This window comes from Glycine max, chromosome 16 (genome assembly GCF_000004515.6).
Source record: "Glycine max cultivar Williams 82 chromosome 16, Glycine_max_v4.0, whole genome shotgun sequence".
NCBI lineage: Eukaryota > Viridiplantae > Streptophyta > Magnoliopsida > Fabales > Fabaceae > Glycine > Glycine max.
The window spans coordinates 634,594-702,424 of record NC_038252.2 but is presented as its reverse complement, the minus strand read 5'-3'; the positions used below and the strand labels follow the sequence as shown (position 1 = coordinate 702,424).

The window sequence follows — 67,831 nt, the reverse complement described above, 5'->3', positions numbered from 1 at the left end:
TTAATAGAACACTCTACAAATTGATTTAATAAACATATTATGTTATAAATAAATAGTGTCGCAATATATAGCACTAAAATTTCTAATTTATATTTAACGTACATGTTAATTTACATAATAAATTTTGTGATGATTATTTTTTATCTAATAATTAATTTGTTTATGTATATAAATTATAAATAAAAATCATAGGTTTAATAAGTATTTACATATGTAAAAAATTGGAAATAAAAATCATCTATTTGTGATGATTATTTTTTATCTAATAATTTATATAAATTATATATAACGACACTATTTATTTATAACATAATGTGTCTATTAGTTCAGTTGATTTGTGTGTTCTATTAATAATGCGGAAGACACAAATTTGATTCTATAGGCCCATCCGTAGGCCCAATATGGATTGACAATCTGTAGGCCCATACGGATTGGCAATCCATATCAGGCTTACAAAAGGGTAAAATTGGAATTGCACATCTTCTGCTGGTGGTGTACCAGCAAAACGCTAGGTGTCCCTAGCAATTCCTTCCAAGTTTTTGGACCTCCAATAACCTGAGAAGTCCAGGTCCCAATAAAAGAAATGTCCAATGGACAGACATTTGGGTCTGTTTCCCATTTTGACTTCATTAAGGTAGGTTTTGTTTGAGTAAAATATCTAATAAAAATTTATAGGATAAGAACACAAAAAGGTAAAATAAATTAAGTTTTTTTATAAGTTAAGATTAATTTATAGAAACTCACTTCTCTAAAAGATGATTTTAACTTAACAAGAGCCAAAAACCAAAACAAACTACAAAAGAGTATATTGTTTTTTGGATTTTTGGGATTAATTTTGTGGTTTAACTTTTTGGTTCAGATCTAAATGGCTAAAATAAACTGAGCCTTTTATGTTTTAAAGTTGAATTTAGTTTTTTATGTTTTTAAGGAAATTCAAAATGGTCATTCTAAAACAATAATTTTTATTTATTTTGGAAGGTAATTTTAAACTCTTTTTTAACTAATTTGAGACGTAAAATTTGTTGCACTATATTTACTTACATGGTAATTATGGAAGCCGAAAATATTCATATAAAAAGGGACCAACACATGGTGAAAAATGAGTGTTAGGATAAAAAAAAAAAAGAATGTTACATTAGATTTTTTCAATTTTTTGATTGGTTGTTGAATTCACTTTTCACATAATTTTTAAGATATTTATCATTTTTTTTCATTCAAATGTCAATTGAATTCAATAGATTTCATATTCATGGTAACATGGAAATGAGACAAGCTTTACGTCTTGAATCAATCACAATAGGATCTAAAATTATTTTTCAAAATTAAAAATGATCATTGTTTCAAAAATACTATTTTGATTCACTTCAAAAACATAAAAGATTAAATTAAATTATTTAAAACTTAAAAGGACCAAATTGAATATAGTCTAAAATATAAAGTAATAAGAGTATATTTTAGGCGTATTAGACAGTAAAGTATTTGGGTTTTTTCAAATCTTGTTATTTACTTTGTCCGTAGCTTTAGACTTCGGCTGTTGTTTGAATTGCTGTCTCTTTTTGTACTGTTGGGCCACTTCTTAGGTGTCTATTGTTATTTTTGGGCTTTTGTAGCCCGTTCCTTAATTATATGAAGTCCAAAAACAAAAAAGAGACATAGCATACACTGGGCACGCTAACTTATTAAGAACCCATTGATTCTAGTTTTTTTTATATAAAAATAATAGTTTGTTTTAAAACTTGTATGAAAAGTAGAAATTATATTTTGTTGGTTATAATTAGAAAAAAATTATTTTATTTTATTTTATTTTAAAACATATATTTTAGAAACTATGAAATTTTTTAAAAAATTGTATTTTGTTTGGTTATAATATTATCTTTTTTAGAAAATACTTCAAAAAAGGCTCTCAAGATAATTATAAATCTGTTTTCTTTTCTTTTTCAAATTTATATTTTTTAAAAAAACTTTAAAAAATTATACTTTTTTGTAAAAAAAAAACTTAAACAAATATATGAAAATTTTTAAAAGTGACTTTCTTCAAAAAGAAATTATAAAATGAAACTAGCAGCCTCTGAAATTAGTTATATGGTGTTGCTTGGTTTATTAAGGTTTTTCCCCCTCTCAAAAAATAAATTAAAGGTTTTTCCCTATTTAAAATCGCCTTTGAACTTCGGCTTTGAGCCATTAATGCACACCCCCATTTGTCAAAAAGAAGAAGAAAAAGAAAGTAAGAAAAAAAATAAAAACAAAACAAAACTGATTTGTGCAATGAACTTGTAAAGTTTAATTTCTCAACAGATGCATAACCTATTATGGAGAACCAACATATAATGCAAAACTGCAAATCGATTTTAATACTTCAAACTTCAAAGATTGACATGACAACCCATTAACTAGATTTCGTGCCGCCCGGATTTATAAAACATGTAACATTTTTGTGTTATTAATAATTCACAGTTTATTTATATTAATATTCTATTAAATAGATTGATGTTATCCACATTAGCGTATATTTTAATAAATAGAATATTTAAACTTACTTAAAAAATGTCATTCAAACACAAAACTATTCTAATAAACAGGCGTATACAGGATAATACCTAGTTACATAGTGAAAGAAGATTGGCACTATGAAATTCTGTACCATGACCCTCCAATGTTGCACAAGCCATAAAAAAAAATGTTAGTTAGCACTTCTTTAGAAGACAAAAATATTGAAAAAATAACAAAAAGGCAATGGAATCAGACACAAGTGCTACAGATGGATGAAAAATAATATTACCACTAAATAAAGATTTGGTTTCCTTTGAAAAAAATCTCCACACGTCCTAAATCAGGTCTTATGTCACAAATTTATAGAACAGAAAATTTCAAATGCAAGGCCATATCAAATATTTGCAACAATAAGCTGCAAACGTCCTGTGTTTCTAGAGAGACCTTTAGTTTGTTGGTTACACAGAACTCTAGAGTAATGACAATAGCATGATCCTGCACCCAAAAGAAAATAAGGCTCAGACAGACATCCAATTATTTGCTTCTTGGATTCAGGCATCCCATAACAAATCATTTTTGGCATAAACCAAGCCTTAAACACACCCGTAAATCAAACCATTGACAGAATTTCAAATGTTTCTAAATTTGGGCTTATTACAAACTAATTTGGAAGGTGCAAATAATATCAACTGGGAGGTGGCTATTTTGAAAAGAAAGACTAAACTATTGAAACTTCCAGCATCAAAGGAAAGGCACTTGGTTTTGGTAGGGATGTTGAACCTGTCCAGAGTTAACCAGAGATGCATTTATCACTCAAAGTTCTGAAGAAAAAGATTAAGGTTGAGAAAATTTGATGGCAAGTTAGTAGTTTTTACCTGAAGAAATGAAGTTATGTAGTTAGAACTGTTTTCTTTTGTTTGCCTGTTGTCTTTCGATTAACAAATATTTTGATGATGATTTAGACTCATGTACCTGATCATGTTAAGTTAGATTTTAATTTATGTTGTTTAAGCTGTGATTGCAGACTTAACAGCCTCAACCATAGGCAAATGCTAAACATGGAAACACTAAACGTGCCGTTGCAAATTGATTAGAATACAAAATGATTTGTGCAAATCACACATGTAAAGTTATTTGGAAAAAATAATATAATAGTTATAACCAGATTTGAATGTGTATATCTCTTTGAATGTTTTTGTAAGAGACAATGTAATTATAAATTCTAAATTTATAATAAAATGTAAAATTAGTTTTTCTTAAATTGTATCATATAATAATTTCAGTTTGTGATAGTCTATAATAAATCAGTATGCTTGTGTTTTGAAGAGGCTCTAATACTAGTATTTATATTTATTAAAAAATTAACATTGTCAAATAAGTTCTGAAAATAATGTCAATGTAACAATCAACTTTTTTTGAAGGTATTATATAACAATCATACTAAAAGAACTTTAGAACTATACATTGAAATAGATAGATTTTTTTTTTTTTTTTGCATTACATCAAAATAATCATACAATGACAATTAATATAACTATTTATATTATTCAAAGACTTATTTAATGTTATTTTAAGGATCAATTTAATATAAAAAAGTAAAGTTAAATGACTAATTTGATATAACATGTATGTTTACAAAAACAATATAGTGTGTTTATAAGTAGATGAAAAATACAGTAGTCACTTATATAATTTAATGATGAAATGAATATAACTGAAGTATCATTTAGAATGAGAAAAGATATCATAATTTAAAATTCTGGTATCATCCTTTGAAAAGTTAAAGAAACAACAAAATTACAAATATTAGTAAAAGACAATACTACTTAACTATCCTAAATAATTAAAACAATACTTTAATCCTAGTATATGTTTAGTTATTAGCATATGTTATATTTTCGATCGCGAACTCATGCAATAATCTATTGACGTACTGTTTTTATGATAAGACTCATCTATAACGTGGATTAATAAAAATAAAAAAAATACTCATCGATCTGTAACGAGATTATTTGTATAAATTATGAATGTAAAAGTGCATCTACAATTTATCAGATCTACTTTAAACTTGAAACTATACAAATGATCTTAATTTACTAAAGTTTAATCATAAATAATCTCCAAAAAAAATAATCACAAATACATGATTACTTCTGCATTTTACAATAAACTTGCATTGTACAATTTTTCTTTCGGCCGCTAGATAAAATACCGGGACCAGTTCTGCAGACCACGCACGTTTAATTAATGCAAGTTCTTAATTACAAGGTTCTAGCAACGACATAAAAATGAACCTGCGTAACCCGTTACGACTTAAGAAGAAGTAACCTTTAGAAATCAAATAGGAACATGATTTGTCAAAGTTTTTTTTTTCTTGAGAGGGATTTGTCAAAGTTTTAAGCGCAGCTGTCCATTACTTTGTCTTTAACTGGTGCTAGTTTACACTTGCACAAATTATAAAGAGTGGTGGAACACTCAACACAACAGTCACCATCTTCTTCGATCAACTAATAGTAATAATAATAAGTGCATGCGTAGCGTGAGTGCAAAGTGTAACGTCCACCGTGTCACACACCCTTGTGTATGGCTTGCACGTTTTTGTTAAGGCTCCCTTCCTCCTGAAGCAAAACACATAATAATTACCTATAATAATAATAAAAAGAATACTAAAACAATTTAAATCATTACATCTTAACTTTTCAATTGTGAGGAATATTCAGTTTTTTACCTATTTAAACATTTTCTTTCCATAAAATTCTTAAACTACACACCACTTTGAAGTTATATCTTAAAATGCATGAGTTTTAAGTTTTATTGAGAAGTCGGGATTTGTCATCCCGACTTTTGAAGGGTGATTTTTTTTAATTTAAATTTTATTTTATTTTTAAATTTATGTTTTAATTTAAATATTATAACATATAAAAAATATTTTTAATTGATTTTAAAAATAATTTTTATTTGTTTAAGAAAATGATGTTATTAATTTATACAAGACTTAGTTAATAATATACTTTGTTTGATAATTTATACAAAACTTCTTTTTAGTTAACATTTTAATTTTTTTTTAAATCTAAATTTTTTTAATATTATTTTTGTATTAATAAAAAAATTAAAACTTGTATTATTATTTTACTGAATATAATTTGTTTGTTTATGTCATTAAATTTTTTTTGAAAAATGATAATACTTTTTGTTTAATAATTTATTTATAAAAAAACATTACGTTATATTATAAATAAAATATTTAAACAATAATATTTGTCTAAGAATAGATAAATGACATACTCAACCTACTTCGATCCACGATCACTCTTACTCAGGATGATAAGTGGAAGATACCATGACAAGAAGATTTTTTGGATTACTCATTCACTGAAACAAATCCCCTAATAAGATTTCAAATTCCTTTTACATGTAGTATGGAAAAACTCAAGGATGTCATTAAGCAAGTTGCACATATAGGGTTTCCTTCTTATGGAATTCATGAATCAAAGTTGGTCAAACAATTATTTTTTCGACGACCAGATTATACAAAATATTCAGAAAAATTAATTGAGTATCAAATAATAGAGTTGATAACCAATAAAGAAGTGTTAAAGATGTTAATAGAATTTAACTACTGACAACGTTTTTGTCCAATATAAATTTTAACTATTTTTAACAAATTAATAATTCAACTATTAAAAAAAGACATGTTCGTTGTATAACACCTTTTAAACTAAGATTACTTTTGTCATTTTCATGAAATTATTATTGTTATTACATTGCGTTATTGTTATTTTATTATGTTATGTTCGTTATGTTTCAAATTCATTTTATTATTTTCAATTGTTATTTGAGAGTTTTAGTTTCTTCAAAAGTCTTATATAAATTAAATATTATCAAAGTCTATTATTAACTAAGTCTTCTATAAATTAAATAATATAAGAACAATAATTATACTTAATAACATCATTTTCTTAAACAAATAAAAATTATTTTTAAAAACAATTAATTTTTTTATATAATATGATATTTAAGATATTTTTAATAATTTAAATTAAAGTATAAATATAAAAATAAAAACAAAATTTAAATTAAAAAGAAAACATCATTCAAAAGTCGGGTGGCAAATCTTGACTTTTCAATGAAGCTTAAAACTCATGCATTTTGAGATATAACCTGCAAAGTGATGTAGTATAAAAAATTTATGGGAAGAGAAAGTCGAGATCCTAAAAAAAAAACTCGGAATATTCTGGATCCAACCAAATTAAGGACCTAGTCTACAGTACGTATATATTTGGGAAAAAATTAAGTTAACACACCCTAAGAGAGAGTTATAAAATTGGCATAGAACTCTTGATGTTATTTTGTTCTCATAAAACGTCTAATTTTGTCATTTAGCGGTGCGTTTGACCATGAAAAAACGTACGGGAAATTTCTGATCTTGTAGTTAGAAGAGAAGAGGGTGAGTAGTGGGCATTGCAAAGAAGAACCATGTAGAAGATTCAATTAAGGCAATGCCGTCAGTGAAGACCACGTGTCCACCACCAAACTTAATCTAACATAAAAAAACACACACTTGCCCACTTGGGTGCCTAAGCTTGGTTTTAGTTAAACAAAACAAACCCATGTGGTCCTCTCAATCTCATCACTATTCACAACACATCTTCTCCACGCAACACTTTCCTTCTACACCAACCAATTTCCACTATTGCCCCTCCTCTGCATATAACTATCAAATGGGAATTCAATTCTAATACATAAGGTTAATATTCAAATTTTAATCTTTTATATAAAAACTAAATATTGAGACTATAATTCATCGCATCTGCGCTTATATAACCATATTTCTCTATTACTCATACTTTATTCCATAAATAAAATCATTTAAGTTTATGCAAACCACTTGGTGAAATTACTAACGACAAATCAGACGTTATTGTTGCATTATACTACGTTTCTAGAATGTATATTGTACAAGTAAGTAATAACGCGTCGGTGAATTATGTATTACACATTTTTTAATCAGATATTTTCTCAAATAAAATTATTAAAGTAGCTAGAGTATTGACTTTATAGTGATTGTTACGTGCAACCTTTTTCCAGGGTGAAGATTTAAAAATTTGAATCGCGTAATATTAAAAGTAAAATTTACTTAAAGTTGTACAGTTTATTATGGTCAAGAAGTGTTAATATAAACATATGCATAAATATTTATATATAAATATGTAATTATTAAAAGTTTTAATACGTTATTTAGTTTTCATGGTCATTGATAATATTTACCCCAAAATCAACAAATTTAAAATCGTCAATGGTATCTGGATAATAGTAAAATTTTAATTGTGAGCTTGTCCCTATTAGAGAGGCCTTTTAACATTAGCCTTCACTGTGAACATCTAGACAAATCTTACACTTGCACTAACTAACTTTCAACTTATAGCCACTAGCCCCTTTCATTGTTATCATGGTGGTACGTTATATTTCCCCATGTGTGATAAACAAGTCAACCACTACTCCATTCTCTTAAGCCCATGAAATTATTAACTAGTATGCATGAGATCAAATAATGTTTTTGAAAAAAATAAATCATTTGAATACTATCTTTTAAGTTTTAAGTTTTTAAATTGTTGTTTCTTTCAGAAAATCATTGGATGTGCCTAATTGAAACATTATTGTTGATTATAAGATTTTTAATTTTTCCCATCGCATACTTCCCCCGTCTTGATTTTTTCAAAAATTTATTTTTTTTATAAGACCCTTTCATAATTTTTCGATATACTAATTATTATTTTTTACCTATAATATATACTTTTACTTAATTATTTTCTCTCACAATATTAATAAAAATCAATAAAGAGAGATAAAAAACAATAATTTCAAAATTATAATATTATTAATTAACAAATTCAATATCATTAATTAAATTAATTGTATTTTTTAAGTAGCATAAATTAGTTCATCTAGAAGAAGATTCCTAAAGACTTTATGAGATAAATAAACTACAGTATATGAGATATCCAAGAAAGTTGAAAAATAGTTGTCCGGAGGAGACAAACAAATCGTTTAAACTATGATATTGCTACTATAATTTATTTTTCCGACATTTTCATTTTGACGTCTTATGTCTGAATCATTGTTATAGTAGCAACTAGGATGTGTAAGATGTTTTGTTGATTATTGCCTCTTAATACCTCACTCTTTATTTGCTGATAGTTTGACGGATTGACACACACCAAAAGTCAACAGATGGAGATCCAATCATGCAAGTTATATATATATATATATATATATATTACACATTGCACATTGTACATGAGGAATTTATTTTATTTTTTATATATTAAAAGAGAGGAAGGAAATCTAGTTTGAAGAAAAGTAAGCATTCAAATTATTTGTAAGTTTTAAATCAGCATCAATTAAGCTACAAATATGGTGGACACATATACTAGGAACTTGTTGAATCACATAAAAAAATATTAAGCATGAAAAAGTTGAAAACGTGAAAATGTACCAAATTTTCCTAAATAGTATCAAAATTTATGTACATATAAAAAAATATATTTCTGTAACTATTTTATTTTTATAGATTAGGATTGGCACTGTTATATGTAATTAAACAATTAAAGACTAGGAGAAAGAGGATAAGTACGAACATATAAAAAATATTATATAAGGAACTTGGGTTGCAATTGATTGGATGTATGTATTATCAATTGCGTAATCCATTCTATTGACTTGAAATTGTCCCCACTTGCACCTTCTTGCGATCATTTTATTTTCCAATGCCAACAATAATATTTTTTTTCATTTTATCACACCCAACAATAACATTTTATATTTATTCCTTTCTTGGATCGCAATATGTTTTCACATTTGCACGTGATTGAATACAACCAGAACCATTATTTAATTGGCGATTTAAAGTTAGAATCCATCTATTGCACAGATAAGCAGATTAATTGCCGCTTGTTGTATTTGAATATAGATAAAAATATGTGTTACATTATTTAGCACATATTAATTATTTTTTAATTATTTGTATTACAAATAAAATAGTAATAGAAAAAAAATACTCCAAATAGGGTAATGCTTCATTTCTAAGAGGACATTTGTTTCAATGTTAATATTGTATTTTCAGGAATAATTTTTTTTAAAGAATATTGTATAAAAGCTAGTATCTTATGAACATGTTGTTCGATATTTAATAATTTTAAAAAATTAAAATAATTAAAAAATAAAAAATAAGTGTACGAGAATGAACTAAAGATAAAAGTAATGGTAATTCTATTTCCATGAAAATATAAGTATCCATATTTTTTCATTTTTTAAATCATAGAAATAAGACAAACATAAATATTTTTCATTCTTAAAAATCAACAGTACCTATTTTTTTCCCTCAAAACTTGAACAAAAATAAAAATGTGATATTATTCTCAAATTTGACTTTTGCATGAACAATTTTTTATAGTGGTATTTTAGAACAAACACAATCTAAGCACAAATTCAAAGATACATTTTTCTCAAGGTTAAGAATTTTCGTAGCGAGGGAATTTAGGTTTAGAAAAAAGATATACATACACATTAACTTTTTGAGAGACGGATCTGCTAATAATTTTTTTGAAAAATCGAAGTGATGATGCGGATTTAATGAGTAAATACATAATTTTCTCTCTTAACAAAAATATTCCTCCGTCTAAAAACTAAAAATTAATTTTTAAGTGATTAAGATTTATTTAAGGGATTAACGGTTTTCAATATGTTCCTCCGTCCTTAATTATAAAATTATTTTAACCAATTTACGCTTCTTAATAAAAGTAGTTAGTTTAGTTGGGTTACATTTGATAAAATTATCTAAAAAACTAGTTAAAAATTAAAAAAAATTGATAGTTTGAAACTGAAAAACTAACTTATTAATTATAAGTTTTTTGTAAATATATTTTTTAAAACCATGATTTTTTAAAAAAATTAATAAAACCATAATTTATTTTTTTAAAAAAAGTAATATAGAAATTTGATAAATATATTAAGGATAAAAAGTGAAGAAAATATAAAAAAAATTAAAAGCTTGCATTTTAAAAAATACTACTTCAAATGATGTTTCAAAAAATGTTAGAAACTAATAAGATTATGTTGCACCATATATTTTAGCTAGTTTTTAACTTTTTTTACTAATTGAAAAACTCATTTGGTTATTTGGTAAATAATTTTTTTAGTAACCATCTTCTAACTTCTAATTTTTTATATTTTTTTCACTTTTATATTCGATATATTTATTCATTTTTTTTTATCTTTTTTAAATAAATCATCATTTAATTATTTTTTTTTATCATTTTACACTTTTAAGCTACTTCATTAACTAATTTATTGAACACTTATAATTTAAGAAACTATTTTTTTAACTTTTAACTAACTTTTTCAACATTCAACCTAAGACTATCTCTGGCAAAACTAGCTGAAAAACTAATTCATTATATTATAAGTGTTTGATAAAACTAGTTATTAAAGTAGTTGAAAAATATAAAATGACAGAAAAATAATAAAATATTATTTATTTAAAAAGGATAATAAGGAAAATGAAAAAAATATATTGAGGATAAAAAGTGAGAGAAAATATAAAGAACTAGAAGTTAGAAGCAATCATTTTAAAAAATGCTACTTTAAGATTATGCTTGACAAGACATTTAAGCTAGTTTTTAACATTTTTTACTAGTTGAAAAGTTTATTTGATTGTTCAGTAAGCAAATTTTTTTTAGTAACTTTTAGCATTTTTGAAACACTACTTAAAGTAATATTTTCTAAAAAGGTAGTTTCTAACTTTTTATATTTCCTTTGATTTTTATATTCAATATATTTATTCATCTTTCTTGTTATATTTTCCAAATAAATCACGATTTTTTATTTATTTTTTATTATTTTACACTTTTCAACTATTTCAACAACTAGTTTTATCAAATAATTATAATTTAATAAGTTAGTTTTTCAGTTTTTAACTCGCTTTGCTGAACATGGCCCAAGTAGCATTTAAAAAAAAAATGATAGCAACTACTAAAAAAGATTCTTTACCAAATAATTAAACAAGGTTTTTAGTTAGGAAAAATAGCTAGAAGCGAGCCGAAAAGTCTTGCCGGATATAACTTAACTTAGGCTATGCTTAATATAGCCGGAAGTGAAAAAACTAAAAAATTAGCTTATTTAAATTAGAAGTGTTCCATAAAACTGACAGTTGAAGTACCTAAAAGGTGTACAATGAAAGAAAAATAATTAAATCATATTTTATTTAAAAAAATAACAAGAAAAATGAATAAATATATTGAAAATAAAGGTGAAAGAAAATATAAAAAAACTAAAAACTAGAAGTTAGAAATTAGAAACTAGTGTTTTAAAAAAATGCTACTTATAAAGCATTAAAAGTTATCAAAAAAACTTGTTTAGTAAACAATCAAATAAGTTGTTTCAACTTGTAAAAAAAGTCTGTAACTAACTAAAATATGTTGTCGAACATAGTCTAAAAAACTACTAAAATAAAATTATTTATCAAACACTCAAATAAGATTTTAAGCTAATAAAAAAGTTAAAAATTAGTTTAAATGCTTTATTGAATATAATATTTTTGTATTATATTTGTCAAATATTTATATTGTCATTTTAAATTACTTTTTTTTTTATCTCTTTATCAACTTAGTTGCTTCTCATTAATATTTGAATAAAGAATATTTAAGTAGTGATAAGATATCTAAGAAAAAATAATTAATGTATTTATGAATTAGAAAAAAAAAATTATAAAAAGAAATAAATAAATTTCTAAAATAATCTTATAATTAGAAAAAAAGAATTTTTTTCATATACATATAAAATTGATCGAATTTATTATCATATATTTAATGTATATCACATATTGGTAATAACACATAATTTTGAAGAACTAAATATTAGATTATTAAAAATTTTCTCAAGATATTTTATTCCGATATAAATAAAGACTTTTCACGCTATTTATGGCGTGAGTTTCTCTCAACACAATAGCCGTCTAGATTCAACGTTGGCCGCAACGCAACCAATGCCAATTTGGGCATAAAAAGAAAAACAAAATATCTTTTGCAACAAACAGTCTCTCTCTACTTTACGTTATTTACGTTAATGAACGAACTAAAACCAAATCCCTGACAACATTAAACAAAAACTTATCTTAAACACCCCCTTGCCATTCCCATAATCTTCCGAGGACAAAACCGTCATTTCACCCTCCTCCCTTCCCTGGTCGCTGAACCATTTCCCCTCACATAAACAACACAGAAAGACGAACTCTACGAAAATCTCCGAAGAACGAACGTCTCTCTCTCCTTCCTATTTTCTCTTTCTCTCTCCTGCCTCCATTTTCAAAGCGTATTTGACTCTCTCACCTTCAAATTCAATTCCAGGGTCCCCTTTTGTAAATTCTTACTGTTTAGGCTTCTTTTCTTCAACCCCCTTCATAAAAAAAATTTCTGTATATAATATACAGCACCCTTTCCAACACAAAGAAAAAAAAAAAGAAATTAAATCCCCCAATTCTTCAATTCTTCAATCAATCAATTTTCATTTCCAATTCTTTTTTATTCTCTCTGTACAGACATAGGGAAATATACTTTTCCTCTGTTTGAGTTGAGTTTTCCCTTTTCCTCAATTTGGGTGCCCCCCTAAAAAAAATTCTAATTCTGTTTCTCTTAGATTTCCAAAAGGGTATTAGAAAAACCGTGACTTCACCATTTATTATTCCGTTTCGTTCGAGTCTGGGATTGAAAAATCCGAAAATCGAAAACCCTAATTTGTGATTTCGTGACCTCTTTTTCTTTCTCATGGCGGTTTCTACGATAGCCTTGTACGCGAGTCCACCAAGCAGCGTGTGTTCCACGCCGCACCAGATCAACGCCCACGCTAGCTACGACTTCGAATTGGGGTCGCGATCTTCTTCGCCGGCGGGGTCGACGGCGCCGCCGTCGACGTCGCAGAAGCCGGTGATGGGTGGTCTCTCATGCCTGTTCTCTTCGCCTGCGCCGGCGGTGAAGCACGCGCCTCCGCTGTCGTCGAACTTCTCCGGCGAGGAGGACGAGATGAAGGAACTGAGCAGTTCCTTCTCGTATTCTCCGAGCAAATTCGCAGGTTCTTCGTGGAAGAGGGATCAGAGTCCCGTGTCGGTGTTTCATGGTCCTGTTTCGTGTAGTAGTAGTGGTAGAAGTTCCACGGGTTCTTCGAGCCGTATTAGAAGCTTCAGGGGTGGGACCAGTGGTTTGTTTGATGGGTTTGTGAGGAATGCGTTGGGGTCTTCATGTTTGGACTATGACTTAGATGCTGGTGATTCTTCTGCTATGATTGATGAGTTGACCTTCAATTTGGAGGATAATTTCGTGGAGGGTGGGTTTCACTTTGAGCCCTATGCTAAAAAATTGCTTCTTGGGGCGCAAATGAGGCACAAGATCTTCTGTGAGGAGTTTGTCATTAAGGCCTTTTGTGAAGCCGAGAAAGCACACAGAGGGCAGGTAGATAGAATTATGAAACTAACCTTATTTCGTGTGTGTTTCTTTGGATTTGCAAGGTCAAAGGTGTGATCTTGATGTGGGTTTTTTCTTTTTTTATTTTCAGATGCGGGCTAGTGGGGATCCTTACTTGCAGCATTGTTTGGAGACTGCCGTGTTGCTGGCTTTGATTGGTGCCAATTCCACTGTTGTGGCGGCGGGGCTCTTGCATGACTCTCTGGATGATGCTTTTCTGACTTATGATTATATAGTTGGGATGTTTGGCGCTGGTGTTGCTGATTTGGTTGAAGGGGTGAGGAACTTTTTCTGTTGTTGGTTGATGAATGTGTGTGGTTAAAGATATTGGAAATTGATGCTTGCGATTTTCACTTTAATGATTAACGTTTGAATGAGTCTTCAAATATTGAAGTTATTAACTGAAATTTACACTTCAGATCTAGTGTTAGATGCTATGGCCAAGTGTAATTTGGCTGCTGGAACTTTTTCAAAATTTAATGAGCATTGACCTTGGAGAAAATATAGTTGTGTGTGTGTGTGTGCGCGCTCATGTGTGCGTTGTTGAATGTTTTGGATGGGTTTAGATGTACAAAGTAGTTTTGGTTGACTTGCTTGGGTTCAACTCACCATAATGGTCTCAGGTCATAATGTACAAAGCAGTTTTGTTGATGTAGTTAGGATGTTGTCTTATAAGTGACAGCATAATAATAACTTAATAAGTAATAACGCTCATCCTTTGCATAGATATAATTTGGAGGGAGAGTTCTTTTCTTTTCTTGCTAAAGCATAACCACAGTAGCCTGTGGTTGCTAAGTTAAAGTGTAAGATGCAAGAAAAGGATCTTGTAAAAATCTGCTTTTTGGAGCTGTAGGCTATTCATCTTATGTTTGCTCTTTCTTCATCTTCCTTTCCCTCATTAAGTGGTTTTTGGAAGTTGTTGTCTTGTCTCTAAATTGAGAACAGTTTTTCTGTATTGAGGTTCTACAAACTTGATGTTTATTGTTATTAACATATGGAAGCAATGACAATACTAATTCAATAGATTTGTGCTGTAATTTATATTTACTTAGCTTTCTATAACAGCTTTAATGCTTTATTATCTCTTGTGCTTTGGTTGCTGAAATTTGATTTGCATTTTTATAGGAATCCTTAACTATAATAACCATTGATGTCTTCACGTATGCATTTCTGATTTTTTGAATAGTTTTTCCCTTTGGTCCTTCCAATATTCTAACTAATTGTTATATGGCATTTTAGGTTTCTAAATTGAGTCACTTAAGCAAGCTGGCTCGAGAAAATAATACAGCTAGCAAGTCAGTTGAAGCAGACCGGTTGCATACTATGTTCCTTGGCATGGCAGATGCAAGAGCTGTCCTCATTAAATTGGCAGATCGGTTGCATAATATGATGACACTAGATGCATTGCCAGTGGCCAAGCGGCAGAGGTTTGCTAAGGAGACTTTGGAGATTTTTGCACCTTTGGCCAATCGCTTGGGAATTTCTACTTGGAAGGAACAATTGGAAAATTTATGTTTTAAGCATCTCAACCCAAGCCACCATGAGGAGCTTTCATCCAAGCTTGTGGAATCGTATGATGATGCAATGATTACTTCTGCAATAGAGAGATTAGAGGAAGCACTTAAAGATGAAGGCATTTCTTATAATGTCATTTCTGGGCGGCATAAGAGCTTATATAGCGTTTATTGCAAAATGTTAAAGTATGCTATACCATTCCTTCTAGTTGCTATTTTTTTTTTTTTTAACTTCTGTTTCTTATCTTCCATTTGGGTTTTTTTACCTGACATGCCGAACTGTACTATTTGTACACTTCAATTTCTCAATTATTCATGTGTCTATGCAGGAAGAAACTAACCATAGATGATATCCATGACATTTATGGGCTGCGCTTGATTGTTGACAAGGAAGAAGACTGTTACAAAGCTTTGACAGTTGTTCATCGATTATGGTCTGAGGTGCCTGGAAAGCTGAAAGATTACATATGTCGTCCCAAGTTCAATGGGTATGTTGTGGCTCAGTTGTAGTGGTGTACACTCTCAAGTGGCCATATCTATATCATCTGATTTTGTTTTCATAATTCACAGATATCAATCTCTGCATACTGTTGTGATGGGTGAAGGCAAGGTTCCCCTTGAAGTACAAATTCGGACCAAAGATATGCATTTACAAGCAGAATTTGGATTTGCTGCTCATTGGAGATACAAGGAAGATGATTGTCAGCATTCTTCATTTGTGCTTCAGATGGTTGAGTGGGCTCGATGGGTTGTCACCTGGCAGTGCGAAGCAATGAGTAGAGATTGTTCATCTGTTGGATATGCTGATTCAGTCAATCCCCCATGCAAGTTCCCTTCCCATGCTGATGATTGCCCATATTCTTACAAGCCTGATTGTGGTCAGAATGGGCCTGTGTTTGTTATCATGATTGAGAATGATAAGGTTTGTGCTAGTAATTTATGCAATATTGAGTTTCACGTTTTCAAGTCTTCAACCCATACTGAATCTTAAAACTCGTGAAGGAATTTAATTTAACTAACTGGACAGAGTGGCTGTTTCTTAAATGCTCTGGGGGGGGGAATGGATTCTCTCCAAGTGGGAAAAAACTTGACCATGTCTAGTGTCACTATCTCACTCTCACCATACTTTGGAATTGATTTTTTATTTTTTAATTGTGGTGTGCAACGGTATAGTGTGTTAAAATTGTGGAAAATAGAGCATGCATGCACCGTCATTTTGTGCAACCAAAGTTGCTTAATGTCATTAGCATCTTATCGCATTTGAACGTTTGTATTAATTCTGCTTGTGTTTGAATGCATGTGCAGATGTCTGTCCAAGAATTTAGCGCAAACTCAACAGTATTGGATTTGTTGAAAAGATCTGGGAGAGCAAGCTCTAGGTTGACAACATATAGGTTCCCATTGAAGGAAGAGTTGAGGCCAAGGCTGAATCACAAACCTGTTAGTGACCCCAATAGCAAGTTGAAGATGGGAGATGTGATTGAACTTACGCCAGCCATACCTGACAAGTCTCTTACAGAATACAGGGAAGAAATCCAGCGTATGTACGATCGTGGGCTAACTGTGTCGAGCATGGGAACCGCTGCAAGCACCATGGTTGGCTCAAGGAGTTGACCCGTGCTTTTGGATTTCACTTGCATTCCAACATGAAATTATTTAGTGACAAGTTATGTATATAGAAAATATTTGTACAGAACAACTGTGTTACTACTTTGAACTTGGCTAACTTGATTCAATTATGTGCTGAATGATTGATTTTATGTAGTTGATCCAATGGTCCTGATAAATTAATTACATCCCACCCACTATGATTCTAGAGTTCTGGTTTTATTTAGTCTTGCCTTCGTCAAATAGTTTTATCTATAAATATAATGTGAGATGATCCCAGAGGGACGAATTATCAACATAAGGTGTTTATTCTATTTGTGGTTTATGGTAGAGTTGTGTTTCCAAGGAACTTGTTAGCAAAGAGCAATAAAATCTGTTGAGATTTTTGAAACGAGTGAGTTTTACTGTATTTCTGAAGTTTGTTAAGCATATTCTAGTCATGTAAATGGAGAATGACTTTATTATAATGTGGAAGTGCAGTGTTAAAATTGCTAATTGAGGAGTTAAATTTAGCATAAATATTTTATTGGGTTATACTAATCACTGCTATTTCGGTTCGAGGAAAGTAGTGGGAATAAGAGAATGAAAGATTATAAAATTGGATTGTATGAATTAGATTGTCTTGAAATTTTATTTTGTTTTTTTACCATTATTTATTAGAGTATAAATACGTCTTTACCATGATTCCAATGCATTCCAACTTGATTTTTAAACTTCTGTAATATTCATTCCTTCTTACAGATTTAGGTATTGATTAGGATTTTTTTTTATTTTCCATTTAGAAGAGCTAAAATTTATAGTTCAAAACCCAATTTCCCAAAAGTGTTACAACTTAGGAGAATGTTTAGTTTGCAGTTGTAAAATTATGTTTGATGCAAAAATAATTTTATCAACGGATCAAGATTTTTACTTTTATGTTCATTTTGTTTTATCAATTGAATTTACATTAAGACGTTTGTCACAACATTTTCAACTTTAAATCAAATATGCATTATAAAATCCTTGAATCCTCTTGATAATAGCTAACGGGACAAACGAAGGCATCAATCACCTAATATTAGGTTATTAGTAGTAAGCAGTAGTACATCCTTTCTCTCTTTCATAATGAAAGAAGTCAAATTATAAAAGAAAACACGTTGTTGATAGCGTATAGAGAGCGGCAGCTACACTAACGGTTAATTTTGCTTAATGTAATGTTAAGACAAGTTCCAAACGCACATGTACAACAGTTCAATTAGTTTTGGAAATTTCTTTCGTATTGAATTCAAATTGGACCAGCTTTAATCGCAATAGTACACAATTCAGGTTTAATTTCTTTAGACGAATTGAGTTGAATCTTTCATAAGTTATGCTTTTAAAATTGAGCTATATTTTGTCAGATTTTATTTTAGTGATTCCATTTTAAAAGGCAAATTTATTAATAGCCTAATGAACTCTACAAAGTACACTAAAGATCACGAACTAAACAACATAAGCAAGTTTATAGATTTTTGTCACTAGTATGTCAATCATAAAGGTTTACTGATTAAGGTAGAAGTAAATTGTAACTATCAGATAGACTTCACTTGCAATATCAGGGATTTAAAGCCTCAAGTTGCTACTCTGGAGAGTGGAGAGTATCCTGTGAATTCCCTGCTCTACCGGTGCACCATGTCATTTTTCCTACAATAGAACTATAGAAGGTCAAGGTAACTAGTTACTGTATATTATTTTTTATATTTAAACTATTAAATTAATCTTTTTAATTAAGACTGATTATTTTCTTTTTTTATTTTTGTAACCTAATTCCTCCATATTACTATTGAGTAAGTGAAATAGGAAAATAATTTGATTTCTCTGTTGTCTCTTTTTCAGTTGGGTCACGCTATACTCTTGAACAACAATAGAGTTGTGCATGGTTTGTTTGTTTATTTATTTATTTATTTTTTTAAATCAACCAAAACCAAATTGAATCATTTTTATTGATCGGTTTAGCAAATTGAAGTGTGTTGCTTACTTGCTGGGATGTACTTGCACACAAGTTATAGTTTAAATAAACAAGTCAACCTCTCATAAAAGCTTAGCACTTGCATACTTTAGCAACTTGTTTCAACATTTAACTTAATCAACAGTACACGCGGTTCTTTATAGAGAGGGGGTGCCAACTGACGTAAGTGTTTTGACATTTTATTTGAAAAAAATACTTCCAACAACAAATCTACACTTTAAATCAACATACAAATGTCAAACAGGAAAAATTATGATAAAACTTTGTCAGTTACAATAAATTAACTATAAAAGATATATAAATGACTAAAATTTCAAATTCATATTAAATGATCAAGGAATAAATGCCATATTTTTTTTTGGACAGAAAATACATGTCGTATCAGAACATTCTTATTCTGGCATGAAATGAAATTAAATATTTCAAACCAGAACATTATTATTAATAAATGATGCTAAATAGGAGTACAATTCTTTGGGGAGTGATTGGAAGAAGCTTCACTTAACTGTGCATTGAAAGTAACCTTAATTAATATAATCAGTTAACTGTAGAGTTGCCATCCTAATGCTCTTAAGTCTTAATGCACTTGTGAATATTTATTTTTAGCACATCAATGACGTAGCTATACCAAAGCTCTAGAAAACGGAATAATCTAACTCGAGGTTCATTATCATCCACGCCTTTATATTTCAAATGTGACTTCACAATCTTTGCGTCCTTGGGATGTTTTTTGGTCCACTCCTCCTTGGCAATTAACATTGCCAACATCACTTTTTTTTTTAAATCTAAGTTTAATTCCAATTAATGTAGGAAAAACGAGTAGTATTTGATGTATGGATGTAAATGAACTGAGTTATTCATAATTTTTTATGAGATTGACTCGTTAAATGTTTATCAAGTTTATTTGTTTAGTTAAATAGATAAATTCAAAATATTGGGCCTGATTATTTAAATTAATCAAACCTAAGCTTTATAAACACAATATTAATTGCTTTTGATTAAACCCTTTTATTTAAATTCATGATTTGGGTTTTACTAGTTATTTATGTATTCATCATGAAAACATGTAAAAATTTGTTGAGTACGTTAAAAATTAATTTTGAGATTTATCTTTTGTAATAGTCAAGAAGTTATGAATTTTTACTGTACTATGAAAAGTTAATAATATAGAATTTTTAAATTTCGCATACATCATGTTGAGCATATATTTCTATTTATAGATTATTTTCTAATATTAAAACGTTTATTGAATATTAAATTGATAAAATGTCATAAAAACAAGAATAATTAAGTTACATATGAGAAAAATAAGTTAAGTTTTTAAGCTTTATTTTTACGTAACATGTCAAATTCAAACTTTCAATTAGGCTTGTTTAAATAAATGAGTAAAGTTTTATTTTGTACAAGTTAAATCTAAACTCATTTATACCCGATTTTGATGCGTTAAACCATTTAATTTAAATGATTAAATTGTAGCAAAGCACTTCACAGACCCAACAATGAAAAATCCGTTTGGTAGAGTTGGCCCAGATTATTCCAATTCTACGATTAGGGCCTTGGTTGGGCCTGCTGATTTCATTGTTAAGAATAAATAATACTAAATAATTAATACTGGACACTGGCTGGTACTACATAGTACATACTGTATTACATAATACAATTCCTCAAGTTGTTCGAGATCGTGACTCGTGAGAGCCCCAAAACTGCAATCTGAAAGCTTCCAGATTCAATTGCATATGATTTTGTGATGAGTTCATTTAAGTTTTTAAAGAGTAATTTTTATTTAAACATTTCAGTTTTTTAAACTCTTTATTTTTCTCTACCACATTCTTCCTATTACTTTACATTATTTATCATATACTCCCTCACCCCCTCTTTTATCTCTCTCATTCTCAGTGTCAAATACATTTTTGGTGTCCAAAAATCTTTGCTAATAAAAAATGTCCAAATCAGAACTTAAAATAAAACTGATGCTACGGATATAACTCTCAGCTTCTTGTCATCATATTATTACGTTAATGAATATAATACCATATATAAATGCAACATTAACATAGAGACAAAAAAAAAGGACATATATAGTCATGATGATCCCTTTCTCTATCTCCAAAAGAATTTTTGAACCGAGGCCTGCGAATAAAGAACAAGCATAAGCATAACGAGAAGAGCTTCCAATTCTGAGCACCCTCGAAGGCTCAGGAAATGGTACAAATGAAGAAGTTCTTGGTGATGATGATGATGAAGAGGTTGTTCTTATAGGCAGAACAAACCCACCAGAGCTTCCAATTCTATCACTCTTTGAATTGGCATGCCCAGTGATCTTTGAGAAGAGGAGGAGGAACCATAAGCATAGGTGGTGGTGGTGCTGGTAATTTTTGTGGAGGTCAAGCTATTATTAATTAAGAGTTTGTTTTTGTGTTGTGTATGATCAAAATTTTAACTTAAGAGGCTAGAATTTATAACGGGCTAATGAATCTATTGAGATTGGATGATTAAAGAATATTGGTCGGAAAAGGATGGTAGAGAAAGGAGATTCAGGGGTATGGAAGCAAGGTATATTTCCTTGCTCTTTTTGTGTATTCCTACAATTTGTTTTGTTACCAACACGTCTTCAACTCTGGTATAAAATTTGGTTTTTTCATATAAAATTTTGAATTCAAGTCTTACATAATTAGATGAAAAGATTCTATAAAAGTGATTAATTAAGTTTTTTAGGAGATTAATTTGATAATAATTAATCATATTTCATACTAATATCATTAGTACCAAAAAATATATTGTTTGTTTTGTGTTGAGGAAGGAACTATAGATGTAGCAGTGATTTTTAGGTTGGAGAAAGCAGTGATTTCCAGCTTGGAGAATGGGGAGTAGCTGTAATCAAAGTGTCCTGCAACACATTAACAGCAATAATTTGCGTTACTTTTTTACAATGTTGTCAGAAAGAGGAACATTCGTTTATTATTTATCATTAGATCAAGCTTAATCAAAAAGAGATAAAGAAAGCATGCTAGTCACGGCTCAGAAAAACGGGAGCAAAATTTTCGGGAGACCTCCTTTTGTTTTTGGGTCTTTTTAATCATGGAAATTATTAGGAATATTTGTGGCTCGATTTGGTTGGATTATTCATTAAAATGTCACCCGAATCAAATTTTATAAAATATATTTTACAATTTTTACTAAAATATTATTTTATTAAAATTTATATAATTTTTTTTATTTTTTAAATTAAATTACTTTAAAAAATTATTAATAAGAATGTATGAAACTTGAAACTTATTAATATGTCAATCATTCTATAATTAAAATCTGTCAATTTTTTTATTTATTTTAAATCAAACATATCTTAAAAAAATTGTCTAAAAAAGAAAATGATATATATTGTATAACTTTCATACACATAATATCACTTGTGTTGCGTTTGATTCAATTTAGTTTAATTTTAGAAACAACAGAACCAAACCTATTGATTTGAAAAAAAAAATTCAAATAAATCCAAAAAGAATCGATTTGGTTTTTGGTTTTTTTTTATAATTAGAATTTATAACAAATAAATATTTAAATATATAAACTGCATTATAATCAAAGATTCTAATATATATTTCATTCTATAAATTAGGGGTTTGCAATAATACTTTCCCTCATTTTTATGAAGAAATACAATAGCAACATGCATCTTTTTAATTGGACAAAAAAAACATCTTTTTATTTTAAAATTAATTCAATTTAAGATACTCAAGTAAATTTGCTTAATTACCCACTCATTCTACATGTTTCTGTCTCTTAGGTCGGTACTAATCATTCCTAAAATCTTTAATTAAAACTTATTATAATTACATTTCCTAATATAAGAGTAAATGCTAAAATATGTCAATTTTTTTTTCATTTGTTATAGTACTTTTCAATTATCGAAAAACAAACATCGAAAATTAAAAGAAATGTCATGGATCGAAAACAAAAATATTATTATATTTAGGGAATCAATGTAAATTTGTTATTTATTAGAAAGTAAATATTATATTCAAATATTTATTAGACATAAAAACATATTTTTGCCCCAGAGTAAATAATTCAAATAATAATATAAATTATTTTCAAACTGAAGCCTTATGTAAACAAAAATATTTTTTTGATATAATTAAGAAAAATAATTTTTAGTTAATTATAAATATATATTTTAAAAATGTTTAATTAAGAGGAATTTTTTTTTATCATCAATTAAGAGGAGTTGCTGAAACATAGGTTGTTCTAGAAGACGTGGTGGATTTCGTCGATAATAATATTGTGGAAACGGAAACAGTGATCAGTGTTTGAATGAATCATTGATCAATCTAATGTCTCATCAGGAGCAAGCCGTGTTGTCCCTTCTCTCCAAGCTCGCCCTTTCCTTCGACGGTGCCGTTTTGGGCGTTGCCTTGGCCTTCGCCGCCGTCCGCACCCTCTTCAAATTCACCGCCACCTCCGCCTCCCTCCGCAAGCTCCGCCGCGCACCCTCCATCTCCGTCTCCGACCTCCGCTCCCTCCTCGCCGAGCCACCCTCCGATGCCGACGCCGGCGAAATCGTAATTATCCGTGGCACTGTCGACGCCAAGTCCGCCGTCGACGGCACCTGGAAAACTTTGAAACCCGGCGTATTGGTTTCTCGCGAGTCCGGCGATAAAGGTGTCATTCTTCAAAGAACTCAAACGGTAACATGTCTATTTTTTTTGTTAATTGTTGAATTTAACCATTATATGTCTAATTTTTTTGTTAACTTTAGAGAATAAATTCACGGTTGTTAGCAAAAAAACAAGGAGAGAATAAATTCATGGTTGAAATTGTGATACAATATATGCATACGTATTATGAAGCACCTAATATATAACAAAATATCTAAATTGATGGTATATTCATCTTTTTAAACCAACTTTCTATATTTTTTTCAAGTGTATTAATTGTGTAAAGGTTACGGCTTTAAGTGTTTAAACAAAAAATAATAATTTTAAATTAAACACCTAATTAGAAGTGTCCGACGACAAGTGTTCGGGTGTGTTGGTATCGGAAACGTGTCCGACACAACAATACTTTGAGCAAGAGGTGTTTGTGCTTCATAATAGTTATAATAAAAAAAAAACTTCAAATTTGTTAAAATTTAACCATGATAATAGTAAGTAGTTATGAGTGCACTTCATCTTCTAAAGTACATTTGCCTCACTTTAGTGGAGCAAACCATCAAAATATACCCCTTTCATTTTATGGACAGGCGTATATTTTGATGTTTTGGCCATAAGGTGTTATTACTTATTGATTATTGAGTATTGATATGCCTGCTCTTGTTCTTGAGTAATTATGATGGTCTTGAAGAAAATGGGCAGGTGACTAGCATTGTAGAAATTTAAGTAATTAATTTTTTTCCAGTGATATTTTAGCTACCCATTTGGCTTTAGAATTTATTGCTTTTATGTCTAAGAGGAGTAATATCTTTTTGATTGTTGTAGAAAACTTTTAGATCCAGCTTAAATATCATGCAACTTAGTTGTGAATTAGAAGACTAAATTATTTATTTATTGTGTATCGACTGTTATAAAGTGTATATACAATGACTGGAAAGGCTTATTGGGATGGACTTCTGACCTTCGAGCCATATGTGCAAGATCTTTGAGGCAGCAAGACTCTACATCTTTTAGGAAGGTAATGGATGCATAACTTTGTTACATATTGAGGTTCATAATGTATAAAAAAAATTCTGCCATGATCCTCTCAATTGATTTGTATTTCATGCGGTCAAATTTGAGACTGATATATATAATTGTGTAGGATAAAGGAATCTCCATATTTGACAACAAAGGTTCCTGCATAAGATTTCTTGCTGCATATTTAATAATATATAATGCAATCTCTTGCTGCATAAGATTGTGCACCATGGATATGCTTCAGCTGAGCATAAGCTAGGTTGGTAAAAAGTAAAAACAGCCCAGCGTTTTGAACAGGATCTATTTTCAGTTGCAATGGCTAGAACATGAGTTCATTAGTAGTATTAGACGGATTTGATATATTTCTTTTAGATAGTTGTCGATCCTGGATAGTGGCATAGAATAGAAACTAAAAAAATGCTACTGTAGATTGTGGAGTGGCTGCTATACTGAACATAATTAATCCAATACAAACAATTTCTAATGTACACAGTAGATACTCAAATGTTATATCTCAAAGACGTGTCATCATAGCTTGAAATCACATAATTATAGTTATTTTTATAGGAGATGTGTCATAGTTAAATTGCAGCAGTTAACAAAGGCCATGTTACTCTTCCACTCTTTTTTGAGCTGCAATTCAGAGGTTGGAGGTGTAAAGAGACAGTAATGTTAATTTCCTGTCACCACTCCCTGCCCCTACGAAAAAAAGGATATGAATTTATTTTAATATATTAAATTGTCCAAGCGTTTTAGATTGGAAAATTAGAAGTCAACAGTTAAAAAAATAGAAAGATGAAATAAAAGCTGTCTGTATGTGGATTTCATCAGAAGATAGACTGACAATATAAAAAGAGATGGAAAGATACCTAAAGAATAAATAAGAAAATTAAAACTGAAGGATAGTTGAAGTAGAAGATAGAAAAACAAGAAAAAATAAACAGGAAAAAAAGAAGATAGAATGATAGGAAGAAAGTTATAGTGTGGAGGAAGCAGCAAAGGGATGATCTTGGCCGGAACATGTGCAAGCTACTAGGATTTGACTGGAAAGTGGAGGGTCTGAGGTGAGAACACTGAACAGGGAATAGCAACCGCTTGATATAATACTAGTGAATCTGCAATTTGGCTGTGATTTTTGCCAGTATTCATGTGACACAAAAACACAATGCTATGAGTTTCTTGTAGCAGCCAGTGGCCATGATCATGATGCTCTGTGACAGCATCATCGTGGCACTATTTGTTGCTGTTAACTATTCTGTATGGAAGGGTTATGATGTGTCTTTTGGTTTCTCTATTCTTTATTCACCTTTGATCTTAATTTCTTTTAACTTTTAATACCTAAGAGGACATATCATACATGTTGACATTATAGGAAAAGGTAGAGAAGGAGGAAAAGAGAGATCAAGCTCAGAATTATAAATATAATGCTGATTAATTGTATGTAATGATGTTTTACAAAATAACAAGCAGTAAGTTCTATTTACAATGGTACTAGACTCCTAATCTTAATAAAATAAGGAAAAAATCATTAAATATTCTGAAAAATGAAAATCATTCCCAAAGGATCATGTAGCAACAGCAATAACAACAAATGTCTTATCCCACTGGAAGGGATCATGTAAGATACTGTAAAATATTTTAAGATACAATAATGATATTATGAAATATTTTCTAGATATTCTATTAACATTTTTGTTGTAGGTGCCTTTTGTTCTAATTGATGTTGGACGGCGGCCAAATGCTGAGTATGTTGTTGTCAACATGGATGGATCAAGACATCCATTACCTCTGACAACCGTTTATCATAAATTGCAACCAATAAATGCTTCTCCTTATACTTTCTTGCAAGCACTTTTTGGGCATGAATATCCGGTGAGTTGATATTCTCATTGCTAATTTGCAGTGATATAGCATAATGTTGAGTTATTTTCAAGCTCAATATTTGTACTATTTCACTGTTTAATTAATCTATTTTGGTGTTTTGCGTCTCCGGCTGTCTTGTGTGATCTTTGGCATATTACATTTGCTGAAAATGTTATCATTTGTTTCTTTTCTGCAGGTTGGACTACTAGATGAAGAGAAAATTCTTCCATTGGGGAAGGATATCACTGCTGTTGGCCATTGCAGTTTAAAAAATGGAATTGCTGAAATTAAGTCCTGCAAAGATATACCATATTTTTTGTAAGTTTATTTTCATTGAAATAAGCTATTATATTGTTGTTCATGAAAAAATCCCTACCATTTGGAATTGTTAAACATTCGGTATAGTAGTGGGGATTATTTTATTTGAAGGTAGCATAAGGCTATTCCTTTTTTAAACTTTTGTTATCCAGTAGGATACATTCTAGTGGAAATGACTTCTTACTGGTAGAATGATTATGGCTATTTCGATTTTATAATTAATTAATTAATTAATGGTGACCATGAATGGGGAGTTGGGATTCATGAATATGTGGTTTTGATCAAACTTGCTTGAATTTTCTTCTCAACAAGCAGAGGTGCCATTTGTGAAGTATAAATTGCTTTAGATAAAGAATCCTATATGACAAGTCTATGATTTTGTTTTTGGTGGTGCATTAATAAGAGTAATAATGAATTATTGATTTACCTTCTCTTAGTTTTTTTTTTATCCTTAAAAATTGAAGACTAACTAGGGGATTTAGAACAGCTCACGCATCCTGCTCAACTAATTAAGTTACCTCCTCCTAGTTGAATATTTGAGTGCATATATCTCGATAAATATTAATGAACGATTCAGCTTGTGGAAGTGCTGCTTATGACAATTGTCGTCTCTTTTGTAGGTCTGACTTGAGTAAAGATCAGATGATAGTAGATCTTTCCATCAAGGCGAAAATACTGTTTTGGGGTGGTATTTCACTTGGTTCGATGTCAGTTGGGGTACTTGGCTATGCAGTTTTGAGGTACAATATTATTTTTTGGGTGGTTAGAGACATAAAGTTGAATTGAAGGCAATTAAACTTCTGTCGGTTTTCAGGAACTGGATTAAGTGGAAACGGTGGAAGGTACAGAGGCAGCTCCAGCAACAAAGGCAAGCGGTGAGTGATGCTGAACCTCAGGTGGATGATGAGATTGAAGATGTTCCAGATGGACAATTATGTGTGATATGTCTGATGAGGAGAAGGCGTTCTGTCTTCATTCCCTGTGGGCATCTTGTGTGTTGCCAAGGGTGTGCCATATCAGTTGAACGTGAAGTTGCACCCAAATGTCCTGTTTGTCGTCAGGAGATTCGAGATTCAGTGCGGACTTATGAATCTTGAACAGACACAGACTGATTTTTCTGTTCACTCTGCGGCAGGAAACTTTTATGACTGCTATTGAGAAGAGTGTTTGTTTTTTACTATTTCTATAAGATCTGGAATATGGAGTTTTAGGGAAAACTTGCCTCTGCTCTTGTTTCCTGTGAACTTATTACTTTATCTGGTGTAGATATTTGAACTTGGTTTAGATAGGTTGGTCGAGGTTAATTCGTAGTCTCCTCACTTCTCACTCTGCAAGGTCTTTTGGGGAACCTTGTAGGATTTTCCAATTATCCCAGTTGCTGTGTACATAAACATTTAATTTTGCCTAACACCTATAGAATGAACACTGATATGTTCTTGTGCAGTTGTGCATGTGATGTTGCTTCTAGACTAAAAATCTTGTATTGCTTCCGCGTCTTAAAAGGTAATCTCACGAGTAAACTTGTAAATCCTACGTTAAAAAGTAACAACTGATGCTAGTAGGTAATAACAAGGTATGGTTTGTTAGGTGAGACTCATGCTCTTTCATTGGCAAGTATTAGGGTTATTGATTTGAGAAAATGTTTTCTTAATTTTAATTATAAAAAATGTCATTTATTTTATTTTGATTATTATTTTTAAATGCATGTATATAAAACAGGAAAAAAAAACTTTATTTCTCATATAAGTTTTGAAAAATAAAATAAAAATGTGATGATATATTTATGATTAAAAGTGAAAATAAAATGTTTTTCAATTTAAATTTGGATAAATAATCACTTTTGTCCTTGAATGTGTAATTCGCTGATAAATGCGTTTTTGAAAGATGAAAATACAAAATTTAGTCTCCAAAAGTATAAAAAGTGCGACAAATAGATTTGGTCATTAATTTTCATCCGTCACCGTTAATGAAATAGTCTACCCAACACAGAAGGACAAATTTGTTACTGAAATGATTGTTAACTTGCTCATATTCAATTGGCAGCATAGGAACATATTTGTCATATATAACATTATTTTGACTTTTCGTCTTTTCACTCCGCTGACAAATGCGTCCCTGAAAGATAAAAATGCAAAATTTAGTCCCCGAAATGTAAAAAGTGTAACAAATATATCCAGATGTTAATAATAAATTATGAATAATTATTATAATCTTGAAAAATTTATAATGATTGCAATACAATTTTGGAAGAGTTATATCACAAGTGTCTAAAATATTACCAATGAAAGTGAATTTTTATTGTTTTGACGAATTCTTCTAACTTTTCTCCAAGTACAAAAAAAAATTAATCATTTGGTTGTTAACTCTTGAACAAATGCTATCAACACAGGAAAAAATGAATTTTTTTTATTGTAAAATGATAAAAAAAATCATTATTTTTGTTTAATTAAACACTATTTATTTAATTTTTTTAATTAATTTTTCATGATAAAATATGAATGTCTATTAGTATATGCAATGACGTCAAATTACAAATTATAATAAAAATTTGTTAATTTCTATTTTTTTAAATCATATATAATTATTTTTTATTGACTGATCATTTAAAAAATCACAACCTTAAAAAAAAATACTCCAAAGGAGATGAATGTTTTTTACAAATTAAAAGTGTCATTGTAATTGTAATTTTCTCTAAAAATTATTTATGGATCTAATTTAACTATAATGTTTTATAATAAATATTTTTTTTTACTTGAACTTTTCATCAAGCATGAAAGTGTAAAAAAAATATTTATAGTTTATAAAACGAGTATTCTTTTTTCTTTTAGACTGAAATTAATTTACGAGTTTGTTAAAAAAATTTGTCGCAATCATTATAAATTTTTTTAAATTATAATAATTAGTCAGAATCTACGGTTAACGTTTAGATCTATTTGGTATACTTTTTATACTTTCGAGAACTCAATTTTATATTTTTATATTTCAGGAATACATTTGTCAGTGAATTACACATTCAGAGACAAAAATAATTATTTATCGAGTTAAATTTTTATTAGTTTATGTGATAAATTTAACCATGGAACATATTAAAATAAAAAGATTGTTTCTTAAATTTAACTAATGAAAAAAGTATATTAAAATAAACTAAAAAGAACCAGAGAAAATTATAAATTATTTTAGTATGCTCAAATGAACTCTAATAAAAGTTTTTTCATATACCCCATGTGCAATGTTTGTTGGCTTATGATCTTGATCTAAATTCAGATTTGTAACTAAAAAAACAACAGATACTAAACTCTGAAACAGCAGTATCTTCTTACCAGTTATGAATCATTACAAAGCACACAAACAACTGACGAAATAATTTGCACCTCTCTTTATGTTACAAAAAGTTGTATAATCAAGAATTTGACATGGTGGAGAATTTTAAGAACTTTGAATACCTATGCTGCCTTTCCCCTCCAAACAAATTTGTTTAATGTTAACCAGCAGTGGACAATCCCTCCCTCACTAGAACTTGTTGGATATGGTTGATCATGATGTAAATGTTGAGGTCTTATAATTCCCATCCAGCTTCCACAAAGAACAGAAAGAAACACTTTGCCCCTTCCACCATAGTCCAACACTTGTATTGTCATCTTCCACTTTCATCTCCCAATTACCATCATACTTCCTCAGCAAAGCTCTACCTCCATCTATTGCATCCTCTCCAAATACTTCCCCCACAAACCCTGCTTCTTTCATTCTCTCACACCATTTCTCCTTCCCTTCATTCGTCTCGCGCTGGTTTGTCAATGCCTTCGCAGCCTCACCTTCCATCACTCTCCTCTCGTCGCTCTCCCGGCCCTTGAACGCGGAGCTTGTTGAGTCCAAAAACCTCCACAAGTACTCCACCCTCCGAGAGAATCCAGTGGTGAAATCCCCACAACAATTGCAACAACATCCCATGTTGTTGTCACTTAGTATCACCCCTTTGGGCTCCATGTTTCTCAACACCTTCAGAAACTCACTCCTTTCATCAGGGGCATTGTGATTCAACTGATGCAACCTAAACTGTGCACACACAACAAAGATTTCATCCGGGGAGGTGTCAACACTTTGAGCATTCAGAGTATGCAATGGACAGTTATCTAGTTTGTTTATCTGCAAGTTAACATTCATTGACTGAGCAAAACCAAGGAGTCTAGAAGAGAAGTTATCACCAGGAGGACCAATACAAAATGGTGTGTCATTTTCAGTGGAGGAAGAAGCAGTGACCACGGTGAGGCGAACCAACGGAGGAGGTCCACCAGGTCTGCGACTCAAGGCCTCAAGAAAAGTTGGCCATTGCATTCCATGAGAGACTCCAATGTCAAGGATGTGAAGGGTGCGTGAATTATTATCAGTGTCTTCGCCAAGAACTTGAAGGATGGAAGCATTTGCTATGTTGTTAGGGAAGGAAAACCAAGGGCTAACCTCATAGAACTTGAGGAGTGTCTTTTGGAAGAACCGCGGCTCGCTGGAAGCAAAAGTTATAGACCCTGAAGAGGGAGAAGATGATAGATGTTGTGTCAGTGCTTTAAGACCATGTGCTGCAAGCCTGTGGTTAGCATCGCCAGTAGGTGATGCTAACTCATGGAGAACATACGAGAGGTGTTGCACACGGTTCAGGTTTCCACCTGTTATGGCTGCAGCACAAGGGTTCAGCAACTGTTCTGCCCATCTACCATCCTTGTTGTTGCAGTTATTTCCATTGGCCTTAGCTCCCCCTTTCTTGTTCCCACCAGATTTTCTAACTGTTGTTGTTGTTGTCCCTTCTGCGTGTCCGGTATAGGCTTCATTGTTTATTGGTTTGCTCTTGATTTTCTTGTGCTTGTGGTTTTGTGGTGGTTTGGGACTAGACTCATCAGTGGCATTTCTTTTCTTTGGCAAATCAGAAAGTGGTAGGTTGTTATTAGAGTCACAAGTCTCAAGGGGTGTTGTGGTTGTAGAAATGTTGGTAGCATTAGGGGAAGAACTGGTATTGGTATCAGTTTGGTAGTGGCTGGTTATGTCTTGTTCCCACAACTGATAGTCTTGGATGTCACCAGAGTCGTATGGATAATCTAAGAGTGGTGGAAAGTAAGACACAGAACCTTCAAACCAGTCTAGACTGTGATCTGATGTTGGATTTGGTTCCATGATCATTGTAAATGGAAGCAAGTGTTGTGAGATATTGAGCAAAGATTCAAAAGGGTTTGAACTTTGAAGGGCTTAGTAGTGTTGGATCATTGACCAAATGGGAGGAGGAGGGTAGAACATATCAACCAGAAACTCAATTTCATTGGTTTTTCCCTAAGAATTTTAAAATAAGGCATGGTGTAGTGATGCTTCTTAGTGGTGACAAATGAAGGAATTTTCTAATAGTTTGTGTGTTGTTCGTTTGGAAGATGTGATGTTTTATTGAGGTTTAATATTTGTTGCCTAGGCAACTAGGAGACGATAATGTCTCTTGTTTATGCTGGGTGGTTAACTTGTTCCTTTTGTATTATATTGGAGATTGAAATCTGGTTACTGTTTAAGATTTAATTGAGGAATTTCAATGAGGGTTTGAGGATTGTGATAGGTTCTTTCAAAACTTTGGCCGGCACACACTGTTTGACTAATTGAAATATCATGAAAAGTTTCTATCTGGCAAGGTCTTCGCAACTTTTTGTGCTGTATTTTGTGGTTAATGGGTTTGTTTTATTTTTTTTATCAATTTCTTTTGGCAGGGTAAGGAAACGAATATTTTGTAAGAAATTAATTAAAGCTTCTATTAGTATTCTACACATTATGTTTGTACTGGAATCATAATAGAGTAATTTTGATATACTTTTAGTGTAATTTTTGTATATTATTATCTAATATTGAACTAAAATCCTGTTAATAAATTTGAGTATTTTGATGATTATATGAAATTTTGAATTTAATGTAAAAAAATGAAAATTTCAACTTAGCAAGTATATACACATACATAATAAATTTAAGTAATCCATCATACACGTAGCTGTCCATATCTGAATTCTGAATGTATTTTGGTAGCAAAAAGTTTTTAACTATTATGATATTATCATAAAAATATTAATTATTCCCTAAAAAGACGATTTGGCGTAAATAAAAAGAACCTGATGTCGTGGTATGAGTAACATTCTAAATTAAAATAAAGTATCCAGTTAAAGAAATACTACAGTAAGATAAACTTTACACTAACGCAGTCGAGGAAACAAAATAATACTTAGATAAACAAGTTAATACAGTAAATGTTAATATTCACATAAACGTACGAAAGAAGATTTAATACCTTGGATCAATGGGACAATTTAATATTTAATAAGAATTATTATTATGGAATAAATGTATAAATATTAAAATCGTATAAAATTTCAATATATATTATTAGTTAAATTACATATCTTATAATTGTTCTTTACTTAGATTTTATGTTTTAAAATGGTTGAAGCATCTGTTCATTGTCTCAAGAGAATAGCTGCATCCACCCATCCGCCCTTAAGTGATAAAGTTTAAGATTATAACTTACAAGAGTAGAGAGGGAAAATTATAAAAAAGCTTATCACCTACTAATATCTTTCTTTAAGCAATGAAGTGCATTTTTTTTAACAAGAAATCTTAGATGTTAATTGTTAGTTTTTTTTATTAATAAGAGGGATCAAACTCATGACATTTATCCTATTTTTTTATTTTTTACCTATCCAGTCCACCTTATGTAATGAGGTACATTTGTTTACACTTATTTTTATGTAGGTCTAGTTCCTTTAAGTGATATCATCAAGTTAAAATTAGTTAAAAATTACTGACTCAACAATCAGGTAATTTCCAACAGGTATTTCTTTAAAAATAAAAAATCACCAGGTATCAAAATCAAACAAAAATAAAGGTTAGATACCAAAATCAAACTATATTTTATAGTACCAAAAAATTATTTAAGCTTAAAACAAAACAAAAAGAAATTAATTATTGTGGTCATTGCACCACATGAATTTTTCACTCCCTTCTTTCTCCTTTTTCCCAATGTGATACTCCTCAAGTAAAAAAAAGTTAATTATCATCCTCATTGCCACATGATATGCACATCAACTCACCCCATTTAAAGTCTCTTTTATGTATATTTGTTCATTCCAATTCATTCAAGTTTTTACCCCTTTTACTTTTAATGCTAACAACATAAGCATGAGATTCACCACTTAAGCACCTTTGAGGTTGCTTTTGTCTCCCTCTACTTGCACTATGACGATGTTTTTCATGACATAATTTTCTATTCTCTTGCTAGAATTGGATGCTTTTGGTTGCTCATTACAACTCATGGCCGTTGAGATGGTTGTCGGAATCTTTCAAGTGTCGTCGAAGAAGTCCTATGGGTTTAAAGAGTATCGTGATGAGGAAGAGGAAAAAGTAGGAAGCAAAAAATTGGTGTGATGCAATGATAAGGATAATTAACTTTTTTATTTTAGGCTTAATTAATGTTTTGATGCCTAACTTTTTTTTGTTTAATTTTGGTATCAGAATTTCTTTTTGAAAAAGATATTTGCTTGAAAATGATATAATAATAGAATCAACAAATTTTAAATGATCTAACCTTAATCACGTGTATTTTGTTAGTCACATCATCCTTTAATAAAGTATAAAAAAGTTATTTAAACATTAAAATATTATGAAAATCAAATAGAAATAGAGATAAAAAAGAGTAAGTTGAAAAGAAAAAAAAAATAACTGAGAGATCAAACATATAATTTTTTTATTAGCTGTTATAGGTTGTTCTTTTTTCAGTTGTTAGTTTTTTTTAGAATGTTAATAGTATATCTAATTGCAAGTATGATTTCTAATTTGTAATTTGTAATTATAACATGGGAGAATATTACAAATAAATAGTTACAAAAAACGCATTACAAAAAATGAATACATGTTCAGTCAAAAGAAAAATGAATACATGTAATGTCATAAGAAGTTGTGACTTTAAAAAATAAAGTAACCAAAGTAGGTTTTAGGGAATAATTGGAAGGGAAATACTCTTTTTCGTGCGAGAAGACAACAATTGAGAATTGGGTTCAGAGTTTGAATGCAAGAGAATCAGAATTGAGGGCTCAGAAATCACGATTCAGAATGGGTCAAACTGAAAGCGCAGAAGCTGTGGCGGAGACTCAAACCACAACCCACCACTCCTCCAATCCCACTTCCGTGGAATCCGTCCTCGTAGGTTCTTTTTTCGTGTTTCATTTCTCATGCGCTTTAAGTGTTCGTATAAACGTCTGGCTGAATCCAAATCTCATATTTTGTTGGTTTTTTTTAATTATTACAGAAGCTGCAGAATATGGAAATCAGAACACTGAGGTTTGAATTGAATTGCTTTGATCTTTTGCTTTCAACTTGGCAGGTTGAACGAATGAAAACAATTGGAAATTTTGGATTTTTCAGTCTGTGGAGGAAATGACTCAGAAAGCCCTTGAATGCCCTTGCGTTGCTGACTTGCGAACCGGTTCCAGTGGCTCTCAGTTCTCAGAGGCATTCCTGTGTTTTGTCAAGAGTACCTCTGAAGAAAAGGTATATCTTACTTCATACTTTGATGTCATTATTAGTGATTAGATACATAGCTTTGTTTCCGGAAGCAAGATGTAGCTACGATTACAAGTGTAAGGTGAACTGATGTTAGTAGGTGACAACTGAAGCCTTTCTACATAACCTGTTTCATAAGAGATTAGTGAACCACAACATACAGTGTTTTTTCAACTATTTGTTGCACTTTCTTGTGCCCTCAAAGCCTGGCTACAGAGACTATTTTAATGTTGGTATGATTAAGAGTTCTGTGGTAATATGCAAGTTTGTATTACTGGAATAATTGTGTATACTCTGCAATAGCTATTAGCAACCAATGTGGGCAAATTTGAAGTATTTTATTTATCAAGTTTTGATTTCTGTATTCTCATTAAGGGTTGGAATATGCAATTTGCTCCAATTATGCAGGGCTCGGACTGTGTACATCCATTTGTTGCACTGCAGAGCTGCATCAAGGCTAATCCAGATGCATTCTCTAAGGACATTCTGGGCAAAGCCGAAGATGAAAGCAAGGAGTTGGAGCCAGTTCAAGAATATAAAATACTTCCTCCCAAATGGTCTTGGTGATGAGGACATGTTCAAGAGCAAGGGCAAGGATCCACTTGAAGGACTTGGAGGACCTATGACAAGGGCTAGAGCAAGGAAAGCCAAGGAAGCTCTTCAACAAGTGCTGTCCATACTATTTGAATCCAAGCCCAAGTTTCAAGGAGAAAAGTCCAAGGTTGTGAGTTGTATCATGGCCCAAATGGAGGAGGACTAAATGACACCACTTTGTCTCAATTTTAGAGTGTTTAGTTTGTCTAAATAATGACCCAATCCTTGTAAAGTTGGCTGACCAAAAATATGTTTTGGATTAATCAACTAAAAGGGCTTTAGTTATGTTTAGTTCAAGTTGTAATAAGGGCCCAATTGGCAACCTAGGCATCAGCCTTTTGGGAGACCAAATGGTGGCTGACTTGTTGGCTGTTGGGGGTGACTTTTGGTTGCCACAATTTCAGTTACACTCAGCCATTAAGTTTTTTTTAATTCCCTAGGTTAATGGCATTAAGTTATTTTAATTCTAGGTTAGTGGGTCATTACTAAAATCTGCTGTAAAGCTTCTATATAAGCTGAACCATTTTATCAATAAACACAAGTTGAGTTTTATTCAGAAAATTAGAGTTTATCTCTTTTATCTTAGTGAGAGTGATTCTCCTAAATTCTTGAGTGATTCAAGAACACCCTGGCTGTATCAAAGGACTTTCACAACCTTTGTGTGTTGCCCTCGCTGGAAAGAGTGATTCTTTCCTTCCTTTCATCTTCACCCTTGTTCTTTCAAATCACAATTCCAGAAAATCCACCTCTGCCCAGAATTATCTCGTGGCCATAACTCCCATTTTATGCACTCAAATTAAGTGATTCTTGAGCCTAAATTGACTTTCAAAACGAGACCTTTCACCTCGTTTTGGAATCACCTCATTTGGAGCCCTGTAGCTTCAGTTATTGCCATTTCTATATTTCTGTCCAGCCACCACTTAACCTACATTTTACCATCCCATTCATCCATTTTATGCCAAGAACCACCTTATTAAGACCCACGAAATTAACCACCTTATTTTCCATCCTTTCCTTAATCAATTTATGCATTTTCCATCAAGGTTTAATCCTAGACGATCTTAAGTCAGTCCTTGTGCCATGAGGGTTCATATCACTTGGGAACCTCAAAGTCCAAAATCCAGGCTTTAAGAGAAGAGTCGGACTCTCATTTGGGCAACTAGTTGGATAAGGTCGTGTGAAATTCATTTTGAATTTGTATTAGTTTTGCCTGATTAAAAAAGTGACAGGAATCACAGGATATATCACTTCCTCAAAACGCTTCATGATGTGCATTTTCTTTTATATCATAAAAAATACAATTTCTTTTCTACTGAGTTTTGGGATTTCACTCAAATGCTTGCATCTTTCTTTCTAACAACTTGACACCTTTGTTCATATTTTCCTCTCCTCTTGATATGAAATTGATGAATATCTGCGTAGATGTAAAAAACAGTACTTCCTGTCTAGGTTATATCATAATTTATATTATTATTTACTTTTTTGAATCAAAACGAGTTAAAATGCTGCAGAGACTTTAATTCAGGGGCGAGCAACATGAAAATATACTGGATAAAAAGCGATGCAGATTGATAACAAGGGCTGATGTTGTAATGATATATCAAGCTTGTATATGAAATATTATGGACACATCACACATAAATTTTGATCCCAAAATAGGAAAGCTTGAAAAATTGAAAGTTACATTCATCTTCATTAGTTTTGATGATACAGTAGGAATCTCTTCATTTATTTATTTCTTCTCAAGAATTATTTAAAATTTTAGCATAAAAGAAGCTCCTTTCTGTTTCTAGAATATACAATTATACACAAATTACCCAAATTTTAAACTAATCTCCCCTTTAGTCATGTTCAAATATTCAAATCAGAGAAACTAAAGTAATTCTCAAATAATAAAAAGATGCATAAGTAATTTTTATATACATAATAAATCTTATTATTACCAAAATAAAAATCTTATTAATTGTAACCACTGTAGATTTTACCTTATTCTTCCTTTGACTCCCCGGTTCTCTGCTTTACGCTATCTCTCCACTACTTAATTTCAAATTACACTCTTTCTCTTTCATATTTTGGATCTTGACCAAAATGATGACAAAGGTATGCCGTAACTTTGACAACGTAAGAAGAAAGGAGTGGCTGAATAGTGTTACTTTGACAGTAAGAAAGGCTTCTTGGTGATTATAAAAATATATTAAACATAATTTTACAAAGATTTATTATACAACAACTCTTTCAAGACCAGCATGCAACAGAGATTTATTTTTTACAAAGAACAAATAATATGATCAATGCTTTTCATGGGTCTGAAATTGTTTCATACAACATTTTTCAGAGAACCAAAAAATTACAGGCAACAAAATCAAAATAAAATAAAATAACAACAACCAAGGGAAACTCACTACGAATCCATTGTGAACCAAGATCTAAACTCACAACACTTGAGAAAACGAAGCGGCAGCAAAGCCTTTCGCTTGGCACAATGGAAGAGCTGGTTTGACGCGATGCGAGGAATAGTGTGACGACGTTTGAGAATAATAATACAGGATGTGGTGACATAGAACAGTGATGAATAATCTAATGTAGCTTCATTACTTCTTTTTATTTAAAATTGTGAAGCCTAATAAATGTATATATCTCTTCCAACAGTTATTCAAATTATAATTCACCACGTTACATGGAATTAACTTCTTTTGCTAAATTCAGCGCGTAAGTATCCATTTATTAGATGAAAAGTATAAAAAAAAAGTTTATTTATCTATATATCATATCATACTTTGGCTTCACCTACAACGTACTTACACTAAAAGAAACATATATTAATAGCTAATAAATAAACTTGTCTCTGTTAAAGTAGACATTTTTTTTAATAGAAATAGAAAACTGTTAATCTAATTTTTGTAGGCTTATGTTAAAATATAATATATCATAGAGTAAGAAATTGATAAATACCATTAGTTTAACATATTATTAATTAATATGATACATATATAATATTACACAAGTGTATATTTACAGTATTTATATATGTTTACCAGATGGCCTAAAACCAGCAATACAAAAGAGCATTTACAATATTTACATTGATAAGTTATTTTTTATTTGATCACGCTTATACCAATGAAAACAAGTATATATAAAATCATTTTATAATTTGATATAAAATATATTTTTTATTAATTCAAAATTGAATGTACATATTATTAAAATATGTTAAATTTTATTAAAATTGAACAATAATAAAAAAGTAATTAAATTATTTATATTTTAATATATTTTAAAATATTTATATTAAGTTAATTTTAATATATATGAATGAGGTAATAAATAATTTTGAATTTATATATATCATCTATGTAAAAAAAAAAATTAATCCAACTGTAAATTTTTTTAAAAAAAAATATTCAATTAAAAATTATTAAACGATATAATAGTTGATTATACTTATACTGGTGTCATCTGATTATATATATATATATATTAATGTAAAGGCTATAAAAAAGAGGCGAAAAGAAAATTATGTGCATCAAAGACAGAAATTGATGATAAGATATGAATTTATTTTGTGGATGATTAGAAGGAAGATCAGGATAACACTCAACATTTATCAGTAACTTTTCCATCAGCGATTAATGACTCTCGGAGAGTCATGTTATAGACGAGAGGCGCGTAACACTGCATGACCACAACTTCAATGCAATTAGGGGAAAGTGTGGAACGAGTTTTTTTTCCTCTATTTTGTTTGACCTGAAATTATAATATTACTATTTATTTAAACTCGACCAAATTAATATCTGATATATGAAATAAGATCGACGTAATTTAATTTATTTATCTAATATAAGAATCTTAACATTATGTATAATTAAATCATAGAATAAAAAAAAATGAAAAACTTAAATTATGTTATATTTTACCATAGGCTAAATTGTAAGTTTGATTTCTCTTTATTTTTTTATCTGCAAACTTTAGTGCATACGTTTTTTATTTAAACTTTACCTAATTAACATATGATATATGAAATAAGATAGATGTAATTTAATTTATTAATCTAATATATGAATCTTAATATTATGTATAATTAAATCAGAGAATAAAAGAAATGAAAAACTTAAAATTGTTATATTTTATAATAGGCTAAATTATAAGTTTGATTACCCTTTAATTTTTTATTTACAATTTTTGTGCATATTTTTTCATGTAATTTTAGTCCTTCATGTCCCATAAGTCATAACGGTTGATACAAGTGGTAATTACTTATATTCCTTAACAAGTAGTTCGTGATTCGAACTTTGATTGATCCTTAGATATGAAATAAAATATTATTTTGTATGTGCTCACGGACTCTGCAGAAGATTAGTCACTACATCTAGCAACACACTTATCAATATGATGGTCAACAAAAAAATGTAACTATTATAAATGAAAATAAATTCTTAATTAGCCTACATACTTAGTGTTAATGTATCATATTATTAAGGCTAAAATATGTTTTCGATCCTTAATAAATACATGAATTTTGTATTTGTTTCATAATAATTTTATTTTTGCATTGAGTCCCTAATAAAACAATAATTTTATTTTTTATCCTTGATACTTTTTTTAATCCCTAATAAATTAGTAAATTTTATATTTGTCTCATGATAATTTTTTTTTGCACCGAGTCCCTAATAAAATAACAATTTTACTTTTGGTCCTTGGTACTTTTTTAATCCCAATAAATTAGTAAATTTTATATTCATTCTCTAATGTTTCTTTTCATTTGTTATTTGCCTTTTTCAAAGGGACTAATAACGAATGATTTTTTTATCAAGAAGCAAATAAAAAAGTTTCTAATTTATAGGGACTAAAAAAATTTAATGACCAAAAATAAAATTATTATTTTATTGGAGAGCAAAAATAGAGAAAAAAATTTATTAGAAAACAAACATAAAATTCATATATTTATTAAAAATTACAAACATATTTTAATCTATTATTAATATGATATGAAAATTGATAAATATATAATATTATAATATAAAAAATAAAATAAATCTAACATTTATTATTTTCAATTTCATGAATTATAATGTTGAAATAATAAATTAATAATTATAAATAGTACAATGATTAAAATCAACAGTGTAATATAAAAAAATGTGTAAGAGGAATGAGTGGAATAAAATAAATAAATAATAAAACTTTTTTTTTTATCTAAAAAGGGTGATAAAATGTGTTAATTGAAATTAAAAATATAATGAAATTAATTTATCTAAAAATAAAAAATTAATTAAAAAACTAAAATTATAACACCTCAAAATATTTTTATCCATAAAATTGAATTAAATTTTATATAAAATATCATATAATCATTTAACTACTTTAATAAATAGTATTACCTCACACTTATAATTTAATAACTTATCTTAAAACTTTTAGCAACTAATTAATTTTTAACTAATTTTTTCAAAGATATCCATATTATAAAATACTTATAAACCATTGCAAATTATTTACAATATTTATATTAATATTTTAATTTTTATGGGCATCACTGATTCGTCCACTGCAACAAGGAGAAATAGTCTAAACTCTAATTTAAACACATTACTCCCTCACTCTATATTGGCATGGGTTGGATAGCAAGAAAATGAAGATACAAAATGAAAACTTTGTAATGTTAATTAAAAAAAAAAAGAAATAAAAGAAACAAATTTAAAATTTTGTCTTCAACTTTTTTTTTTAATTTTTTTAGTATTTATGATATTGGTGTGAAATATTTGTTAACTTTACAAGTGATTGATATTATTGTTATAAAATTTGATTGATCAATTTTAGTGAAATATTATCTTTTAATATTATTTTTCATCCATAAAATTCGTAACTAAAATCTTATTTAAAATAACTGAAACAAATATCACTCATTCATAATTTATTTATTTATTAACCAAATAATTAAAAAAATACATTATTATATTCGTTTTTTCTTTTCTTTTAATACCATTAGCAACATTTATTGCAATGATTGGTTAATGTGATCATTTAGCTATGAGATTAATCTTGTATTCGGAGCTTATAATTACATGTAAACCTCCTCGGCTCTCGTGGGAGTGTATTTCTTTTATAATCAAACTCATTCTTTACCATAACTTCAACGTCAACTAAACCACACACTCATTGAGTCTTTTATGTATTTATAAATACTCATGTTAGAACAAGTAAAAAACAATCAACCAAAAGCTACATATTAAAATAAAGTGATATTTTATTATGAATTTTTTTAATGTTTTTCCTTTCCCTTTTTCACGTATCCTGTTGTTATTTTCGTGCAGTTATTTCGTTCACAGTGAACAACCAACACAAGTATTTAGTAGATAAAAAAGTATTAAGATTTGAGATTGGACAAAAAATGGAAAAAAGGTGAAACAAACAATGACGTTTATTGTTGATGATGATTACTGTTACAAACACATGAATTAATACGCTAGAAAATAATCCTAGCCGCTGCCACCGAAACGAGCCTTAAGCTTCTTGACTTGGGCAACATCAAGGAAGGTAGTTTGTGCAAGTATGTGAGAAGGTACATTGTTGGCAAATATATCATTAAATAATTGGACATCAGGGTTTGAGCTACTAAAAACTGCAAAACCAGTAGATTTCCCCTTACAAGAATTCACAACAAAATGCAATAGTCCCTTTGGGATAACCATAAGATCTCCGGATTTCAGCGTCTTCACATAAGCTTTCGTAGGTGTCACGAATCCAGCAGTGATTTCACCTTCTACTGTGATTATTAGTTCAGTGGCATCTGAATGTGTGTGCAGTGGAAAAAATCCATCTTTTTCAATAACTACACGTGCAGCAGAGACGCCAAGGCCATTGAGAGCAGGAAAGTCATTGACAAATGCAGTGTTAATTCCTGCTTTGAGTAAAGGGTTTGTGGTGTTTGGAAGTTGAAGAGTGAACACAAAGTTATCTGCCGTCAAAGTATTAGGTGGTAAACAAGGATAGCCAGAAGGGCTCTCTGGAGCCTTGAGGTCTGCTACGCAGAAATCATTAAAATTAGAAGCATGAGATGTGGATGAAATAAGAGCGAGAAAGAAAAGAATGAGAACCATAGTCTTCGTCTAGGGTGAATTAATGGATTTAGAACATATGAGCGAATGCAGGATTGACTAGATATTTATAGGGAGAAGAAGAGACAAAGGGTTTGTTAAAGCTAGAATGTAAATCCTTTAATTAAGGTAAGAGTAATTATGTTGAAAGTTGATTCACTAAAGTAGCTAGGATACTCTTAGAAATTAATTACAAAAATGAGTATTACTAGCTAGCCATCAAATTAGAATTGTTTTGACTATTGACTTGAATTGTTGACCAATCACTTATTACATTTATTATTTTCTCCTTATGTTTTCTTCTTCTTATTTTTGCTAGTTTCCTTCCCAATCCACCCTAAAATATGGACATACAACCTTATTAATTCATAGAGTAAAAAATCTCCCGTGCTACCATAACCAAGAAGGTTGACTTTTTTCCACCAAAAAGGTTTACCATATCATATTTTTTATTCAATTTATTATTATGTTGTCATATATCATTCAATTTATTCTAAATAAATTGCATAACATAGATATTTATATGTAAGATAATATGATAATTGGACAAGTCAGAAACAAAGTTAACTCTTATTGGTATCATTCCCATAGAAGGCATGATCGGTTCAAATTTAAAAGAGACAATTTACTCTTTAAATTCATCCCATCCTCTTAGATTTTATCAAATTTAGATAAACCTCATAAATTTATTGTATTTTTTTTAATAATTTAATTTACTTACATATATTTTTAAAAGATTAATTTTATATTTTGTCTCTAAAAGAAAATGCTCTAGTCAGCTACTATTATCTATTATCGATAACATATCATTCAATATCAAAACTTACATATATTTTTGTTCTTTATTAATGTACATATATTTAGTTTATTTTCTTTATAAGTTGAGTTTTTGTTTTTGTTTCTTATTTTGCTAAAAAAAATATTTTAAATCTATTATCATAGATCCATTACATGTTAATATGTCACAATAAGCTGAAAATTTATTTAATATGAAACTTTATGAAGGTAATCCATAAAAAAAAAAAACTAACTAACATGATAATATTTTTTTATTATATGTCACATCTTAATTTGAAAAAAAGATGTAAAATAAAACAATAATTTCAATTTAATTATAAAATAACATAGAAAAAATATTACATAACCATATAATTTTATAACAAAATTTGGACTCCTTTTCATAGATTTTGTGTCGTTGTACCTCTAACCCAAGGACGATCCCTAAATAGATCAAAATTAGTCTTGTTGTAGCAAGTTAATGGTTAATAAAAAGACTAAACTTAAATTTATAAGAAAGTCTATTAAACCTGATAGGTCCATTTGTTTATTCATTTAAATAATATATATATATATATATATATATATATATATATATATATATATATATATATATATATATATATATATATATATATATATATACTAAAATATAATTTTATTAATTTATAATTTTAGTCTTCCTGTTTTAAAATTTTAAAATTGAAATATTTAGTCTTCCAATTTTATAAAATCAAATAACTATGGTCCCTCCATCCAAATCAATGAGTGGATCGATAAAATTTAACTTGACTGTTATAATTTTTTTTTTATGAACCCAAATGTATTTTAATTAAAATAATCAAAACGTCCAATCTAAATACATTCCCTACTCCGCTGCCACCCTGCATCGACAAGCATAGTAGTTGATCCTTTACATATCAATCTTCATGAAGTCTGCATAAATATCAAAGAACATATTGTGCAGCTTGTAGTTACCAAGTCAGATACCTAGAACCCTTTCCAATTCGTACCCAAATTTTGAAGTTTATAATCCCTTCAAACAAATCATTGGTAGCATAATCCAATCATGAAAGGAGCTAGTATCAACTTTTTTTTATCTTACAAGACAACCGTTGTCGGAACTTCAACTTAATAAGATCCATCACGTTTTCAGCCTCCAAAGTAGCACCATTAAACAAGACGACATTCCTCTGCATCAACATATATAATCCAAATAATTGCAGTCCAAACAACTCTCAAGCCTACCTGTATCCTTCGGTGTCGGTGATGTTCACGACGACGACGCGTAGTTAGCGTTTCGGAGGATGACGGAAAGGGAGCAATAGCTTGAGTCAGCAACGACAATGGCAGAGGTCAATAGCTATTCTGAAACATATTACCAAATTGGAGTTGTTTTGATCATTGATGGTCAACTCATCAGTCACATGACATATCATATTTTTTTTCTTTTTTTTCTGTTTTCCTTTTCAATTCATCCTATATATGTTTGGTTGGAAGAAAATGGAGGAAAAGAGAAGGTATGGATATATTTTTATAAAATTTTATTATTTGATTCAATTTTTAGAAAAAAAATAAAAGAGACTTAAAATATTTGAAGTGTATTAACTAAAATATTTCTACTTATATTTTAACACAAAAAGTTATAAGAATATCAATTAAATTAAATTTTTAAAATCCCTCCTTCATTTGTGAACCTAACAACAAATTGGTTATTTTCCATCTCTTCTGTTAAAACCTCTCACCCTGCTCTTTTTCTTTAATGATCTCTCCTCTCTTCTTAACCAAATAGAATGTGTAATCAAAATTTCTCTCCCCTCTTTCCTTCTCCTCCCCTCTCCCTTCCTTTAATCTAAATATATAACCTAAAATAAGGTGATCGATACAACATTATTAATTAATAGCAGGACAATTCTAAATGATATCATGAAGCCCGAAATAGTATATTTTAAAAGAGATTAAGTTGTTCCAAGAGATTAATAAAGGAATTATTCTTTATGTTCATTAAATTAAAAGAAAGGATAAGCACACAAAGCAATAAAGAAATTATCTTGATTTATTTCTTGATTTTTTTAAAAAAATTTCATTATCTTGCTTGAAATGTTATTTTTTATTACAATAAAGAAATCAACCGAACATCTTGATTTCTTTCTTGATTACTTTCTTCAAATCAATATATAATACTCTTAACATTATTCGTACATATGGTCCAACTTCAAACCCTCAAATCATAAAGTTTGGGATCAAACATAAAATGAAAATAAAACACCCATTCACCCAAATTTATTGTTGACGATTATTATTAGAACAAACACTAGTTCAACATCAAGGAAGGTAGTTGATTCATAAGCAACCCTACCCTCTTCCACCAAAACGAGCCTTAACCTTCTTCACTTGTTCAACCTCAAGGAAGGTAGTTTGTGCAACCAACTCAGAAGGCAAGCTGTTGCCAAATAACAGAAGGTCAAGTAGTTGTGCTTCAGGGTTTGCACCGCTGAATGCAAGAAAAGCAGTGGTTTTTCCGTTCCCAGAATTCACCTGAAAATGCAACTGTCCTTGTGGGAAAACCATAATATCACCCGGTTTTAGTGTCTTGGTATAAAGTGCAGTTGGTGTCATAAAACCAGCACTGATTTGTCCTTGCACCATTATCAGAAGTTCAGTGGCAGCAAGGTGTGTGTGCATTGGGATGGATCCACCTTTTGCTATGTCTAACCGTGCTGCAGATACACCAAGACCATTCACACCTAGAAAATCAGCAACGAATGCTGAGGTTAATGCAGCATTGAAAGTGTTTGTGGTGTTTCCAGCTACACGCCAGAGAACACAAAGTCATCCACTGTGACTGTGTTAGGTGGCTTGCACTGATAGCCTGAAGGGCTATCTGGACCTTTTAGGTCTGCTACACAGAAATCATTGACAGCAGCATGAGAAGTGAAAGAGAGAAGAGCAAAGAGGAAAAGAACGTAAATCATCTTCATCTTGGAACTTGGATGATAATGGATTTGGTGTGAAGGTAATGAGGAATTGGATAGCAATTTATAACAAAGCTACATGCTGAACATACATGGCCTATGGCCTTGCTGTACCCTTAAATCATTTATTTATGATATGAGAATGAGAATAAGGAAAGTGTAACGTCAACCGCCAAGCAAAATTAACTAGTGGGTTTATCATATTCAACTTTCAAGTGAGAGAGGATATTATTTTTTTTTCTTCATTCTTCGGTAAAAAGGATCTGATATACACACAGTTTAATATATATATATAAAAAATATATTATAATTATTTCTGTTCTAAATATAAAATAAGAGAGGATATTTTGTATATATAAAAAAATCATATTTTTTTTTATTTTTAGAGTACACGTGCGCACTATAAATATATATATATATATATATATATATATATATATATATATATATATATATATATATATATATATATATATATATATATATATATATATATATATATATATATTATAATTTTAGTATAAATGGAATTGACCAACTCCATCTTATATAGTTGGGACAATTATTTTATGTGCTTTAAGATGGTTAATTACATGTATTAATTATACTAATCATTTAGTTTAAAATTATTTAATTTAATTTTTACTTAGATAAGTTAGACAACTTCAACACACTAGTGTAACTATTTTTCAACGGCTTTCTACACCAGTTGTTAAATAATTAATGTCAAATATTTAGATATTATTTTAGATGTCAAATATTATAAATTTGTTTAGATTATTTTAGGATTTATTTCTTGTTTTAAGGATAGGATTTTATCAATATTTAAATTTTGTCTTACATTTTTTTCTCTATATCATGAATAAAATTTTCTATTTTAAGGATAAGATTTTATCAATATTTGAATTTTGTGTTACACTTTTTGCTCTATATCATGAATAAAATGTCTCAGAAGCTCTTCTACACATTTGCTCTATATCATGAATAATCCTATCCTTAAATAAAATTATTGTGTTACATGCTCTGGTAATAAAATTTTGTGTTATAGTTCCGTTTTTTTTTTACAAATATATCTAAAATAAGAAAGAAAAAACATCAGATATTACCATAGAATAATTGTCACCTATCAGTTTTAAAACAATTATTGACACATTAAGTAGAAAACTTAGCGTTAAAGCAGTTGTAATGTAATAAGAAAATAGTATATTCACGTTGTTGGATGATGAAAAGGTAGCTAAGAGATTTTTAGTGACATCTTCGGAATATACAATTAATTTACAACTATATTATAGGAACAAACGAATGCATTTTTTTTCTGCCTATATACTTGGAAGGGAAAAGATTACAGCTCAATACAATTTCAATAAAAATATATATTAGATTATGCACGATATGCTTATTATGACATCGTTGTCGGCGATCAACCACCAAGGGATACTATTTTGATTTTCACTATCTCCATATTACTTCGTTTTTTTCTTATTTTCTTTTCAATAAATAGAAATATATTCTGCATTGAAAAAAGAAAGTATATTTATCAACAGACGAATGCATGCATGTTTTTTCTGCCTATATGCTTAAAAGGGAAAAGATTATAGCCATGGGCGGAGCCTGAAATTTGTTGGTTCGAGAGGGACAACTTAAAAATTAATATATATATATATATATATATATATATATATATATATATATATATATATATATATATCAAATGCCATATCATGAATAAAAAATATATAACTACATTGATTAGAAAGATAATATTATATGAGAAAAAATTAGATAGATAAAATAATTAATTTTAGATGATGAGTAGATAGTATCGGGTAAATTTGAAGGAAATTTTTTTTTTGGATTATATAAAAAATATATAAATAATTTTATTAATTTATTCAGATTTTTCATTTAATTCAATTAAAAACAATATATTATTTAACAACAAAATCAAACACACACGAATAATCAAGATAAGTTTAATAAATTTTTAAAAGAGGTTTATGATTAATATTTTTAAACATTTACATTTCCACGTTAAGATATATTGAAATATCGTAATTCTATTTTGTTGTGTTTTTGCTTCCCTATTTTACTCCATTTTCATTTGGTTATTTTATCAAGTTATTTATTTTTCTTACATAATTTTATAATAATCCTTAAACTTTAGAGATTGATTCAAATTTTGTGAATACGACAAATAAATGAATAAGTTTGTAAATTGCTCAATAATATAAAAAAAAATGTTTTATCTCAATTTGATATCAAAATCTATTTTAGAGCTGTCATCATATCGCCATATTTGTCTACATTTTAGATATCTCTATTCCTAAACATGAGAAAGTGTTTTTATTGGGCTATCTTCATTTGTCCACACTCCATATGTCCCTTGTTAGCGTGAGGGAATAAGTTGCAACTTCACATCAACTAGAGGTATAACAATGTAAACTTTATGAGACTTATGCAATTCTCACCCGAGCCGGTTTTTTACAATGAATAAGGTCTCAGATTTAAGTTCCAAAGAAATACTATAATAGAAACAATAATAAAAAAGAACTATTTATATAAATAATACTACTACATTGGCAAACAGGCAAAAAAAAACATATTACGAGCCGTGTGGACAACTGTAATTAATTAAAACATGCGTGATAGTAAAGGACAAATATCATCTTTAGCCCGACATGTAACAACCAGGGAAAATGTGGATAAGATTCTTTAGCGACATTGGCAAACAACCCTTCTTAACATAGCAATACTCAAATCTCAACACAATTTTAGTTTTGAACAGAGAAATGATGGAAGACAAATAAAGCATGCAAATTTATTAATTGCTCTACATTGACACGAGCATAATAATTCAATGACCATGAGACCTGCACAAGTCTAACGAATTGAAACAAACACAAGGAATAATAATAAATTGAGCAAAATAATAAAAAACTATCCATGAACACAAATAAGTAGTACTCTAGCCACTTCCCCCAAGAACACCCTTAAGCTTCTTCACTATGGCAGGGTCAAGGAAAGTGGTCTGTGTCACCAAAGGAGTGGAGAAATTGCTGGCAAAGAGTGCAAAGTCAAGGATTTGAAGGCCAGGAAAAGCACTGCTGAAGACAGGAAAAGCAAGGGCCTTTCTCTTACCAACAGCAATTTGGAAGTGCAACAACCCTTGTGGGAAAACCATGAGCTCTCCCTTTTTTAGCACCTTCTGATAAACTATGTTACCTGAAGATATGAATCCAGCAAGGATGTGACCTTGGAGAACAATGAGTAGTTCATTGGCACCAGGGTGAGTGTGGAGTGGGATAACACCACCAGGACCAAGGTCTAATCTTGCTGCAGAGAGGTCAAGGCCATTGAGACCTGGGAATTGAGCAACAAAAGCTGGGGTCACAGCAGCATTGATTATGTTTGTGACATTTGCAGCTTCAGCTAAGCCTGTGTACACAAAGTCATCTGAAGTTACATTTGCAGGTGGCTTGCAGGGGTAGCCTGAAGGGGTGTCTGCACCCTTAAGGTCTGCCACACAGAAGTCTTGGACAGTGGCATGGGAAGTGGATGAGAGAAGGGAAAGGAGGAAAACAATGTGGAGAAACATCTTCTGTTGGCTTGGTGGTGTGAAAAATGGGAATGAATGGTAGGATACTCTACACAATATGGTGTTATATATATATATATTGAGGTTTGTTGCAAGTTGGAGGTTTGAACATATATGCCCATTCAGCTAATAACGACAAAGGCAAAATGAGAGCCAGAGTAACACTTTATGGATTCTTTAGAACATTGCAGCTGATAAGGTCCCCCCCCCACTGTGGCATCAGACAAAGAAAATGAAAAGCTGTTTTCATAATTAAAACCATATTGGCGAGTAAAGATGGCCCTAATTTATTATTGGCACTTGGGGGCTCATACTGTAATGACAATAATCAGATAGGAAATTTCCTCAAGAGGTTATCTAGTGGACACTATATATGCTCACTTGTTACATAGTGTGTGTACAAAAAACTTTCCAAAGTGGAAAGTCTTTCTTAGTTTGAATCTTACAAGGAAAATAAGGTTTAATTATTCGGTTGGTTAATGTAAGTATAAAAATTATTCCATTTCATCTTTAACTTAAGCATTCTCTTTTACTCTCTACTCTCTATACATGTCATTTTTAGTTCCTTTGATTTTTGCTCTAAGGACTAAAAGAAATTATATTTGCAAAAATTAAAAAAAAAAAAAAAAACATGTGTAGCGACAAAAGAAACTGTTTTTACTAAAATAAATAAAAAATACAAGTATAAAGAGTAAATGAATAATTAATGATAGAGAAAAATCCCACAGAAGTAACTCCAAAAAAGGAAAAACTGTGGATATACATCATAAAACATCAGATAGCTAGGAAATTTATTTAGGTTGGATAAAAGTTCATATTAATCAAATTTCTGTCCTACCGAAAACCGTTAACTACTTTGCAAGTCATTGCTAGTAACTATTATCAATCAATCTACATCATGTGGAGATAACAGCCACAAGTGTCATATCAAGCAGTTAATTATCAAAAGTTCAAAGACGAAGCAATTATTATTGGGTCGGTGCCTTGGTTGAGTCCGGGAGCACCCAGTTAACAAAAAATCAGGCACGGTATTTCCATCCAAAATCTTAATTAAGTTATATGAGTTATTTTTTTATATATTTTTCATTAAGCTCTTTTCTAACTAATGTAAAACTAATCATTCACACTTAATTTTCTAATAATTATTTTTCCTAATTTTGGAGAATTTAATGTTATTTTGAGACAGCTAACGCAAGACTATAGCAGGAGCAGAAAATGAAACTTCATACAATGTGGTCCAAAGTCATGTGGGAAGGAAAGGAAGCTCATGAACACAGACATTTGACAGCTAAAAGCTTTGCTGTTCTTTCAATAGGAACCATGTAAATGTGTGGAAAAGAGAAAAGCTCTTCTTGCTAAGATTTCTTATCACTATCATTTGGCCGGTATAGAAGACCTTATGGCGTAACTGAAGGGCAAAAAAATAGTCTGCATTGCCGGTTTGTCCTTTTTAGTGTTAGCTTTTGGCATGGGCTAAGGTTTTACATTCCAATTAACTACAAAGCAGCTATGGAAAATATTGGAATAATATTAAGATCAAAGTAGCATGTTCAGTTTTAAATTTAATAATTACGCAAGTTATCCAATCATAAATAATCACATTTGATTACACAGACAATGATTTATGACTGAAAATTAATAATCAACAAACATTACAGTTAATTGTTAAGATAATTATCATAAAAATTAACAAATTAACTTATTATAAAATAATTTATTATTAGATGATAGTATAAAATTATTTTAAACTTTCTTGCATTACCTAAGTTTTTTTTTTCAATTGTTAATAAGGTCCAAAAATTGTTATTAATTTGATATGAAGGGTAACTTGAAGACAAGGTAGAAGTTAACAAAGCACTGCAAGATTAAGATCTTCTTCTGATACATGGAATGAAGAATCTCAGATGTTTACTGAAGTTTCTTTTTCACTATTCACTCCAATCTGCCACTGTGAACGAGATTTTTTTCCCTTTGATTCCTTTGGACTTTTATTGGACAATGACTTGGCCATAAATCTAACAAAGCAAAATAAATGATGGATGATCTGCCTCACACTGAAGCGTATATTATCTATCTGTCTTCCAACAGATTCCGAGGTTACACTGTTTCTAACAGTTTTCCTTGCTGTCCCTCGAATTCTTATCAAAAGGGTAAACGAAAGAGGAAAGAACAGTGTGGTATTTCACTGGAACGCAAATATGGACTATGAAAAAGTACAAAAGCTATGGTGAAAATTGGAAGACAGTGAAACCGCAAACAAGTTACCATGCATACATTGTTCCTATTGCTTAAAAAAATAGGGACGGAAAAGTTGACTTCCTATAGAAACCAAAACTATATGGGCAGAAAGACAATTCTACTAAATGACTATCGAATGATTAGTCCTTTTTTGTCAGTCTAGGCTTTTCTAGATAAGCATGAAACAAGCCTAATGTTTGTAGAAGAAAACGCTGGTTTGAGTTTGGACTTTTGAAGGTCATCATCCCTGTCAGGATTGTAATTAGATGCACCAATATGGGCGAGGGGGGTGGAGGGATTAACTAAAGAAATTAAACGATTTGGTATAAAAAAACAGAAAAACAAAACTATTTCATGGAAAACTCATTTAAAAGAAAATTAAAAAAGATAAAATCACAAATTTTCAAAGCACTAAAAGCTTAATTCAATCATCATTCTTTTTATCGTAACAGACTAACAGTCTAAAGCACATTAAGTTATTTTACCGTAAAAATAAGTCGAACTTTTTACCATGAATCAATGATACGGTACGTTTGAAAAATACATGCTGAATATTTTTCATATGCTGTTTGCATGTAGAGGGTAAGAGGGAGGGATTTCGGCTGTAACTTACAATGGACAACTAATATTCATCTCGGGTTCCTGGCCCAAACTTATAATTTTAAATATCTAATTTCTTCCTAGTAATAGATACTTAGAAGACACGAATTAAAGACATTAAAAAAATTGAAATGAAAAAACTGATTTACAAGATGCCAACTTAATGCAGTGTAAAAAGAAAAAGAAAAAAACTTAATGCGGTTAAGAAAAGATGGCAGCTTAGTTAAAAAAAAAAAAAAGTTGATTTGGCAACCTGGAAGTTGATTGTGGTTAACTGATTAAGTATCGAAATTACGGTCGATAGCTGCTTTTTTTTAGTTAAATATTAATTTTGATTCTCCTGCAATTGTAATATAAAAAAAAATTGATTTCTTATGTGACATATTGATATTTGCATGAAACTTGTAAATTGTACACATGACACTTATATGAAAAAAAGATTAAATAAAGTAAAAAAATAAAAATATCTTAATAAAAATTAAATTCATGACCTTTTATTCATAAATACAATAAATCACTAGCACATTTATTTCATTTAGTTTACTAAATTAACATTATTTTCAATATATTATTACTCAAGGGTTATTAAATTTTTTCAAATTATCAAAATTTATAAATTAAAAAATATTTAATATAAAAATCTTTTTCATTAGAGTAAAAATAATTTGTATATAAAAATCAATTTACAAAAATATTATGTAAATAATTTACATATTAATTTATGAAATGGGTAATTAAAAAAAAATATGTAACCTATTCAAAATAAAAACATATTAAATGATAAAAAAAATTAAAAAGATTTATATATTAAATATTTATAAATTTTGATAATTTGGAGAAAAAAATAAGTCTTTACTAATGATACTGTTAACTCGTTGACAAGTGTACCAAATGTCTAAGTAATAAAGACTCGGAAGTCCGAGTGTCAATTTTCACATAGACTTTATTTTGTACATTGTGTTGAATAATTTCCAATTTATAAGAGAAAAAGATAAGATGAGGTATAAAAGATAAATTTAAAAGAACCGAGTATAAAATAATAACTATTAATAAAAAATAAAAGAATAGGAAATTCAATGGGATGAGAATATAAGGACCTAGCATGTTTTATTTATCTAAGATGTATTATTTGTTATTTTTCTTCAATCAAGTGAACTTATCCTATCCACATCTATTAGAATACTTGCCCCTGATGTCTCACGATGATAAGTCTATTTTACCTATTTATCTGCCAAATGTCTTTGCAAAGAGTCAATAGATAAAATGCATGAAGTTCTAATTCTAGATGTTTGCTTTGATGCATGAGCATAATGCAATCACTCTATGTCTAGTAATGATTTTATTAAGATATCCCTTCTTTTTAGTTCTATTAGAAATTACCCTCTGTTGAGCGACTAATTTCTAAAAATAAGACATGCTAACCCCCAAAGATGATGTAAGGATGAATAATGCATGAAATTAAAAATAAGAAAGGATAGTAGAAAAAAAAAACACTTGTTTGCATTGGTAAATATGCAGGGTATAATACATTTTTTAACTTTTTAGGCCTGTCAGACCCTAACTAAGGGTTTAGTCTCTCATAGTCATAAGGGGTCTTACACTAGAAAAGGGATATAGAAACTGATGGAGGAGAAGAAATGGAAAAAAGGAATAGAAAATGATGAAAGAGAATAAAGAATTCCCTAAAGAAGAGTTATGAGACTTTAGGTGTGTATTAGAGTGTTCTGAGACTCGGTGTGTCTTTTCTGCCTTGCTTGACTCCCTTTTTATAGCTGCTGGAGTGGACTTGGACTTGACTCCCTTTTCTATCGTTGCTAGAATGGACTTGGGTCTGATGCCAAAAAATCTTCCTTTCTTATATTCTTAATATTTTCTAATTTTTTTTTCTTTTAATCCCTCATTTTCATATCTGCAAGTCATAAATAAGAAAAATATCAATTTCTAATATTTAAGTTAAAAATAACTGATAAATAAATATTTTTAAAGATTATAAATCCAATTCATATTAATACATAGAAAATAATGTTAATATAATTAACTAAACAAAGCAAATATGTTAGTGGTTTATTGTCTTGTATACCAATAAATAATTATGAATCCAATTCATATTAATACACTTTTATTTTTTTACTTCATTTAATTTTTTTAGATAAACGTCATGTCAACAACTTATATAAGTTTTGGGTTCCCTATTTTTATGTAAAATTTTCATTTTATTAACAAATAATATGCGCTTAGATAGTAATGAAATTTCCAAAAAAATATAACTTTCATTTGATGGTGAGATTCAATTAATTAGCTAAAGTAAACTTTTAATCTCTATGTTTTCAATTATAATAGTCATTTTTGGATTTTGAGACTCGATTGTATCTTAAAATAAAATAAAATACAAAATATTATTATATTGGAACAACTATTGTCTCAATTTAAAATATAAAGGATTAAAATTATTTTTTAAGAAAAGATCAAAATAAATATAATTAAAAATATCAGATTAAAAAATGTATTTTATCTCAATCAATTTAATCCAAATTTGAATTGAGTGGCTGGGGAAGAAGAAAAAAATAAGTAGCTTGATCAACTTATAAAAATAGGTACTCAATGGTGTATAATTAATTGGTACTTATATATTAATTAACTCATTTATAAAAAAGAATGAAGTTACACAGAGACACTTATTTATTTGGTAATTAAACTATTGTGCAGAGACACTTATTTATTTGGTAATTAAACTATTGTGATTGAGGAAAAACAAATAAAAAAATAGGTTAAAAAATGAAAAGAATTAGATAAGGGGTAACAATGAAATGTAATATGGATGGTTAATATTATTATACAAGCAACAAAAACTCAACTTTTCATAAATAAAAAATTACATTTCGTTAGTAAAAATATTGCATTAAATGATGTAGTCAATATATTGTTTATCCTTTTTATTTTTAAAAAAATATTGTTTATTCAAAAATGGTGATCCACAAGGTATATAGGAGAAGAAGAAAGTGATAAAAGAGTAGTTGATTTATTATTAGTATATTTATATTACTAAAAAACTAAGAATTAGGTTATGGATATTCATTAATTTGGTAGTTGAAGTATTGTGAATCAGGAAACTAAATAGAGATACGGTTAAAAACAGAAGAAAACATAGATTGGAGATCCAGATATGACCAAAGTTAAGCGTAAAATAAACAAAATGTGGAGATATAAGATCGGTTGAGTAGATAAGAAAAAATGAAAGAAAAAAATTACGAATTTAATCCTTTCTATTAATAAAAACTAATAACAAATATTTGTCCATTAAAAAAAATGAAAGACAAAATGTTTCATACTAAAAAAATTTAAAATTTCAACACTACATATAACGCATTTTAACTTGTTTAAATTATAAATAAATAGATTTCAATAGTTCATCATCTTATCGTCACAACAGTAAATTTAAGTAGAATTATATTCCTAGAGCTGGGAAGAAGTAATAACATCGTTACAAATACAATAGTAACAAGTCTAGATCGAGCTGGATGTGGAGGCATTTTTATGGATGATTTATCTTCCAACATGGGTATCTCTTTCGCACTTCATGCTGAATCGGTTGGGGGTGATGATAGCTATAGAGATAGCTTTTGCTAGAGGGTGGAAAAAACTTTGAATCGAGTGTGACTCCATGCTTGCTATCCAAGCTTTTAAGTTGGTTAAAGTGGTGCCTTGAAGACTTAGAAATAGATGGGCAAATCATATATATAATTAAATATTAGTCATTCTATGTCTTTTTTTATATCTCAAGTTTATCATGATTCATGAGGATAATTTTTGTGAATCAACTTATATCACATGATATTACGATAAATGGTTTAGTTTGGTGAGACTCTCTTTCTTTTTTTAATTCGAGAAGCGTTTTTAGGAATAGATGTGATCTGTTTTGTTATAGGTTCAAATGATTTTACATGCATGTGTTTTAATTTTGATCCCTCATGGTTCCTTATTTTCTTTTTAAAATATAATATAGAGGAATATGTTGTTTTGACATTTGATGATTACGGTGTGAACCTAATTGGAACTACAATCTTCAATATACTATGATACATCTCCTGGCTTTGATCGAAAAAGGTAAACTAACTCCTACCCTAGTCGAGTAGTCGTGGAAATTTTGATAGTGTACTCGTCATATAAAAATCTGATCACTAATAAACCTTAGAAATAAAAAAATGTAGCTACGTAATATTAATATATTTCATATTTAAAGATCAATATGATTGATATTTCTTTTATGATTCATATATATGGTTTTTAGTACCAATGTATTAAAACTTTAGTAATATAAAGAGTTCCGTCCTTAAAAAGAGTTCCAAATTTGGAATTAACTCTAATATGAAGGTTACGGTCATGTAATCTAAATATATAAATAATACTAGTAAAGTAGTAATATTTTGAGGATGACTTCTGACACACCTAAATATAATGTCCTAGGTACATCGCTGAGCTACAGAAAAGTAAAAATATGAATTTATTATGGAAATAGGAAACACAACGAGATTATTTAGGGCTATGTGATGTAATGATATTTTTAGAATCGATCACGTTTATGATCTTTTCCTGTTACTCAAAACCACTAGCATACACACTACAAACCAAATGAAAGTGGGCGGTGGATGAAGAAAAAATGAAAAAATGGAGTAAGCAGCAGCATCGAATTTGTGTAAAATCAATTACTGCAATTCTTATTAATTACTGTTTTGGAATAGATTTTGTGATGTCAATGTAGTAATTATAAATGTTTATTTATTTTTTACTTCATCTGATTTTTACCTTATTTTTTCATATTATTATTATTATTCCTCCTCCTGCGCATCTCATTTTGGAATTTATATTTTTACGAAATATAAAATACCATCACTACGGCGTACTCCATGACCGAGCTTGGGTAAAAGTCAGAATTGAGTCAGGTGCAGTTTATCCCCACCTCCGTTATAGTTCAGTTCTGCTCTGCAGGTTTGGCTTTAAACCTGGCCATATAGCAAGGTTATTGTGTTCATATGATGAGTACCCGTAATTTCATATTTAATGCTTCTGAGTTTAATGTTTATATATTAATCATGTAAAATGATTTTATATTATTATTTAATTATAAATTATCATTAATATGATTTTTATAAAAATTAATAATTTTATTATATATGATTGGATTGTGATTGAATAGGATATAAAACTTTTTACACTTTTAATGTATAATTTTTTTCCTATGATTTTTCTATTTCAAAAACTGAAAGTATCAACAAATTTATTTTTGGTATAAATACTTTTTCAAAGTTTTACCATTTATACAATGACCATACAAACATATTTTACACATGTGAATTAATTTTAAAAATTAACAAAAAATTTATGATACATAATAAATTATAATTAAATGATTTTGTAAAAACTTTTTACATATCCATTTTTCTCACTCTCTATATGCATGTTTGTTAAAATATAAGCTTAAAAAAGCATAAAACAGATTTGTACTTGTCTCAAAGATTAACAGATTTTTATCTAATAAGATGGCTGAGCGAGGATTAATACCCTATCCATCGTACACCGTTTTCAAAATCGTAGTTAATTAGGTCATAAATGAATTTGTTGAGTTTATACAGACAAGTAACTCTTCCATATTGGTAGCTTACATTGATATTCATTTAGTTATGGTTTACTGGCACCACATAAATATTGATAACTTAAGACTGTTGATGAATTATAGCAAAGTTGTTTCTTAAAATATTTACGGTGAGAAAAATATAAATCATTAATATTAATTAGTTTGTTCACCAGAATAGTTTAAAAAATATTAATTTAAGATAAATTTAGATTATGTTTGATAAAATATTTCATCTAACTTTTAATTTTTTTATTAATTGAAAAATTCATTTGATTGTTGGATAAACAAACTTTTTTAGTAATTTCTCAATAGCTTTTAATATTTTTTTAAAACATTAATTGAAGTAGTTTTTTAAAAGATTAGCTTCTAGCATGCGGCTTTTTTTTTTTATTTATTTTCTTTCACTTTTATGATTGATATATTTATTCATTTTTTTTTGTTATATTTTTTTAAAAATAAATCATGACTTTATTATTTATATGTCATTTTACATTTTTTAACTATTTCAACAGTCAGTTTTATTGAATATTTCTAATTTAATGAGTTAGTTTTTCAACTTTCAACTTTCTGTTAACTTTCTAGCTTCTAACTAGTTTATTAAATTAAAAGTATTCGATAAAATTATCTGTTGAAATAGTTAAAAAATATAAAATAACATAAAAATAATAATATCATGATTTATTCAAAAAATATAACAAGAAAAATGAATAAATATATCCATGATAAAAATAAAAGAAAATATAAAAAGTTAGAAATTACCATTTTTAAAAATACTACTTCAAGAAACCTTTTAAAAAAATACTACAAATTAATGAAAAATTATTTTTAAAAATCTATTTACCAAACAATCAAATAAGTTTTAAGTAGTAAAAAAATTAAAAAGTAAGTGAAATATGTTGTACAACATAACTTTTATAATAAAAACCGGATAGCAAGAAAGAAAAAAAAAGAAAATTAAGAATGAGATCATGGCCATATGATGATCTGATACATTTTTGCCTTTTAGAAAAATTCCAAATTAGTGACAGTACCAAATAAAAGATAGAGTTTCAAGGGAAATTTACAAAATATTATTTTCCCCTTTTTTGATTGTCATTGGTAAGATTTTTATTTCATTTTGCCTTAAAATATGGTAAGAGTTTTATACCACGTACTTAGTTTTCCCCTTTCTCATATTAGATTTTTTGCTATAACTGTCCAGCGTCAAAGACTCGTATGTTCAATATATTTGTATGTATTTATGCCACGTGGGGCGACTAATTGAATGACTCACGTTTCCTGTTGTGGTAATTAAAATGAACTGGAAATGTTTGTTACACTTTGGATTTCAAAAATATAATTGATTTTGAGAGAAACATGAATTCTTTGTTTCAGATACATATTTCTATGATTTTTTTTTTTTTAAAAAAAATCTCTTTGCGAAATCTGAAAGTTGCACCTTTGGGCTTTGAAGATAAGGTCAAAGAATGGAGGATACTTTTTCTTTCCTCAAATGCCGGCTATAATGGGTCTCACCACCAAAGGATCTGCTAAATGTTTATTTTTCTCATTGAAAAGAATTCAATATTGATACAACATTAACCAACCAAACATCACACCACTACAAGTTTACTCTTCAAAGTGAGTTTGAAACTCTTCATTGACAAATAAAAAATAACTTAAGTTGGATGAACAACATGAGCTGGGTTGATTTTAACTTATTCAATTATAATTAAGTTAAGTATTGATTTAATGAGTTTCAAATTCAATTATTCTAACTCAACCCAATGCAGATATTTTTTTTATGCAACCAATGTAGATATTACTATTAATATGAATTATGATAATTTAAAAGTATGGTTTCTAATTTGGGCATGCATTAGAGCCTTTGCTTACACGACTAATTTATCATTATGCTTGAGTTGAAGCGGTCTATTTGTAGTTCATTCTAAACTTCTTATAAAGTGTACATTGTCATTTTGATTGTGGTCAGATTGTACATGTTTAACTAGTTTTCACAATAGTCGAATGCCTTTACTTCAAATGTCTTGAACTGATTCAGTACTTAATTTTTAATTGTGATAAAATACTACATGTACTTGTTGGGTTCTAAATACAAGTTATGAAATTACTATAATTAATATAGTGCTAGTCTCATTTTAATTTTAATTTCTTTTTAGTTTTAACTATGAATGATGAAATGTATTTTTATTTCATCTTTCCTGTTATATTATTTGTTTGTTTTTTTAGATTTTCATATTTTTTTAATTTCCAGAATATTTTGATATTTTAATTGGTCGATCCAACTATTTAACTCAACCTTAATCACTTGATTCGATTTGGGTTGTTTACAAAAAAATAAAAGTGACTCAATCCAACCCAATTTTATTTTATTAGGTTGGGTTGCAAAATAGATCAAATCTGACCCACTTATATCCCTAACAGCTAATGTAATTGTGATGCAATTAAGTAGATCATAAAGAAAATTGATGTTACAAGTTCAATTGTGGTTATAAAACACAGTTTAAAATAATGTTATCAAAATATAATTATATTTATATTTTAAAAACAATTTTACTTTGCTATTTAAATTATAAAATATTAGTATGCAAATGATATATTAGGTTTACTATTGTAAGAAAGATCCAAGCTTTATCACATAAATTTCAGGTAGCTCTGAAAAAAAACCACCATGAGCTAATATTAATAGCATGGTTGGTTTGATATCAAGTCTGACAAAATCCATTTGAAATTTCATGTTAATATAAAAGCTAGTCTATATAGCTTCAGATTTTCACGTTATGGATTCATGTTTTTTGTTTGTGAGGTTGAACCAAACATTCACTAAGGAGTTATAGGGATAATCATGAGCAATGGGAGTTGTGTTGGGAAGAGGAGTCATTTTCCTCAGAAAGAAGTTGATACAAAATACATGATGATGCTAAACAAATAAAATTACACATGTAAGGTTGAAGTGCATATAGATAGATAGGCTAGTCTGAATCCATATCCAGTCAAAGGGAAAGAGGCGATTATTTTGAAGCCTGCACCCAGTCAGCCAGCAAACACTCCACAAATCACAAAAATGGAAAGAGATGAGCTCAATGGAAATGTAATTCAGGAAATTTTTGGGTTAATGAATGAAAGGCTCAGTTAGGTGTGTCAAAATAAAGGAGGGGGAGAGAGCATGTGTTTTGGGGCAGAGCAACAGAGTGTGAACAGTTTTAACCCCTCAGAGTGCACTTTCCTGACACCTTCTGCCAACCCCTAGGGAGAAAGTCAAGTGCTTTCAATTGCAAGCAAACAACTCCGAACTTCCTTCTACCCGATAGTCTTTTACTTGCACTGTCCCAACCAGCATCATTCATCTCTAGTGTATCTAGTGAACTTCAAAAGGTTAATATAATTTTCAATAGTAATCTAATAAAGTGAAAGAAAAAAAAAAAGTCCTTTGATCCTTTCCCTTGCTGCCATCCTGATATTTTTTGAGATTGGAAATTTGTCATATATACTTTCATATGGTTTGCTTAGTTACCACAAAGTTGGGAGTGTAAAGTCTAAACTACTATATAATCATTGCACTTAATCCTTTTGATGAGGATTTTTAATTAGGAAAAATTCAGATGCAGTATCTTAAATATTTTGATTCTTGCTTTCTAAATTATAATTATGACATGTTTAATATGACTTTATTTTTGTCGAGATAAATTCAATTTTTTTGCATTAGAGAAAAAGTAAAATATAGAGTGTTTGAATAAGACTCAATTTTCTTATAATCAATTCCAATTTTAGTGTCAAGTATGCGAATCAATCCACCTAACAGATATTTTGAGTTTAAATATTTAATATATAATTATATTAAATACTGAGTAGAAAAATTTTATTATTAAATTTTATAGAATTACCTGATGTGGGCACCCACCGAAAAGAAACAGAAGATGACTCTGATATCATATTAAATTTAATAGTGCAGCTTAGGCATCCGAAAGGTCCCCTTAAAAACCGGTTCTTAATTGGGTGGTCTACCCAGCTATATAAACACTTGTCATATTCATGAATTACCCGATGTGGGACTATTCTTAACATTTATAATTCATAATAATTTTACTCAATTCAAATAAGATTGTTTCATAGGATACATGAAAAAAATAGTTAATCTCACTTTTTATGATGTTACTTGACTTTGAATTTCTCAGTCAATTCAAATACTTTATTGGAGCTTCATCTCAGAAAACATTCATTTGACCGATTATTGATTAAAACTCTAACTCAAGCATGAAAAAATACATTGAAGTTTTGTGTTTTTTGAATTACCACAAAGTTTGATGAATATTGGTTTTGACGTTTTGTGGTTATGGAAATGAATAAGGAAGAAAACTGTAAAGGGTTATGATGGCCTATTGACAAGACGGTGGCCAATAGAGAGTTAAAGGCCAAATTGACTGTAACCCAAATTCCACTGATGAAAGTGAGATGCTTGGGGGGGTGAAATGAAAAAAGGAGAAAGCATCAATCCGTGGCCAAAAAAAGCAGGATTCAGCTCTAGCCTTGGCCTCCAAATCTATCAATGACATAACGCCACGCATGCTTCAAGCCAAAAAAAAAAAGATTAAAAATAACACGTACGAGACTTTCTCTTATTCAAAAAGTTTACCATTGCAAAAGAGAGATTGATCATGAAATTGGTAGGAACTAGTTTTTGTAGTTGGATTAATTTTTGTCAGAAATTATAAACACACATTGTAGATATATTTTTTTAACATAATTTATTTTATATTTAAAAATTAATTAGAATTAATATTTTGAATCACTTAATTAAACATGTAAATCATATTGGACGAGATTGATATACTAATAGCAACCAGTAGTATTCCTGGGCAGCTTACACTTCACATAACCGGATGGCATGGCACTGTTTTCCATGAAGTGATGTGGAGAGAGCAAAATCAAAGGTGCATGAACTAACATGCATTTTAATTTAATTTTTCCTCCTTTTCCTTTGTACATTTGTTTATGGATTTCTGTAAAGATGTCAGAGACAAGGGCAGCAACAAAGGCAGCTGCAGAGAAAAAAACAGAAGCAACAGAGGTGCAGTCATTATAAGAGCAGACTCACTCACTCACCCATCATCCAGCACATTAGAGAAATAGAGAGGAGGTGGCAGCAAAGCCAGAAAGCATCATCAGACTCTTCAGACCCATTAGTATTATCCATGCACAGGAGAAAGAATCTGCTACCCTTGAAAAAAAAATATTAAAGAAAATATCAAAAAATGACCCTCCGAAGTCCAAATTACTATCACCCCATCTAGAGAAAAAAATTAAACTCTCTTTTAGTCTTTTATTCCACTCTTTGAAATCTTATATCTTTGTTGTTCTTCATTTCACCACTATTTTAGAGAGAAAACACAAACACAAACCCTTTCTTCTTTTTGTTGTCTCAAAATGATGAGTGCAAGTGCAGGTGCAAGAAATAGGTCTCCGTTCACACAAATTCAGTGGCAAGAGCTTGAGCAACAAGCTCTTGTTTTTAAGTACATGGTTACAGGAACACCTATCCCACCAGATCTCATCTACTCTATTAAAAGAAGTCTAGACACTTCAATTTCTTCAAGGCTCTTCCCACATCATCCAAGTAAGTGCTTTTTCAGTTTAGCTAGCATGTTACTAATATTTTTTTTTTTAAGGCCATGGATACTTTTCTGTTTTTTTTAATAAAATACTCTAGTGGTTATTATTATATATGTCTTACTTTTTTATGAGGGACAAATAAAATTTAGAGCCTGGTTTGTTGTCATAACTCTCTCTGGCTGCAGTTGGGTGGGGATGTTTTGAAATGGGATTTGGCAGAAAAGTAGACCCAGAGCCAGGGAGGTGCAGAAGAACAGATGGCAAGAAATGGAGATGTTCAAAGGAGGCATATCCAGACTCAAAGTACTGTGAAAGACACATGCACAGAGGCAGAAACCGTTCAAGAAAGCCTGTGGAAGTTTCTTCAGCAACAAGCACCGCCACAAACACCTCCCAAACAATCCCATCATCTTATACCAGAAACCTTTCCTTGACCAATAACAGTAACCCCAACATAACACCACCACCACCACCCTCTTCTTTCCCTTTCTCTCATTTGCCCTCTTCTATGCCTATTGATCAGTCCCAACCCTTTTCCCAATCCTACCAAAACTCTTCTCTCAATCCCTTCTTCTACTCCCAATCAACCTCCTCTAGACCCCCAGATGCTGATTTTCCACCCCAAGATGCCACCACCCACCACCTATTCATGGACTCTGCTGGCTCTTATTCTCATGATGAAAAGAATTATAGGTATGTTGTAGAATAAAAAGTATTACTTTTTTTTATTGTGTTCTTGTTTTAATTTTTAAAAACTAGTTTAGTTTTGAACCGAGGTAATAGCATTGTACGATTCATGTAGTTGACTTTACTTAATAGAACAAGGCTTTGTTTTTTTATCGGCGGCCAAACGTTATTTTATTAGTTTTGTTATAAATATCAGATAGAGTCTCCTTTTATCATTTTTTTAATTATTGGATTAATTTCATATGTTCACAAGACTTTGTTATTATTGTTGTAGCTAATTGTTATGATGTTCTCTACTTGTTGATTCTTGATAGCAGGCATGTTCATGGAATAAGGGAAGATGTGGATGAGAGAGCTTTCTTCCCAGAAGCATCAGGATCAGCTAGGAGCTATACAGACTCGTACCAACAACTATCAATGAGCTCCTACAAGTCCTATTCAAACTCCAACTTTCAGAACATTAATAATGATGCCACCACCAACCCAAGACAGCAAGAGCAGCAACTACAACAACAACAACACTGTTTTGTTTTAGGGACAGACTTCAAATCAACAAGGCCAAGCAAAGAGAAAGAAGCTGAGACAACAACAGGTCAGAGACCCCTTCACCGTTTCTTTGGGGAGTGGCCACCAAAGAACACAACAACAGATTCCTGGCTAGATCTTGCTTCCAACTCCAGAATCCAAACCGGTGATGATCCTGCTTCTTCTTCCCTACTCTCATTATCACACCCTTTTTAATATAATTCCATTTCATGCTTACCTATAAAAAAAATTATATTTGTACTTATGTAGTCTCCTTTATCCTTGGCAGATGAATGATGTTTTTTTTCTAGTTATTATTATGAGCTGGTGCATACGGCCAAGAGAGAGAGAGAGAGAGACTTGTTGTTGATAAAGATCATCAGTGTTTTGTGGCTGGGGTGATTTTCTTTTGCAAAAGGTGTGATGTTATTGCGTTATGTAGGGGACCACAGTAGGATTTGTGCCTTTGCTTTTCTAGATATTTATATTTATATATTTATTATATATATGTTTCTTTTCTTTCTTCCCCTTGAAGAAATGTTAAACAAAAAAAAAAAAAAACATGTCTCAGATTTGCACACTATGTTTGTTTGACTGGAAAGCATATTAAGTTGCTCTGCAGTCTGCTTTATAATGGGTGGTAGCAAGGACAATGCAAATAAGTTCTCTGATGTTTGTGTTTGTTCTGAACCTTGTTATGTGCATGTTCCCAGCAGGGTACATGTGCAATGAATATTTGCATATATTACCACCACCACTATTAATTAGGATTAGTAGGGAGGAATACTTTTCAACAACAACAAAAAATCCTCTCTTATCTAAATAGACTAGGGTAGACATGCAAATTTATATAACCAGGTTTCAAAATTTTCATTAACACTTGATTTTTTAATATGCAAAATATTAATTTGTTAGTTTTATTAGAAATATCAAATTTAAATCCCTTATCTTTATCCCTATTTTCTCCCTTCATCTTTTCCCAACCATTATGGCAATTTTATATCTCCTCATAAGCTCATTGCTAGTTTCATTGAATATTTAGATATGCCTTCAGCAATCAACATGGGGTAGCTGGGTATATACCTTAATCTAACCTCATTATTCATAACTTGATAATTGGTTATTTTTCACCATAAATATTCAAACACACTATTAAACACTTGGATGTTTATAAGATCTCATTCAACACTCTGCAATCTAGGGAGTAAAGCTTTTTGCAATCTTGGAGTTCTTCAATTCAAAGTTCTTTAACAAGGAAAAGCAAGTCACAGCAAAACTACAAAAGAGTACTATGTGCCAAATTGTACTAACGTATTATTCCCTTCCCATAGGGGTATTTACTTATTTGCAAATTACAGTTCTATCCTGCCCTGACTTTTACGTCATTTGGGATATATTCCAAGTGAAATGATTTTGTCAAAATGGTAAATATGACTAGCATGGCAGGAGCTGGGTTGGTCGTCTGATTTTTTAGGCGAATCAATAATTGAAGGTTGAAGAATGCATTGATGGTTCAAAAGCAGAATAAATTTGAATTTCTTTTATGGAATTTAATTGTTTTTTGAATTTATATACTAAAAGTAATTTGATTTTATTTAAAACTGGATTTATATTATTATGATTTTATTTTTACATTTTTATGCTATTCATGTTTATAAGTATATATATAATAAAGGTGTTATATTGATTTTTTTTAAAACTTACTCTCCAATTTATTTTTTGAATTATCATTTTAATGTTGTTAGTATGTTTTTGTTTTTGAATTATTTAAAAACTTATTTTTCTATATCTTTTTCTCCATGAACTTTATGTATTTTAATTTTAATGAAAAAATTGTATAAAAGTGATAAATAAGATATTTAAAGAAATAATCACAAATTAAATTACAATAAAAGTTATCACGTTAGTTTAGTTTGCAACATAAAAAATATTCATTTGTACGATGATTTTTGTGGGTAATGTTACCTTATC

General features: G+C 29.8%; 7 protein-coding genes and 1 pseudogene across 10 annotated transcripts; 4 read left to right on the top strand and 4 right to left on the bottom strand.

Annotated features, from left to right (window-relative positions):
• Nucleotides 1-12,649: 12,649 nt before the first annotated feature.
• On the top strand, nucleotides 12,650-17,265 carry LOC100787301 (probable GTP diphosphokinase RSH2, chloroplastic). The gene is made up of 6 exons (XM_003547702.5): nucleotides 12,650-13,991; nucleotides 14,095-14,280; nucleotides 15,243-15,703; nucleotides 15,847-16,005; nucleotides 16,088-16,439; nucleotides 16,823-17,265. The coding sequence occupies exons 1-6, from the start codon at nucleotides 13,311-13,313 to the stop codon at nucleotides 17,129-17,131; spliced, it is 2,148 nt and encodes a 715-aa protein (XP_003547750.1). The 5' UTR covers nucleotides 12,650-13,310; the 3' UTR covers nucleotides 17,132-17,265.
• Nucleotides 17,266-23,348: 6,083 nt separating this feature from the next.
• On the top strand, nucleotides 23,349-28,405 carry LOC100785166 (E3 ubiquitin-protein ligase SPL2). The gene is made up of 6 exons (XM_003547698.5): nucleotides 23,349-23,797; nucleotides 24,678-24,779; nucleotides 26,483-26,653; nucleotides 26,841-26,962; nucleotides 27,583-27,702; nucleotides 27,777-28,405. Exons 1-6 carry the CDS (start codon nucleotides 23,444-23,446, stop codon nucleotides 28,057-28,059), a joined length of 1,152 nt encoding a protein of 383 aa, XP_003547746.1. The 5' UTR covers nucleotides 23,349-23,443; the 3' UTR covers nucleotides 28,060-28,405.
• A 1,848-nt stretch (nucleotides 28,406-30,253) lies between these two features.
• Nucleotides 30,254-32,725, bottom strand: LOC100810818 (protein NODULATION SIGNALING PATHWAY 1). The gene has a single exon (XM_003548318.5). The coding sequence runs from the start codon at nucleotides 32,126-32,128 to the stop codon at nucleotides 30,497-30,499; it is 1,632 nt and encodes a 543-aa protein (XP_003548366.1). The 5' UTR covers nucleotides 32,129-32,725; the 3' UTR covers nucleotides 30,254-30,496.
• A 2,161-nt stretch (nucleotides 32,726-34,886) lies between these two features.
• LOC100810293 (mitochondrial intermembrane space import and assembly protein 40 homolog) lies at nucleotides 34,887-37,440 on the top strand. The gene is made up of 5 exons (XM_041010695.1): nucleotides 34,887-35,170; nucleotides 35,277-35,308; nucleotides 35,393-35,518; nucleotides 35,939-36,090; nucleotides 37,222-37,440. The coding sequence occupies exons 3-5, from the start codon at nucleotides 35,405-35,407 to the stop codon at nucleotides 37,253-37,255; spliced, it is 300 nt and encodes a 99-aa protein (XP_040866629.1). The 5' UTR covers nucleotides 34,887-35,170; nucleotides 35,277-35,308; nucleotides 35,393-35,404; the 3' UTR covers nucleotides 37,256-37,440.
• Nucleotides 37,441-42,603: 5,163 nt separating this feature from the next.
• LOC100776266 (germin-like protein) lies at nucleotides 42,604-43,224 on the bottom strand. The gene has a single exon (XM_003547682.5). It carries the CDS (start codon nucleotides 43,222-43,224, stop codon nucleotides 42,604-42,606), a length of 621 nt encoding a protein of 206 aa, XP_003547730.1.
• Nucleotides 43,225-46,353: 3,129 nt separating this feature from the next.
• LOC100820091 (auxin-binding protein ABP19a-like) lies at nucleotides 46,354-46,979 on the bottom strand (annotated as a pseudogene).
• Nucleotides 46,980-49,690: 2,711 nt separating this feature from the next.
• LOC100816355 (germin-like protein) lies at nucleotides 49,691-50,614 on the bottom strand. Its single transcript, NM_001358025.1, has one exon. It carries the CDS (start codon nucleotides 50,566-50,568, stop codon nucleotides 49,939-49,941), a length of 630 nt encoding a protein of 209 aa, NP_001344954.1. The 5' UTR covers nucleotides 50,569-50,614; the 3' UTR covers nucleotides 49,691-49,938.
• Nucleotides 50,615-64,143: 13,529 nt separating this feature from the next.
• Nucleotides 64,144-66,531, top strand: GRF16 (growth-regulating factor). Of its 4 annotated transcripts, none has more exons than XM_003547671.5 (4): nucleotides 64,146-64,652; nucleotides 64,834-65,341; nucleotides 65,650-66,026; nucleotides 66,150-66,531. In XM_003547671.5, exons 1-4 carry the CDS (start codon nucleotides 64,463-64,465, stop codon nucleotides 66,155-66,157), a joined length of 1,083 nt encoding a protein of 360 aa, XP_003547719.2. In that variant the 5' UTR covers nucleotides 64,146-64,462; the 3' UTR covers nucleotides 66,158-66,531. The 4 variants fall into 4 exon arrangements, with proteins under 4 accessions (XP_006598831.1, XP_003547719.2, XP_006598832.1 ...); XM_041010693.1 differs by having other exon boundaries at nucleotides 64,148-64,652; nucleotides 65,653-66,026; XM_006598768.4 differs by having other exon boundaries at nucleotides 64,144-64,652; nucleotides 65,650-66,531.
• The last annotated feature ends 1,300 nt before the right edge of the window (nucleotides 66,532-67,831 follow it).

Excerpts from the sequence above, each read along its gene's own strand:
- LOC100810293 (XM_041010695.1), top strand. The coding sequence starts at position 35,405 with ATGACTCAGAAAGCCCTTGAATGCCCTTGCGTTGCTGACTTGCGAACC. Across the intron at positions 35,519-35,938 it reads AGAGTACCTCTGAAGAAAAG|GGCTCGGACTGTGTACATCC; the intron begins GTATATCTTACT and ends CCAATTATGCAG. Across the intron at positions 36,091-37,221 it reads ATACTTCCTCCCAAATGGTC|TTGGGAACCTCAAAGTCCAA; the intron begins TTGGTGATGAGG and ends GGTTCATATCAC.
- GRF16 (XM_006598768.4), top strand. The coding sequence starts at position 64,463 with ATGATGAGTGCAAGTGCAGGTGCAAGAAATAGGTCTCCGTTCACACAA. Across the intron at positions 64,653-64,833 it reads GCTCTTCCCACATCATCCAA|TTGGGTGGGGATGTTTTGAA; the intron begins GTAAGTGCTTTT and ends CTCTGGCTGCAG. Across the intron at positions 65,342-65,649 it reads CATGATGAAAAGAATTATAG|CAGGCATGTTCATGGAATAA; the intron begins GTATGTTGTAGA and ends GATTCTTGATAG.
- LOC100787301 (XM_003547702.5), top strand. The coding sequence starts at position 13,311 with ATGGCGGTTTCTACGATAGCCTTGTACGCGAGTCCACCAAGCAGCGTG. Across the intron at positions 15,704-15,846 it reads GTTTATTGCAAAATGTTAAA|GAAGAAACTAACCATAGATG; the intron begins GTATGCTATACC and ends GTGTCTATGCAG. Across the intron at positions 16,440-16,822 it reads TCATGATTGAGAATGATAAG|ATGTCTGTCCAAGAATTTAG; the intron begins GTTTGTGCTAGT and ends ATGCATGTGCAG.
- LOC100785166 (XM_003547698.5), top strand. The coding sequence starts at position 23,444 with ATGTCTCATCAGGAGCAAGCCGTGTTGTCCCTTCTCTCCAAGCTCGCC. Across the intron at positions 23,798-24,677 it reads TTCTTCAAAGAACTCAAACG|TGTATATACAATGACTGGAA; the intron begins GTAACATGTCTA and ends ACTGTTATAAAG. Across the intron at positions 27,703-27,776 it reads CTTGGCTATGCAGTTTTGAG|GAACTGGATTAAGTGGAAAC; the intron begins GTACAATATTAT and ends GTCGGTTTTCAG.
- LOC100776266 (XM_003547682.5), bottom strand. The coding sequence starts at position 43,224 with ATGGTTCTCATTCTTTTCTTTCTCGCTCTTATTTCATCCACATCTCAT.
- LOC100810818 (XM_003548318.5), bottom strand. The coding sequence starts at position 32,128 with ATGATCATGGAACCAAATCCAACATCAGATCACAGTCTAGACTGGTTT.
- LOC100816355 (NM_001358025.1), bottom strand. The coding sequence starts at position 50,568 with ATGTTTCTCCACATTGTTTTCCTCCTTTCCCTTCTCTCATCCACTTCC.